Raw genomic sequence first — 72,089 nt, 5'->3', positions numbered from 1 at the left:
AGTTCACTGTCACTTGCTGCTCCTGCGGTGCACAGGCTCCAGCACAGGGCGCCCTCCCCTCCTCTCTGCTCTGTCTGCTCCCTTCTTCACCACACAGAGAGGGGGAGGGGTGCCTGCACTGCTGCGGCCGGAGAGGCTACTTCTAAAGACCCTCTGACCTCCAGGAGGCCAAGAAGGAGGTGAGTATAATGTGAATAGTGTACTATGTGCTGTCTGTATGTCTTATGTATAAGATATGTGTGTCCTGTATAGTGTGCAATATGTAGCTGTCTGTCTGTGTATACTGTCTGTCTGTGTATACTGTCTGTCTGTGTATACTGTCTGTCTGTGTATACTGTCTGTCTGTGTGTACTATGTCTGCCTATACTGTCTGTCTATACTATCTGTCTATACTATCTGTCTGTCTATACTATCTGTCTGTTTGTGTATACTGACTGTGTATACTATCTGTCTGTCTGTATATACAATGTCTCTGTGTATACAGTCTGTCTCTCTGACTGTCTATACTGTCTGTCTGTCTATACTATCTGTCTGTGTATACTATCTGTTTGTCTGTAACAAAAAGAGGGGGAACCATCACTGCTTGAGAATGACATGCAAACAATTAAAAGTGAAAATTCACATATTATTCCAACTGTGCTATAATGCAAAATCAGATTCTTAGCAAATAATTGATCAATTTTTTTGAGCCACCCCTGCCACGGCAAATCTCGATAGGGAGGTCCTACTCTATATTTAATATATATATATTTACATTGTGTCATGCGGCCTCCTAAATTCATTAAAAACAGAACCATATTGAAGCAACACATATAGCTGTACCATTTAAGAAACCGCTTCCATGTTTTCAAGGAAAGGCAACTACGAATGAAGGCAATTCAGGTCCCAGCATGTGCAGCGAATGCCATACACATCGGGACAATGTCAGAACTGACCTTCACAGTGCCAGACCAGGGTCCATAAATAAAGGAGGAACAGGGCCAAGTATAAGGTGCTAAATTAACAAACCTGTGGACAAGAGGAAGGTGGATGAATGTGAACATTGAATATTTAAATATTAAATATAGAGTAGGACCCCCCTATCGAGATTTGCCGTGACGTGGCAGGGGCGGCTCAAAAAATTGATCAATTATTTGCTAAAAATCTCATTTTGCATTATAGCATAGTTGAAATAATATGTTAATTTTCACTTTTAATTGTTTGCATACAATTCTCAAGCAGTGCTGGCTCCCCCCTTTTCTGTTATCTGTCTGTCTGTGTATACTGTCTGTCTGTCTGTGTATACGGCCTGTCTGTATACACAGTCTGTCTGTCTGTCTGACTGACTGTCTATACTATCTGTCTATACTGTCTGTTTAAAGGGTGCTTTACACGCTGCAACATCGCTAACGATATATCATCGGGGTCACGTCGTTAGTGACGCACATCCGGCGTCGTTAGCGACATCGCAGCGTGTGACAGCTATGAGCAACGATCAAGGATCACAAAAAACGTCAAAAATCGTTGATCGTTGACACGCGCTCCTTTTCATAATATCGTTGGTGGTGCATGCCGCTGGTTGTTCGTCGTTCCTGCGGCATCACACAATGCTATGTGTGACACCGCAGGAACGACGAACATCTCCTTACCTGCGTCCACCGGCAATGAGGAATGAAGGATGTGGGCGGCATGTTCCGGCTGCTCATCTCCGCCACTCTTCTGCTTTTGGGCAGCCGCTTAGTGATGCCGCTGTGACGCCGAACGCACCTCCCCCTTGAAGGAGGGATTGTTCGGCAGCAACAGCGATGTTGCTAAGCAGGTATGTGCGTGTGACGCTGCTGTAGCGATATTATTCGCTACGGCAGTGATCACCACATATCGCACCAACAACGGGGGCGGGTGCTATCGCTCGCAACATCGCTAGCAATCACTAGCGATGTCGCAGCATGTAAAGCACCCTTTACTGTCTGTCTATACTATCTGTTTATGTATACTGTCTGTCTGTCTATACTGTCTGTCTGTCTATACTATCTGTCTGTGTATACAGTCTGTCTGTACCATGTATGTATCTATCCTATCTGTCTGTCTGTACATCTATCTATACATCCATCTTATCTATCTATACAAAATTCCATATGCCTCATTATGAAAGTGAACACATAGTACAATCGTTTATTTTTTTTACTGTGTGCGGAGCGGTGGGGGGCTACATACCAGGATGAGGGGGCTGTATACCAGGATAGGCGGCTATATACCAGCATGTTGGGCTATATACCACAATGGAGAGCTATATACAAGGATGGTGGCTATAGATCAGGATAAGGGCTATATACCAGGATGTAGTGCTATATACCAGGATGGGGGCTATATATCAGAATGGGGCCATGATGGGGCCATATACACCAAGATGGACCATGATGGGGCCATATATACCAGGATGAGCAATGATAGGGACATATATACCAGGGTGGGGCCATACATACCAGGCTATATCCATGATCGGGGTCATACACTAGGATGGGGCCATGATGGGGACATATACCAGAGTGGGGCCATATATACCAGGCTACATCCATGATCGGGGTCATACACTAGGATGGGGACATATACCAGGATAGGACCATATATACCAGGATATAGGAATGATGGGGTTCATACACCAAGAGGGGTCCATGATGGGGATATATACCATGATGGGGTCATGATGGAGATATATATATACCTGGATGGGGCCAGAATTGAGGACATGTATACCAGGATGGGACCATATATAGCAGGATATAGCCATGATGGGGTCATACACAAGGATGGAGCCATGATGTGGACATATTTACTAGGATGGGGGGCCCAGGCTCAGACTCTGCATTGGGGCCCATCAGATTGTAGTTATGTCACTGGTTAATTTATTTTATTGAAGGAAAAAAAATGATTCTAAGTAGCCCTGTCTTTTTAAATGTCCCACCGCTATGTAGTCTAAAATGCACGCACTTGTATTTGCAGTTCTTGTAGTGTTAGGCACCTTTTCTTCTCAGCGTGTATTAAATAACTTTGATTTATTTTTTCCACTACTAATAGATTAACCGTTTCTCAATTACTCAGATAATATGAGGATTTTGCTAGAAGAGAATCAGTGATTGCCCCTTTGACTGCTCAATGTCACTTAAAAGTGAGTGAAAAGGGGGCGTGGCCTAGCTGGAAAGCGGGAAGGTTGCAATACAGGAGAGCTCCTGACTGCATACCTTCTTTTAATATAACATCCCAACAAAACCCACCCAAAATTACACAAAATGGTCCTCGTCTATGGTGGTGATTGAGAGGCACACAGAGTGGGGGAAACTCTGGCTGAAAACATCCAAGGAGGCACAAGATTCTTTGATACAGAGGAGTGTGAAGGAGAGGGGGAGGCAGCCATTATAAAAGATAAGACAGGAAGAGAGCTGCTCCAGGACGCTCTGCAGCTGAAGAAAGACTGCCGAGACCCACCAACCGGTTCCCCCTCCCCACCGCGCAATGAATGAGACCACACATGGAATATCTTTCTTTTGTACTTTATTGAAGGTATCCACGTAACACCATTCAATGTTGATATAAAAGGGGGTTGCTTGTTATTTTGGCCACAGCTTTAACCACAGGCACAAATCCGCCTTAAACCTGAGGGAGGAGGCCCGATGCCTACGGCCGTCCGTGGCAGGTTGGCTCTCACCAAATCCCTCTTCCACCGGCTGTGACTTTGAAATTGAACCATAACCTTTTTCCATAGGCACAAACCCGCCTTAAACCTGAGGGAGGAGGCCCGATGCCTACGGCCGTCCGTGGCAGGTAGGCTCTCCAAATACCTCTTCCACCGGCTTTGACTTCCGAACTTGTAACAGAACCTTCTTAAGGGAGGGAGGGCGGGCGATGCTCACCCTGAGGGCAGATGTGGTAAGAGGAAGGAGGGACTCCGGCAGCTGTTTATATGCCCTGGAGGAGGTCCCAGCAGGGAAGGGGGGTCAGCGGGGGGCATTGCACAATGGGAAGGAGGGAGAGGTGACCATGGGGGACGTAACGAGGGGCTCAGCAGTCAGGGGCAGCGGCATCGGCCGCAGTGCCCTGCAGACTGCCGAGACCCACCAACCGGTTCCCCCTCCCCACCGCGCAATGAATGAGACCACACATGGAATATCTTTCTTTTGTACTTTATTGAAGGTATCCACGTAACACCATTCAATGTTGATATAAAAGGGGGTTGCTTGTTATTTTGGCCACAGCTTTAACCACAGGCACAAATCCGCCTTAAACCTGAGGGAGGAGGCCCGATGCCTACGGCCGTCCGTGGCAGGTTGGCTCTCACCAAATCCCTCTTCCACCGGCCACGGAGTGGCGAAGGCCCAAGCCTGAGCTGCGACCCCCACACAGGGCCCTTATGGCCCGCTCAACCCCGTCCTGGATGTCCGACAGGAAATTGTCTAGGCCTATATCATTAAGGCTAAAACCATCCTCTAGCACCAATCTGCTGACCTCTGATTCCAGCATCTCGTGTCCAGGCACTATCCCTCTTCCTGACGCTATAAATTTGGCGATCTGCATATTAACGTGTTGCCTTGACCTTTCCACAGCTGCTATGTTCCTTGCCCCTGTACAACTCAATCTCGGTAATATACTGGACCATACCCCCACTACGTTGCTAAAGAAGCTGCTGAACTTATCTAGGAAAGAAGCTGCTGAACTTATCTAGGACCACTTGCATGACCGCAAGCAGATCCTGGATCCTCACATTTACCAGGTCATTTCCACCCGTGAATGACCGGCACTACTAGGCCACTGGCTACTCTGGATATGCTCACTACCACGGGCAGGACCTGGGCCCAGGCCAGGGCCCGAACTCTTCTCCAGTGAAACTTGAGGTCACAAACTCTCAGCACGCTTCCACCCGGTCTCGACTCAGTCCGCCGTGCTGCCCAGAATATGTGTGAGTGACCTAGGATCCAGATGCTAGGTCTCGACAGATCTAAAAGAAAAACGGTTACCTCTCTTGTATGCAAAACATTTTCCATCATCGTGTCAGCAAACATCATTGTATTAATGTTTCTTTAGGTTTGAAGGTGTTTAGATAACCGAAATGATATACATATATTTATTTAACAATTTTTTTTTTTTTTTTTTTTATTTTATTTTTTTTTTTTTTTTTTTTTTTGTGTGTAATATATAAACGTGCCAAACAGTGGACAACTGGTGGCAGGGAACAACAGGACTGCACGGATAGGTATGAAGCTGGCCCTTGCTGCCTCGGTTGTCGTGTCGATGCGGAAGGAGTGCATGCCATAATCTCCTGGTTGTAGGTCCAGGTAGGAAATAGACATTTTGAGCAATGCCGAAAGTTGTGTCGCCATGAGCGGGATCACTCTGCGTGCTCCAAGAAGAATTTGTTGGGAACCCAAGACTCTAAGTGTCGCTGCAAGGTAAGGATGGGACATAGGATACCTGAAAACGGGAAAATAGGGAACCAAACTCCTCTACCGAGCTGATCTGTTTTGGAGCGCCTTATGCGAACCCGTACTCCACCATTGCAAACTATAACATTGTCGCGTAACAGACCACCGGTGCGACCTAGGGACCTGCTAACTAATTCGCTGACCGTCAAGGCTCTGAAGAATGCTAGCGAGAAGGCGGCCGAGAACAAGAGGACCTCGCTGTCATTGGTGCAAACGTCACCTAGCTGGTTTATTATGCCGGAAAGGATGGCGAATGAATTGGCCTTCCTGCTCTCCGTGCACCAGGGCTTCCAGCCTTTAACGGCCTGTTTGAACAGAAAGGCCTTGGTGCCATCGGTCCATCCACGAACCTGAAAGTGAGAGGCTATTCCTGCAACCCGCTACTACGCTACTGTGCCCGGCAAGCCACTGGTATGCAGATGCGATATGTCTCGAGCAACGGAATTGCTAAGAAAAACCGCGGACACCTGGCTAGGCAGCGGTTGAACTATATTGAAATCATTCGTCCCAAGCCTTACCATACAAATGCCACGTTGATGGGATGCCTTAATCAGCGGAATCAACTGTCCATGGGGACCGTCCAGAGGGACTGTGGACACTTTTGGCCATTGTTGTCAGATTCTGGGTGCAATGCTCGAAACTTCTGAAAATCAAATGCAATAAGGCATCAGCGATAGTATTATCAATCCCCGGTATGTGGATGGCCCTGACCCAGATATTATGTTCAAGGCACTTAAGAACTAAGTATCGTAGCAAGCTGATCACCGGTGGTGAGGAAGATGCGAGGTGGCTAACGGCGTGGACGACACTTATGTAGTCAGTCCTGAAGCGGGTCCGATTGTTCGCCAACTTTTCTGCCCAAAGACTTGTAGCTACTATTATAGGGAACAGCTCGAGTAAAATTTTTTTTTTTTTTTTTTTTTTTTTGTCCACCCAGACAGGTGCCATGTGTTGGGCCAGCGATTAGCGCACCAATTGGGACCAAGGTAAACGCCGAATCCGGTGGACCCGGCAGCATCTGAAAATAGATATATCAGCGCTGGAAACTTCCTGTTCCTGGAAACATGAACGCCCATTGTAAGTAGCTATGAAGGACCTCCATACACCGAGCTCCCCACGTAGAGCGCTGGTGATGCAAATCCTTTGCTGGGAGGCAGTTATGCTCCTAGTGGCCAGGCAGAGCCTCAGGGAAAAGCCCCTTCCCATGGGCATGACTCTAAAGGCGAAGGCGAGCAAGCCTAATAGAGATTGCATTTGCGCCAGGGTTACCTTACGAACCGCGCAGAACCCGTCAATGAGCGATGTGGTTTTTCAACCTTTTCGAGTGGTAGCCGAAACATCATGATAATTAAGTCTATTTCGATTCTCAAATGAAAAGGCAGGTCACAGGGCCAACTGTTTTTTCGGCCAACAGCGGAAACCAAACTTGTCCGCTATGACCTGGACAGATTTTAACGCGGTTGAGCATGCTTTAGAGTTGGTGTGGGAAAACGAACAAGAAATCATCCAAATAATGGGTGACCAATTTATTCTTTGCTACGTCCTTAACCACCCATTCCAGGAAAGAGCTGAAGAGCTCGAAGTGTGAGCAGGATATGGAGCAACCCATGGTAATTCACATGTGGTAACAGAATTTTTTGTTGAAATAGCGCCCTAGCAGGTGGGACAATCGGGGTGCACTAGTAGCGGGCGAAAGGCAGATGCTATGTCCGATTTTGCCATTAGTGCTCCTTACCCTGCTTTTCGCACCAGTGCGACCGCTTTGTCAAAAATGCGTAGGAAACTGCTGAGTCCTCTGTGGGGATGCCGTCATTGACTGATCGCCCAGCCGGGAAGGACAAGTAGTGTATGAGGCGAAATTCACCCTTTTCTTTCTTAGGCACTATCCCTAGGGGTGAAACGCAAGGGTTTAAGAATGGTAAATCTATAAATGGGCCTGCTAGTCGGCCTAACGCCACTTCCTTCAGTAGTTTGTTCGCCAGGACCTGTGGGAGGTCCCGGGCCGATTTGCGGTTGGGGGCGAAGGTTAGTTCTGAGGAGAACATAAAGGGGGATAAAGAAACCGTGGTTGAAACCGTCCCTAATAGCGTTGGCCGCAGCCTTATTGGGGTAACGTTCTAGCAATGGCTCCACCACGTGCACGTTCACTGGAGTCTTTGGGACTTGGTGGTGCATTTTTAGTGTGATGCCAGTCTGGTTGCTTATCGCATTTGGAGGAGGTGTGATTGCCTCCGCACGATGAGCATTCGTGCTTGTATTTGCGGAGTCCTTGAAACCTGCGATGGCCTTCATTGAAAAGCCAACAGCGACCTGGTCTACGGACATTTGCAGCTCCAGGTGTAGCGTGGTGAGAGGAAAAGTCTGGTGGGCCTGGAAACGACTGGTGGGACTTTTGCGCCATCATAAGCCACGAATCGGTGGCCTTAACTTCCCAACGGTTGGAATGCCAAGCATCTTCTAAATTCTTCGTCGTACTTCCACCAATGCGAACCGACATGGGTTTTATAGGAGTTGAAAATGGTATTGCAGTATTTTGCGAATTGACTCTCTTTTCTTTGTTGACTGTGTTTTGCTCCACTGATATTAGGGAACAGATATCGACGTATTTGTTTGCGCGAATTTTTATTTATATATTTTTTTTTTTTTTTTTAACTGTATCTGGTGTTAGGTGAGTTCCCAGCTGTGATACACAGCAGTAGAACACGTCCCTGTGTAAGTCAAGATCGCCCAATAAAAGTGGCGTACGTTTTGCGCCATTTTCCGAAACCCGTAGCGTTCTCATTTTGGGATCTATGGCGCAATGACTGCTTATTTTGCGTCTCGAGTTTACATTTTTTAATGGTACCATTTTGCGCAGATGCTACTTTTGATCGCCTGTTATTGGATGTTACGCAAAACATGCGGTGACCAAAAGCGTAATTTTGGGTGTTTTGTGTTTTTTTTTTTTTTTTTTTTTTTTTTTTTTTTGCTGCTACGAAATTTAACAATCAGATTAGGGACTCTAGATTGTGAGTTCCAATGGGGACAGCGTCGCCAATGCATAGAAAGCACTGTGGACAGCGCTACCCAAGTGAATAAAATTATTAGCATTATTATTCTTTAATTGATTTTATATTTTGATAGATCAAGCTTTTCTGAACGTGGCGATACCAAATATGTGTATATATGTATACATATTTTTTTTTTTTTTTTTATTATTTTATTTATTTATTTTTATTTTATTATTTTTATTTTATTTATTTATTTTTTTTTTTTTTTTTTTTTTAAACTTGTCCCTTTAGGGGGATGTATGGATGTGCTTGACTGCTGCAGACCACCACGTTCGCTTTGTAAAGAATGCGAACGCTGGGCAGGAAATGCAGTTATAAAGCATGTTTGTTTATGACTGCATTTCCCTTTAAATTTGCCGCTTTTACTTTTAATGACATCACTTCCGGTCCGGGGCCGAAAACCGGAAGTACAGTATAGTCACATGGTTGCCGAGTCACAGGAAGTGACTCGGCTGCCATGGATACCGGATGTGACGCAGCCTCAGCATGGAGCGGTAAGCAACATGAGGAGCGCGTCATGCTGGGCGGTGCAGAGTGCCTGGGGGGAGGCGCTCTGCATTGTGGTGGCGAACGTGATGCCAGGGTGGGGGCAGCATTCCTGAGGGGAGGGGGAGCATCGCTGCGCGGCGTGGACGAACGCGATGCCCGGTGGGGGGCAGCATGCCTGGGTGACGGGGGTGCAGCGCTGCGAGATATATGTGAACCCGATGACCGGTGGGGCAGGGGATAGGTGGCCGGGGGTGAGAGCGGGCCGGACCTTCTGGACCGGGCCGCCCTGCGCCTGGGGTCTGTTGTGGGGCTTAGACGCTGCGGTGGACGGGAGGGTCTGGAAGACCTGCGCCCACCGCTGCTGGGAACCGGCAGGAGGGAGCTGGTGCCCACAAGGGAGGCAAGCCATTCGGCTCCCTCCCGTCCGCTCCTTTCTCTTACCGCTGCTTCCAGGGGGTCCATCGGCGATGCTCACCCTGAGGGCAGATGTGGTAAGAGGAAGGAGGGACTCCGGCAGCTGTTTATATGCCCTGGAGGAGGTCCCAGCAGGGAAGGGGGGTCAGCGGGGGGCATTGCACAATGGGAAGGAGGGAGAGGTGACCATGGGGGACGTAACGAGGGGCTCAGCAGTCAGGGGCAGCGGCATCGGCCGCAGTGCCCTGCAGACTGTTTACTGAGAGTGGAGGAGATAAGAAGAAAAGAAGACACTGCTGCTGCTGGAAGGACTGTGAGTACTTACCTGGGGGACAGAAGGGGGGCCCCTTAACACTGCTGTGCCTCAGAATCTGCACTCTCACCTACGTCTGCCCTCCATCAGTGTCAGTGGCTGTGTTTGAGTGCAGGCCTGCTGTAGGCTGAAGGGGATTTTCCCAGAGAAGCATTGGCTGTCAGTGTCGCGGACGGGGAGGGCGCTGCGCTCACCACGCTCGGGTCCGGCGCTGCTGCTACTGCTGCTCGGTGGCTCGAGCGGTTGGCCGGATCCGGGGACTCGAGCGGCGCTCCTCACCCGTGAGTGAAAGGGGTGGTTTGTTGGTGTTTGGGATGTCGGTTTGTGACGCCACCCACGGTGTGTGGTGAGGTTGGGGCACCACCGCTGCTCTGTACGGGGATCCCGGGAGCGATGACAGGGACCAGCTGGGATGTTTCTCTCCCCTCCGTGGGTAGGTGGATTTTGGTAGTCCCGGGGCCCGGAGTTGTTGTCTGAAAGGTGGATTGTGGGGCTTGGCCAGGTGCAGGGTCGCGGGGCAGCGCAGTGCCAGACGGCACGGGCGTACTTACTCAGCCAGTAATGTACACGGAGTCTCTGGTAAAACAAACGGCTGGATGGACGAGTCCCACAGATGGCTGCGACGGTCACTCCCGGTAGGTTGGCGGTAACTGTCTCTCCCTGCACCGGTGTTATGCTCTCGGCCCCGATAGCTTCCCACCGGTAACCCGCTCCCCAGCGGTATATTTGCCGGAGGAGCCCCTTTTCCCCGCAGGCGCTGGCCCTGGGAACCCTAGCTGTGGCGGTAGCTGTATTTCCCTTCACGGTTGAGCCTTCAGTCGGGTCTTTACTGCTGGGAAACCCCGGAGGTTCCCGTCGCTGATGGATTTGACCAGTTTAACGGCGACTCCAAGCCTGGTCGGGGTCCGTAGGCCCTGCCGGATGGTGCTGGCTTCTCTTCGCTCCCCGATCCGGTCCCGGCAGGCCACCGCCCGTCCCCGGTCCTTACGGTTGTGCGTCAATCGGCCTCTCCTGCAGACGGTCACCACCGTCTGCCAACCTTGCTCTCAGGTGCCCGGGCCACGTACCCGGACACGGTCAGTCTGCTCCTTTACTCCCACTTACTCCTTCCACTTTCCCTCACTCCACTTCACTCTCTTCCCTTTTCCCGCCTCCAGGACTGTGAACTCCTCGGTGGGTGGAGTCAACCGCCTGGCTCCGCCCCAGCTGGTGTGGACATCAGCCCCTGGAGGGAGGCAACAAGGATTTGTGTCTGACTTTGATGTTCCTAACCGAGGTGTGGGGTGTGTTGTTGCAGTACCTGTGACGTCCTGGCTTGTCCAGGGCGCTACATCAGCGCTGGGTAAAGCAGAAAGGAGCAGTGCTTGGGGCCGGTCACATAAGATCAGCAAAAGGAGAAGGGGGAGGCATTTATACAAGGAGATAGGAACTGCAACTTATCTCTAAAACAGGAGTCTTCATACCCAATACAGGAGGGTTTGACTCAAATTACAAAGCAAGCCTGTGAATGCCAGTGGCAGCATAAAGATAAGGCATATTAAAACCAAGCACTGTACCTGAATTTCAGAGTCTCCATCTACATGATAAAAGTGCCTTTGACCTGCTATGTGCAGACAGGTTCCCCCTGAATAACATCAGTGTGTGGCACGGCCCAGACAAGTCTTCCCTGAATGACAGTAGTGTGCTGCACAGCACAGGTGAACTCTCTCTGAATAATAATAGGGCAACACGAGCTGCAGACAAATTCTTCTGGAATAACAACAGTGATCCACATATCTTAGGGGAGCCCCCCCTGGATGACAGTGGTGATTTGAACACTACAGACAATCTCATCTTGACCAACACAGAAAAGCCACATATTCAGGACAACTTCTAGCTTAACAGCTGTAAACCTCATATCATAGACGAGCTCCCCCTGAATAACAACAGAGAACCACATATCACAGAGGAGCCCTTCTTAATAACAGTGGTGAACACTGAACAACATATACAGACGAGCTCCACAAGAAAAATAATAGTGAGCCGTACACTGCAGAGAAAGTCATCCTGAATATTAGTAGCGAACTGCAACTCCCCTCCCCCTCCTCGCCACCAAAATAGGTGAGACCTTCCTTCAATCAAACCTTGAGATCTACAATCTGATGAAACTCAAATAAAAGATCATATGATTTAACTATTTACTTCCTTACTCCCGGTGTAGTAGTATCAATACAGGCAAAATGGGAAAAGGTAACAAACCCCAAACTGAAGAATCAAATAAACAACACAAAACGCCAAAAAAAGTCAAGATGAAAACAAGTCGCAAAAACGAACTGTAACTGAAACACCTCAATGTAATAAAATTTGTAATGAACTACACAAACAGAAAGCAGCAACACTTCCACTTAACCAGTGGTCAGATAGTGATTTAGATGAGGCCTCCAAATCCATACAGCAGGATCAAGATATAAAAGAATACATTAAGGCTCTCCCTACAGCAGAATATATGAAAAATCTATTTAAGGACTTTACACAGGCTGTGAAGGATGAGATCGCAGATCTCAGAAAAGATGTTAAATCGGCGCGTGACCGAATACAAATCCTGGAAGATAATAATGAACAGATCACAGCACACGCTTCAAAAGTAACAGAAATCTTAATTGAGAAACATAAAGATTAATTTCTGCAAAGGACCCACATAGATGACCTCGAAAATAGGTCCCGCAGAAACAACTTAAGAGTTAAAGGCCTGCCGGAATCTATTCCTGATAAGGATATTTTCACTACCTTGACCACAATCTTCAACAACATTATCGGGAAACACAATGAAAATGACCTGAAGATAGAAAGAGCACACAGAGTGTTCCGACCAAAACAATCGGGAACAGACAGACCAAGAGATGTTTTATGATGTTTCCAAAGCTTTAAAACCAAAGAGGACATTTATCAGAAAGCGAGAGGTGCGGAAAAAATAGAATACGAAGGCTCGGAGATTCAAATCTTTCAGGACCTTACAAAGCTGACTCTCGACCTTAGGCAACAGCTTCAACCCTTGACAAAAGTTTTGAGAAATAAGAACATTCCCTACAGATGGCTCTTCCCCTTTGGGCTGGCAGTCCCATTCAATGGCAAGACTCTAACAATCAGAACTCCTGATGACTTACCGTTCGTCCTCAGAAAATTGGATTTATCGGACCTCCAGGTCCCAGATTGGACAACAGCAGAGGCATTTCTAAATTTGCCTCCACTTCCAGTATCTGAAAAGTGGTCTATAGTCACTCCACCCAAAGAAAAAAAAGAAAAGAAAACTGAATTCTGAATATAAGAGAACACCCAATAGAGACCACAGAGAAAACGGAGAAATCGCGTGAAGATAGAAGCAAAACCTATGATATAAATGTTTACTTTGATCAGAAATTCTAGGTTAACTGTTTCTAAAGTTCTGTTATAGTTACTTTGTATTAAGAGTTATATTTAGAGAAGAGATATGAAGTTGTCGATACTCAACATACGTCAACCTACTACCCCCTCCCTCTTTCCCACTGAGGTGGAGACAGACGTAGGGGGAAGCCTGGACACAATGTATATAACTGAATAGGATAACTGAAGTGAGCACTAATATATATATATGAGTGCAAGCCAAAAATACATACTATATATAAGAATAAGGCTGCACATCAAACTTAGATAATGGTATAATGCCTCAAGCATATGGAAAAATATTGGAATATACAATGAAAAATGCTACTTGCTAATTTGAACATGTGAATAATGAATTGCATACCTGCTATGAATATTAGGAAAAAGGAGATATTTAGCAATCGCATTGATCAATGTAACTGAGCCCCAAGGCCTCGTCAAGGCATATCTCTATATTGGGGTCCCTAGCTCTGTGACCCTAACTGTGTGTCATCTCATTGCAATTAAAAACTGCTATGGGTGGAGAGGGGTAACTAAGGACTTTCTTATATAGGAGATGGAAAAAACATGGCCGAAAGGGGCGGAGCTGTGTTCACATTCAGAAAAAAAACTACATATAACTGAATAGGATAACTGAAGTGAGCACTAATATATATATATGAGTGCAAGCCAAAAATACATACTATATATAAGAATAAGGCTGCACATCAAACTTAGATAATGGTATAATGCCTCAAGCATATGGAAAAATATTGGAATATACAATGAAAACTGCTACTTGCTAATTTGAACATGTGAATAATGAATTGCATACCTGCTATGAATATTAGGAAAAAGGAGATATTTAGCAATCGCATTGATCAATGTAACTGAGCCCCAAGGCCTCGTCAAGGCATATCTCTATATTGGGGTCCCTAGCTCTGTGACCCTAACTGTGTGTCATCTCATTGCAATTAAAAACTGCTATGGGTGGAGAGGGGTAACTAAGGACTTTCTTATATAGGAGATGGAAAAAACATGGCCGAAAGGGGCGGAGCTGTGTTCACATTCAGAAAAAAAACTACATATAACTGAATAGGATAACTGAAGTGAGCACTAATATATATATATGAGTGCAAGCCAAAAATACATACTATATATAAGAATAAGGCTGCACATCAAACTTAGATAATGGTATAATGCCTCAAGCATATGGAAAAATATTGGAATATACAATGAAAAATGCTACTTGCTAATTTGAACATGTGAATAATGAATTGCATACCTGCTATGAATATTAGGAAAAAGGAGATATTTAGCAATCGCATTGATCAATGTAACTGAGCCCCAAGGCCTCGTCAAGGCATATCTCTATATTGGGGTCCCTAGCTCTGTGACCCTAACTGTGTGTCATCTCATTGCAATTAAAAACTGCTATGGGTGGAGAGGGGTAACTAAGGACTTTCTTATATAGGAGATGGAAAAAACATGGCCGAAAGGGGCGGAGCTGTGTTCACATTCAGAAAAAAAACTACATATAACTGAATAGGATAACTGAAGTGAGCACTAATATATATATATGAGTGCAAGCCAAAAATACATACTATATATAAGAATAAGGCTGCACATCAAACTTAGATAATGGTATAATGCCTCAAGCATATGGAAAAATATTGGAATATACAATGAAAAATGCTACTTGCTAATTTGAACATGTGAATAATGAATTGCATACCTGCTATGAATATTAGGAAAAAGGAGATATTTAGCAATCGCATTGATCAATGTAACTGAGCCCCAAGGCCTCGTCAAGGCATATCTCTATATTGGTGAGCACTAATATATATATATGAGTGCAAGCCAAAAATACATACTATATATAAGATATATAAGTCCTTAGTTACCCCTCTCCACCCATAGCAGTTTTTAATTGCAATGAGATGACACACAGTTAGGGTCACAGAGCTAGGGACCCCAATATAGAGATATGCCTTGACGAGGCCTTGGGGCTCAGTTACATTGATCAATGCGATTGCTAAATATCTCCTTTTTCCTAATATTCATAGCAGGTATGCAATTCATTATTCACATGTTCAAATTAGCAAGTAGCATTTTTCATTGTATATTCCAATATTTTTCCATATGCTTGAGGCATTATACCATTATCTAAGTTTGATGTGCAGCCTTATTCTTATATATTGGACACAATGTATATACTAAACAGCATAATCCCGCCGGATTGAGCTCATAGGCTAAATTCGAAATGGGATTTGACATTGTGTCATTTAATGCCTCTGGTTCAATTAAGACTCACCGGGAGCCTGTTTAATCCTCTAATAAGTACATACATATTTCTCTCCGTCTTTGAAAAAAGGGAGAACCCTAAAAAATAAAAAAAAAATAAAAAAAGAAGAGAACCGCTACTTCTCTTCTAGGTCCACGCCCCCACGGACCTGAATACCACCTTTATCCTTGCAATTATTCCTGGTAGGGTATGCATTATTTTTGCTCATATCCCTACCAGCTGCAAAAATTTTCAAACCAGTTGAGAAACCTGGTGGCACGTTGCGCATTATGGTTCACTCTTTTGTTTGATTTATCTCATCCTTCTATAGTTCCTGTTAATTTAAAATTCCTGCTAAGACAAAACAAATAAGATGAAAATATACCCCACTCAAGCATCAATGGCCAATATAAAGGTACATATAATGTAAAAGGATTAAAGATCCCAGGAAAAAGATCACAAATATTGAACTATCTACATAAAAATAAAATAGATATAGTATTTTTCCAAGAAACTCATTTTAAACAAACACACCCACCAGTTACTAAAAATAAAATCTTTACTAAATGGTTTAACGCTAACTCACCAATCAAAAAAACAAAGGTGTATCTATAATTATAAATAAGAGGATTCCTTTCGTCTTTAAGGATGCGTTATATGATAAAGAGGGCAGATACATATTACTAAAATGCACAATATATAATACACTGTTTACGCTAGCAAACATTTATGCACCAAACAACAATCACGCCCCTTTTTTCAAAAGCTTTACTGAGATCTTAGATCATTTCACAGAAGGCCAATTAATTCTGGGAGGAGATTTTAACATACCCTTACACCCTCCGTTAGACACATCAAATGCCCAATCGACGGTCCCGCTCAAAACAACTAGATACATTAAAAAACTTCTAAACAGCAGACTATTAATAGATGTGTGGAGAATGATACACCCCGCCACAAAAGACTATTCCTTCTTCTCATCGGTACACAAAAAATACTCAAGGATTGACTATTTATTTCTCCCCCACAAACATCTGAGCTTAGTACATAGCATCTCTTATGACTCAATAATATTCTCAGACCATGCCCCACTTTTTCTCAACCTGAACATACAACAACAAATCAGAAGCCCCTTAAATTGGAAGCTAAATAATAATCTACTCAAAATGAAAGACTCACAAGATTATTTACCCAGTTCTATTACGAATTTCTTTACAGAAAACTGTATTTCTGGCAAATGCGACTCCAACATTTGGGAAGCGCACAAAGCTGTTCTCAGAGGCATTCTCATTGAACTTTGTTCGAGAACAAAGAAAGAAAGAGAAAAGGAGATCTCACTAAAAATCGCCCAAATTAAAAATATGGAAGACAAACATAAAATAACACAATCTCATATTCTAGAGAGAAATCTTTATAATCTAAGACTTGAATTAAGGGCCCTCCTTGATCAAAAATTTGAATAGTTTTTATCATTCTCCCGTTTTAAAGCATACGCCTATGCAAGCAAATGTGGTAGATATCTGGCAAACTCTATTAAGAAACAAATTAACTCCACACATATTCTGAAAATAAAAAATAAGGATCAGATATTCTACAAAACAGAAGATATCACCAAAAGATTTTCAGAATTCTACTCAAACCTATATAATCTAAAAGCTAACTGCAAATCTGACTCAGAAAAAAATTGAAAAAACAGAAGAATTTCTCAAGAACCTAACCCTTCCCCAAATTTCAGCTATGCAAAAGGAATCGTTAGATCTCCCTATAACAAAGGAAGAAATAGAAGAAGCTATACATCAAACCCCAAATGGTAAGAGCCCAGGCCCTGATGGCTTTTCAATAGAATATTATAAGCATTTCAAAACTGAACTGATTCCACACCTGTTAGATTACTTTAACCATATTGATAAATCTAACAAATTCAAGAAGGAATCTCTAGAGGCACACATAAGTTTCATACCGAAAGAAGGAAAAGACCCCACCTCCTGCGGCAGCTTCAGGCCAATTTCGCTTATTAATAATGATGTGAAGCTCTATGCCAAAATACTAGCGAATTGAATGCAGAAACTTCTCCCAAATTTGATAAATCCGGAACAAGTTGGCTTTATTAAGGGTAGAGAAGCCAAGGATAATGTGATGAGGGCAATCAACGCGATTCACCTGGCTAAACACCAGGAAATACAATTGTCGGTCCTTTCTACAGGCGCGGAAAAAGCATTTGATCGCGTTGATTGGTACTTCATAGAACAAACACTCATTAAATTTGGCTTCCCCAAAATTTTTTTACAAGAAATCCTGGCCTTATATACCACGCCCTCAGCCAGAGTCAAAGTGAATAATATACTGTCCCCCAGCTTTGATATACAGAACGGTACGAGGCAGGGCTGCCCATTGTCCCCCCTTTTATTCATCCTTACACTGGAAACTCTTTTACAAAAAATTAGACAATCCCCCAAAATCAAAGGACTGAAGACTGGCACAATTGAACATAAGTGCGCTGCTTATGCAGATGATATTCTATTCTTTTTCGTAAACCCAAATGACTCTATACAAGAATTGCTATCAGAACTGCGTCTCCTTAACACAATTTCTAACTTTAAAATAAATTTCTCTAAGTCCAATATAATGCATATCCTATTATCACCTGAAAACAAAGAAAAGCTGTCTACTCTCTCTCCCTTTAAAGAATGTTCCTCCATCACTTATTTAGGTACAAAACTCAGTAATTCTGCCAATCACCTTTACAAACTCAACTTTATGCTTTTACTAAAGTCAGTAGAATCTTCCCTGATGTCATGGAAAGACGCCCTGATTTTCTGGTTTGGTAGAATTAATCTGAAAAAAAGGTTATTCTACCCAAAGCTCTTTACCTTTTACAAACCCTCCCAATAGATATCCCTCAACAATTTTTTAACAAAATGAATGCTATAATATCAAAGTTTGTATGGGCAGGGAAAAGTCATAGGATTAAACACAAAATTCTAGTAAATCTGAGACATAGAGGAGGTCTTGACCTTCCATATTTCGAAAAATATAGGACAGCAGCACATATAGCAAGAGTGGTTGAGCTTCAGTCCCACACATCAACAAAACTTTGGACGATACTTGAATTGAGCGATTTACATAAGAGGATTTCTACATTATTTGTGGCCTACTTCCTTTAACAAATTCAAATACAACAGTATCACAAATCCTTATACCATAACAACTCTCAAACTTTGGCATAAAACAAATAAAAAACTGAATCTGATACCAAGGGTCTGCAAAGCCACTCCTATTCTTCACCTAATCCCCAATAGCTACAGATCACTCAAGAAAAAACTCAGCCCCCTGGATCAATATAAAACCATGCCAATACAGTCATTAATAGACAAAAAGGACTCACCGAATAAAGGTAAACTTAATGCACTTATTTCCACACTAAAGCTGGAGAAAGTAGATATTCAGGTCCTACAAGATACGATAAATCTACACCTTCCAGATATCTCTTCCTCAACTACGGACCCACCATTACTCAATCTCTTTCTAAACACAACAAAGAATAAAAAAATAATATCTAAAATACATAAAAACTTATCCCAAGATGTTGATGTTCCAGACTTTTTGAACAAATGGGAAACAATTAAATACAAAATTCCTCCAAGAAGAAATCTAAATAATTCTAGGGAACATTCACTCCCTCACTACTTCGGTGAGGTATCAAGAATTAAACTATAAAATAGTCTCAAGATGGTATAAAACTCTAATTATATGAAATTAAATAAACAGCTCAATTCCCCCACTCTGCTGGAGATGTGGATCTGAACTAGGTACCCTGTCACATATCTGGGTGAAATGCTCAAAAATCCAAAATTACTGGGAAAAAATTAGAGACCATATTAAAAAGGTGACCAATACGGAAATCCTCTGAATTCATTCTCCTCAACTTAGATCCCTCAAAGTCACTCCTTAGGAAAAAATCTCTGTTACCACAAATACTTAATGCTGCTAAAATAGTCATAACAAGACATTGGAAGAGTAAAGAGCCACCCTCATTTATAGAATGGATCAGAGAGACAGTCTAGACAGGTACACTTGAAAAAATCAGACTGTCAAAAATCAAACATGGAAAAGATTTAAATGACTGGGAGGTTTGGCTAAATGCATCTTTATCATACTAAGAACTTAGTTGAAAAGTTGCATCTGATCAGCATGCAATGAGAAGTCTCATTTCGATTAAAAAAAAAACAGAAAAACTTAGCAGGTTTTATTTTTTTTTCTTCTTTGTCTTTGCTCCTGTTGCTCCCCCTTTCTTATCTTACTCTCTCACGTATTATACCCCTATATTCTTCCTCATAATTCTCCCCCCATCCCCTTCCACCTTCTTCTTCTTACATCCCCTTTCCTTTATTCCTGAAACCACCTGACAGTGTTATAAGTTGTTAATATACTTAATTTTTTTTTTCTGAATCCACATTGTCATAATTTAAAGAAAGTGTCATCAAGGTTCCCTACCCATCTATGTTGTATTCTAAAATGTTAAATAAAGAATTTAAAAAAAAGTGAGTGAAAAATAATGAGGATAACTTTTTTGTGTGGCTGAACTGAATAATCATCGTAGGTGATCGCCATGTTTTCCGAAGAATTGTATTTTAAGTAGTTGTAAAGAAAATGTATTAAAAAGAATTATTAAGCAGATGTTTTGATTACTTAATGCTTATTTGTAAGATACACAAATCTATGTATCACTTAATTTTATTATCTAAAATAACACATTTGTCCCTTTAAAGACTATGTACACCTTTACATTGCTTTTTTTTTTTGCTTGGTTTATTCCTATTTAGAAACCTCCAGTTAAGAAATAAGAAACACATAAGACTGTGAAACAATGTTCTTGCGTCGCATTTTCTCATTACCTATTTGGTGCTGCTCCAGCAGATTAACAAAGACTAGAAGGCTACGTGCGCATGCTGAGTATTTGGTTGCAGAATTTTCTGCACCAAATCTGCATCCCTTAGCAGAAAAAAATGAGTGTTTTGTCGCATTTTTGGTGCGTTTTTGATGCTTTTTTTGCATTCATTTTTTAATGCGTTTTCTATGCATTTTATGGTGGAAAATTGCTGCAAAAATGCTGAAAGAATTGACATGCTGCAGTTTATTTTCACAATTGCACAAATCTTCACGATTCTCATTCACTTTGCTAGCATAAGGATTTGCATGCAGTTTTGTCACAAAACAGCACCAAAAACGTATGAAAAAAAACACGACAAAAATGCACAAGGCCTAAAAGGAAAGAAATTCTGTGACACTCAGCATTGATAAAGGCTACATGCGCACGTTGCAGTTTTTGTTGCTTTTTTGTCGCTTTTTTTGGTGCAGTTTTGTTGTCAGCAAGTTATGACTTTTGACTTCCCAGCAAAGTCTATGAGAATTCAGATTTGCTGTGGGCATGTTGTATTTTTTTTTTGTCAGCAGTTTGTCACAAACTTCTGACAAAAAAATGCAGCATGTTCATTCTTCTTGCTTTTTTGTCGCAGTTTTCTCACACTTTATATACTGACAATCACATGAAATCACAATGAACAAAAACGCGGCAAAAAAGCATCCAACAAGCACCAAAAATACACCATCATTACAAGCGTTTGTTTTTTTTACATTTCCAGGCTCTCTCTGACAAGGTGCAGTTTTGGTTGCAGTTTTGGTTGCAGTTTTGGTTGCAGTTTGTGTGCTGAAAAAAACTGCAGTGTGAGGAAATGTGGAGATGTGCAGAACTGCTGTTACCAATCTGTTACATCCTATGACCAAGTGATTCAAATAAGTAAGAGAATCTTTTCATCACTGGTGAATTCTGCAGTCTCTCATTTTGTCATGTGGAGCTTTCTAAGTAGCATGTATTTAGAATTTCTTACATTTTGCTGCTTCACCTAACTAGGCTGCAAAATATGACACAAATCCATCAACGCTCAGGCAGCTCCCCCTCCATCTTTCAACATGATGTGTCACTTACTGGGCTACATAGTGTAGTTTTGATTGTAAGCTCTCTGTATACACTGTACATGAGCCGAAAGCTGCAAATCAGTGGTGTAGGAGGGGATATAGAGCTCCACATTCAAAAAGCTGCTACCTGTGTGGCAGAGAAACATTAATTTTATCAAAATGAAAGCAAACAGCTCAGTAAGTGACACATTGCTGGAATCAGGGTCTCTGCCTTTACATTATGCTGCTCTCAGATGGGGGAGCAACAACCGGGTGACAGATTCCCTAGCAACAGGAAGGAGACAGTACAGGCAAAATCAGAGTGTTGAGAGTGGGAAACTATAACTAGAGAAGGCAGATAAACAGCTTGTAGATAGGGAGAAAAGCATGTGAGGAAATCACTTCAGAAATTATTATTATTAAGAGTTATTCCCATTTCCAAGACCCTATCCCGATATGTAGTAGGTGTAAAATAATACTATTACTAAATAACTTCCAATTAGAAATTTAGTATAGTTCTCCTGATTCCTGCCTGAGGTCAGGCAAACCCTCCAGGTAGACCTGATAAAATCTGCACAGTGAGGGGACCATCAAGTATCTCACTGACCTTGAAGTTCGGGACTTAGTAGCAAAAGGAGAACCGGGGACAGGACCAGAGATTCCAACCCCTCAGGGTTCACGCCACCGTCATACGGACTGCTGAAGAAGACAACCAGGAGGGGACCTCCAGCCGCTCTACGCCACTGGACCCACCAACCAAAGACAGGTGCAAGGGAAAGAAGCCACCAGGTCACTAAACCGGCACTGGGACTAAGGGGACCTGCAGTTAAGACCAGCCGGCCTCGGGTGACCAGTTACCAGCTTGCAGTGAGTAAAAAAAAACAATTACACTGAAACTCCTGTTGTGGCCTACCTTCTTTCAACACCCGTATGTCTCCTCTATCCTCTGGGGCTTGCCCTGTTTGCGGAGGGCCTAACATCCAGACTGCCACTAACACCAGCCCCAGTAGTGAACATTGTGCAGCGGCGGCTCCATCCACATAGCCGCAACACCGCAAGTGGCGTCACGTGTGTACATTATTCAACAATCCCCTGTAAATATCCCCTTTTCAAAAAGCACCCAGGGCACGGGAGCGGGCAACAGCCACCAAAGTGACATTCCCCAATTATATAACACCCAGGACCGAATACCCCATACCCTGGGCAACACATTTGCAAATATTATTATTTTAAACCTCCAAGGAACCTAGAGATGGGAATACCCTTTTAAGCTCTGCTGATACATGAGAGCTAGTATAGGCAGCATAATCCTGGACACAGACCTCTCATATCCAGCATGTATTACTGAGAGGGACATGCCCAGGAGAGAAATATGTAAACAAGCATAAGCTGCAAACTGCAATTCATGAATGAAGAAATAAAGATTGCAAACAAACTTTTTTTACCTATATTTTTACTTATCATTTTTTTTACTTATTTTTTTACCCTCTAACATATGTAAAATTATGTCAAAGAATTTAATAGCCTTTAAAGACTAATTAATTTTTTGCTAGGTACATCAGTGCCAATGCACTAACACCAGCACCAATCCCGACAAGAGCAGATATCAAACCCAGTGATGATGATGTTTCTTGAGAGGTCATCTGTTTATCGCACAAATTGAACTGGCAAGCCTCGCAATGCTGTTCATCATGCGGGCCATCCAGATTACTAGTAACATTTGGTGGACGGTCATCATTCACATTTTGTTTCCCATAAAATATCTTCTGGATATGATTAACGACATTGCTGATGATGCTTTCTATATTTTCAGGTGGTATTATAGGCTCTTGCATTTTGTTGCATTTTTGACATCCCTGTTTGAAAATCCTCATTGCCACACTGCCATGTCGCTGATATGTATTTAGTTTCATACTGAATAATATGAATACTTTTGATGAGTTCCAAGTGCGTTTACAATTTAAGCAGCGAAAGCTAAAGAGAAAGAGAGAAAAAAAACATACGTATTAGAAACACTTTAATCAACACTAAGGGGCACTTTGCACACTACGACATTACAGGTGCGATGTCGGTGGGGTCAGATCGAAAGTGTCGCACATCCGGCGTTGCTGTCGACATCGTAGTGTGTAAAGCATTTTTGATACGATTAATGAGCACAAAAGCGTCGTAATTGTATCATCAGAGTAGCGTTTGTCATTCCCATGATTTGGGAAAGACCGATGTTACGATGTTGTTCCTCATTCCTGCGGCAGCATACATCGCTGTGTGTGAAACCGCAGGAGCGAGGAACATCTCCTACCTGCGTCCAGGCCGGCTATGCGGAAGGAAGGAGGTGGGTGGGATGTTTACGTCCCGCTCATCTCTGCCCATCCGCTTCTATTGGCTGCCTGCCGTGTGACATCGCTATGACGCCGCACGACCCGTCCCCTTAGGAAGGAGGCGGTTCGCCGGCCAGAGCGACGTCGCAGGGCAGGTGAGTGCATGTAAAGCTGCCGTAGCGATAATGTTCGCTACGGCAGCTATCACCATGATATCGCAGCTGCGACGGGGGCGGGGACTATCGCGCTTGGCATTGCAGCGTCGGCTTACAATGTCGTAGTGTGCAAAGGGCCCCTTACAGTTCTCTGTTGAAATTTAGAAAATGATAGAATGATCAAGTGTGTCACATACTTTATGGAAATGAAGGTTGATTCCAAACATCATTAATTTTTGTATAGTCAAAAGAGCATATGCCAGCTGCTATATGGCCCCTAAAGAGCGAGAGCCACCAGCCCAGGCTTGCTGTATCCCTCAAGAAACTAGGTTGGGAAATTGCAAGTTGTAGATTTCCATCATTACCCACTTGTAAAAATGTACTGCTAGGTTTTTCACTGTATTGTTTTATTTCCATATACCCAAACAGTCCGGACAACCCCTAGCACATACAGTGGCTGGCAAACCAGTATCTTACTGGCTTTCTCACATCTACTGTTAATAAATAATATCAGGAACAACATTCCTTGACATCCTTCAGAAGAAGAATGTGCCAGAGAGAAGGGACCATTACCAGCATATATGACTTAACTGTAGTGATTGGACAGCCTGAGCATAATGCTACAACATCTGTAGATAGGAATTATCGTCTATCCATATAAGTGTTTGACACCTGTCAAAAACACACTACCATTTAAGAAAGAGAAAGTAAGATAAGTACTGGATCTGCAAGCCTTAAGTCTTGTAAAGGGAATCTGTCAGTAGGATCAACTATTCTAATCCATCATGGGCATATAGGTCATAGAAAGCAGAATGAATGATACCTTGATGTCTGCAATCCAATGTCTTATTCCAGAGAAAAACATGGTTTTTTTTTTCTATTCAAACAAGCTATTAGGATCTATGGGCCGGACACAGATTTTCCTCAGTCTTCCTCCAGACGTTTTTAATGAAAGGGGACATTACCAGTGTGAGACATGTATTGACTGACAGTCTGGTTTTATACTCACAAACAGCCCTACAGTAATATCAGTCAATACAGTACAGCAGAAGCGATGTTTGTCTTTTGCAGCTGCTGTCTTCTCACAGTGCTTCAGCTTCCATCTGACAGGCAGCCAGTGTAAGGGAAGTGCAGTACAGCAGAGCTTAGAGCACTGTGAGAATACAACTGCAAATGTGCTTGTTGTGGTTATAATGGGATAAGGTTCTACTCTGCTTTATTATGTTATAATCTAGTATAGCTTTGCAGCAGAGCTGACAACACTATGAGAGGACAACTGCTCTTGCAAATGTTTGTAATGAGACAAACATCACTTGCTAATGTGTTGCTTTTAATTGTCATTTATGACAATGTGTCACACTGGTAATGTCCCCTTTATTTAACGCCTTTACCCCTGGCGATTTTTCAGTTTTTAGTTTTTGCTATTTCCTCTGCCATCAGGGCCACAACAAGGCATTACAACACTTGCTGGAGTATGGGGCCTGGTGAAGAGAATGGCCAGTACCTGGACTGAGGTAATTATTTAACTTTATTAAGCCCCGGGCCCCCTCTTCACTGGGCCCTAGGCACAGCCACAGCAGAGGGGGCCGGCCGTGTCACTTTAGCCTCTACACATGTCTAATTTTCATGTGAAGTGCTTCAAGTGCATCACATGCAAATTAGCCATGTGGTGGAGCAAGGGGTAGTGGGGCAGTGCAGGGTGCATCATTCCGCGGTCTAGCATGCAGCACAGAGCCATGTAGGTGGAGAAGTCACAGCAGCTGATGGGGAAAGGTAAGCTGAAAACAGGGGTGGGACGATTATAGGGGCCAGGGATTGTGGTGGTGGCGAGGGGTCTGCTGACCCCAGCCACTGCTTCAGCTGGATGTCTACTTGAGGGTGTACATCCAGATGAAATGCATTGTGGCACAGAGAAGATGCTGTGCGACGTGGGAGCAGGAAAGGATGAGTAAAATGATTTTTGTTTGCGCATATACAGTATAGGAACCCGAACATAGAGCTGATGACTGCAACTTGACTCTTCAGCATTATCCATCACCTCTCAAGCTAGGTACCAGCCTTATTCATCTTTCAGTAATGTTCCTAGCAGAAATGATCTACCATCTGGACAGATTCTAGTCATGTCACGATCAGCTTCACTCTGCCGCTGCTCTAGTCCCAGTGGAATGCTTTCACATGCAGATGTTACTGTATCTTTCTCTAGCACATCCTCTCTTTATTTTCAGTTACTACAGACTGCACCCAAGATGGTGGTCCCTCTACTTCCTTCATACCTCCCAACTTTTGAAGAAAAGTTGCCGCAGCAAATTTTGATCATGCCCCTAACCACATCCCTAGCCACACCCATTTGGCAGTAAGGGTCATTCAGCAGATGCCCCGGACTGTTCATTCATAGTCATAGCAGCCAAAATTTTCTTATATGTATATGTGTCACTATATGACATATTGCTTATTTATATCTATAAAGACATGTTCACATGTTGCATAAATTCAGGGTTTTTTTTTTGTTTCTGCCGCTGTCTGCACCAATCTGCACAATCCATTTTTGCAGCATTTTTTTATGCCTTTTCTCCATTATTTAATGCGGTTTTGGTTCACATGTGAATCTGCGTGTTTAAGTGTTTTTATTGTACAGATAAGCTTTTTCCTGCGTTTTTTAAGCTCCACATAGAAACCTCCAAAGAAAAAAAAAAAGCACCAAAACCGCAGAGTTCAGCAACGTCTTTTCATGGAATCACATCGACTTTGCTTGGACAATTAAACACAGCAGAATACATGTGCAAACAAACAGCAGAAAAAGATGCAGCATTTACACTATGTGTGAACATGGACTAAATGTCCAAGCAAAGTGGATGAGACATCATGAAATTTCCGCCCCTTTTGCATCTAAAGACGCTGCTGAATTCTGCGGATTTGATGGTTTTTTTCTTTATAGGCTTCAGGATTCAGATCTGCACCAAACATGTATCAAATAAGGGGGATAATGCAAAAAAATACCGTAGACACGCAATAACCAGAGAAGAATGTTATTGGGCTCGTGGTGCGGACACCTGCAGAAAAAACTAAGCATTTAGGCTATGTGCGCACGTTGCGGGGTTTTTTTGCGTTTCTGCAGCGTTTTGAGCAGCAGCGTCACATTGTCAAACTGCATGCATTCTGGATCCCTTGCAAAGTCTATGAGAATCATGCAAAAGCTGTGCGCACAATGCTTTTTGAAACGCAGCGTTTTGATTGTCAAAAATATGATAAAATCTCTGCGTTTAGAAAAGCAGCATGTCACTTTTTTTGTCCGTTTTGGCAGCGTTCTACACCCATTGAACTTAATGAGTTGTAGAAAAAGGCTACCAAAATGTTAAGCAGTGCGTTTGCACTGCATTTTTGTTGCGATCCGCATGGTTTTTTGACATAACAAAGGCAGGTCTTTCGGTCTCTCTCTCTCTGTCGGTCGGTCTCTCTCTCTCGCTGTCTCTATCTCTCTCTCTGTCCATGTCGGTCTCTCCCTCCCACCCACTCTCTCATACTCACCGATCCCCGATCATCGGCGCGGCGCTGCACGGCGTTCACACTGTGGCGGCTTCTCTTTTGAAAATGCCGGCCGCTCATTAATCTGCTTCCCCCACCCACCAGCACCTATGATTGGTTGCAGTCAGACCCGCTCCCACATTGAGTGACAGCTGTCTCACTGCAACCAATCACAGCCACCGGTGGGCGTGTCTGTATCGAGCAGTAAAAAAAAAAAATAATTAAAAAAGAAATGACGTGAGGTCCCCCCCAATTTGGATACCAGCCAGGGTAAAGCAACATGGCTGAAGGCTGGTATTCTTAGGATGGGGAGATCCACGTTATGGGGAGCCCACCAATCTAACAATATCAGCCAGCAGCCGCCCGGAATTGCCGCATCCATTAGATGCAACAGTCCCTGGACTCTACCCGGCTCATCCCGAATTGCCCTGGTACGGTGGCAAATGGGGTAATAAGGAGTTAATGACAGCAGCCCATAGCTGCCACTAAGTCCTTGGTTAATCATGGCAGGCGTCTCCCCGAAATACCTTCCATGATTAACCTGTAAGTTAAAGAAAATAAACACACACACCCAAAAATCCTTTATTTGTAATGAAAGACAAAAAAACACCCTCTTTCACCACTTTATTAAACCCTCAAAAACACCTCCAGGTCCGACGTAATCCACGCAAGGTCCCACGATGCTTTCAGTTCTGCTACATCGGAAGCTGACAGGAGCGGCAGTAGAACATCGCCGCTCCTGTGAGCTCCATGCAGCAACTGAAGTGAGTCGCGTGATCAGCTGTGCTGTCACTGAGGTCACTCGCAGCCACCGCTCTCAGGTGGAGGACTGCAGCAGTGGCCGCGAGTAATCTGAGTGAAAGCACAGCTGATCGCGCAGCTCACTGCAGTCACTCAGAGGATTTGTGATCACAGGTGAGTCCTTCACGTGTGACCACAAATCAAGCTGCGGCACATGCACAGAGCTGCTCGATCACAAAGAAATCGGGTAAAATTCATCTGAGTTCATTCTGATCGCGCGGCTCTGTCTCGCAGCCAGCCATGCTCTTTTTGACAGTGGGGTCCCACTCGGCTCTGCTGCAAGTCTATGGGGATGCTGCAGAGCTGAGTGGGACCGCACTGTCAAAAATGTGCATTTTGGAAGCATCCAGAACGCATGAATTCAACAGGAATTCTGCAGTAACAATGCATCTCAGAACGCAGCTTTTCGGCTGCATTCTGAGATGCACATGCAGTGACTAATAGAATGCAACGTGCGCACATAGCCTTACACTACGTGTGAACACAGCCTCAACAATACATTTTTATTACATTTTTTATGGGTTTTAATAAAGAAAAAGATAAATTGCGAAAAAAAATTACGCCATTTACCAAGCCGCATAAATTATCTGTTCGCTGTGTTGTTCAGGTCGTTACAATTACAGGGATACCAAATATGTCCATGTTATTTGCTGATTTGTGATGTTTATTATTTTATAAAAAAGTGTAATACTTTTTTTTATTTTTAGTAACTTTATGAGAAAAAAAACCTCTTTCTTTCCCTCTAGAACACAGAACATAGAGACGCTGCTCTGTACAATGGAGCTCTGTGTCCTGTGTAATCTGAGGCTGCAATGTAGACTCATCTATTTAAAATCCTCCCTCTGACATCATAATTTCTAGTGACTCAACAGCTAGAACAGCTATGAGGGATGCTAGACCCATGTTTAAAAGTTACTGGTTTGAATCCAAAATGGTGAAAATAAAGACAAATTTTTATATATGTATTTGTATTTTTTTTCTCATTTCTTTATAGTAGTTTAATGGGAACAAATAAATCTGACTCTTTCCTTCACCTACAAAGAGATGCAGTATTTATCTATTATGTCTCTATTATATATCTATCCCTCTGTCTATTATCTATCTATTATATATCTAGCTATCAATTCATCTATCTATCTATCATGTGTCTGTTATACGGTATATCTATCCCTCTGTCTATTATCTATCTATCTATCTATCTATCTATCTGTCTATCATGTATCTATCATGTATCATCTATCTATCTATCTATCTATCTAAGTATCTATCTAGCTCTCTATCTATCATGTATCTATGTATCTATCATGTATCTATTTATCCCTCTATCTATCATATATCTATCTATTTAGCTATAAACTATCTATCTGTCTATCTATCTATATCTATCTATCCCTCTATCTATCATGTATCTATCTATCTAGCTATAATCTATCTATCTTTCTATATCTATCTATCTATCCCTCTATCTATCATGTATCTATTTATCTAGCTATAATCTATCTATCTATCTGTGACGCCCTGGGCAAGCCAGGGGTCACAGGTCACTACACCACACGCACCCCACATTCCCTGCAGGTACACACAAAGTCAAAACTAAAATCCTTGTTGCCTTCCTCCAGGGGCTGGTGTCCACACCAGGGGGTGGGTCAGGCGGTTGGCTCCACCCACCGAGGAGTTCACAGCCCTGGAGGCGGGAAAACCAGGCGGTTGAGTGTTAGAGTTGAAAGTGGAAGGAGTAAACAGTGAAGTGGAAGGAGGAAAAGTAGAGTAAGTGAAGAAAAGTGACAGCAAGAAGCCTGAAGTTGGTCCGGGTGTGTGCCCCGGACTGAGACAGCAAGGTTGGCAGACGGCGGTGACCGTCTGCAGGAGAGATTGCTCGGAGGTTGCCGAAAGGACCGTGGACGGGTGGTGACCCGGCGGTACCGGAGCGGTATACAAAGAACAGTCAGCACCAGGGCAGGGGCCTTTCGGATCCCGGCAAGGCTAGGAGTCGCCATAATTTGCCAAATCCGTCAGTGAAGGGGACGACTGTCTCCCAACAACCAAGTCCCGATTGAAGGCAACAGTCCGACCGTTAAGGGGAGACGCCGCCACCGCCAAGGCACCAGTTTCCCAGGGCCAGCGCCTGCGGGCAAGAGTGGGGCTCCTCCGGCCCATATCCAGGCTGGGGAGCGGGTTACCGGTGGGAATCCATCGCTACCAACAGACTACACATAGGTGCAGGGAAGAGACCGTCACCGTCAACTGCAGGGAACAACAGCACCGCAACCGTCCGAGGGACCCGTCCAACCAGCCGTTTGTTTACCGAGAACTGTGTCATGTTTACTGGCTGAGTGAGTACCTCCGTGCCGTGCGGCACAGCGCTGCCCCTGCGCCCCTGCACCTCCACAGGCCCCATAACCTGCCTGTCCACCATCCCAACCCCATCACTGGGCCCCGGGACCACCAATCCCCTACCCACGGAGGGGCAAATCAACAACTGGCTGCTCCCTACCACCACTCGCGGGATCCCCAGCCAGAGCAGCGGTGGTGTCCACCTAATCATCACAACCGTGGGTGGCGTCATGGACAATAAACAATCCCCACAACCAAACCCCTTTCACTCACGGGCGAGGAGCGCCGCTAGAGTCCCCGGGATCCGGCCCATCGCTCGAGCCACAGCAGGCCGCGGCAGCAGCGGCAGCCGGACCCGAGCAGTGGGAGAGCGCGGCGTCCCCTCCTCCGCCCGCGACATATCTATCTATATCTATCTATCCCTCTATCATGTATCTATCTATCTATCCCTCTATCTGTTTAGCCCTCTATCGATCTATATCTATCTATCTATCTATCTATCCATCCATCATGTATCTATTATATATGTATCCCTCTGTCTATTGCACACATATCAGATCACACACACACACACAGACTCATAAACACACACCAGATCACACACACACAGACTCACTCACTCACCACACCCAGCGGTACAGGGCAAACAGGGAACGATGGGAGGAACTCACATGTTGCAGGTCTTGTAAGCAAGCATTGCTCCACTGCACTGCCTCTCAGGAGTCTACCGGTGAGAAGAAATCAGTGTCGCTGGATGTACTAAGTGCGTGTGATCTGATGGGTGATTGTGTGGGTGATCTGATATTTGTGGGTGTGCGATCATTACAGTTCCTCCCGCTGGGCATCTGGTGAGTGTGATTGCGGAGTGCCCTCTGTTTATAATGAAGTGTCCTGCAATATTCTTTTTTAGCTGCATGGACACAAGGGCTTATTTTTGGGGTAGAGCTTATATTTAAGCCTTGCTCTGAAAATGCTGAAAATCCCTGCTAGGGCTTATTTTTGGGGAGGTCTTATTTTTGGAAAAACACGGTATCTCAGCCATATCATTCATTCACATGAGCACTCACTTTGCTGAGCGCTCTTGTGTTCTCTATGAGAAAGCCACTGCCAAACTTGTCTGGCTGCAGCCTCTCAAGGCTCGCTCCCACTTGCATATTAAAAGGATGAGTGCAATGTAAGAATAGAAATCAGATTGCACTCAGAGCCATGTTATTCAATGAGCAGGAATCCATAAAAACATGTAAACGAGGTGTTAGGGACTTATTACATCGTGAAATTTTATGCCAACAAGCGATAATTTTTAAGCAAGTTGAAAGATCTGGTTTTGCGAGAATCGAACAATATCGCGAGTTATTACACACTGTCAATATTGCTCTGTTTTGAAGACTATTGTGATTTTCTGTGGGAATTTTGCCCTACTACAGGCTTTAGTGCTGATCTGTAATTTTTTTCTTCAGCTGTAATCTGTAAAGCCTGAGGAAAAATTCACAACATGTTGCATATGGCCGTGTATAACAGATGAGACTCATTAATGCAAGTCTACAGGTACATGAAAAAAATAGATGTTACGGAACATCCCTATGCCATCCGTTTTTAATGGATATATTACCATTCTGTAGCATAGAACTCTGCAAATGATTGTAGAAGAATAGTTGCTAAGAAAAACATGCATTGCAGATGGATGGCATACACATCATATAGATGCTAGGCAAGAAAAAAAAAACCACACATTTGCATAACATATGGAATGCCAAATGGATTTAACTCATCCAACGTTTCTGGATGAAAATGGGACCGATTATTTTATATGCATGTGTGAGCATACCCTTAGAGTGAGCTGTGGAAAAACGAGCGCAATTTTTAAGGTTGTGCCTGAAACAACCCTGTATATAGCTTACAAACAGCTGCTGCAGAAGCCATGAGCCCTAAGGTTGAGAAAGATCCAAAGCAGAACCAGAAGAACAATGTGGTTGTCTCTGAGCTGCTGGAGAATGATTAGATAGCCATAAGATATACAGTATGTTGACAAAATGTGGACGAAAAGGTGGTTAATTTTAACGCGTTTCAAAGTGATATGGTGATTAATTAACCCGATGTGTACAGCAGCTAGGAGAGCAAGGAGACAGCGCTCAGTGTGCGCGGCTCCCTGCTCCCTGCACACACAGCTAAGCGGTGTGCGCTGGTAACTAATGTAAACATCGGGTAACCATACCCGATGTTTACCTTAGTTACCAGTCTCCGCAGCTTCCAGACGGCGGCTCCGTGCAAGCGCAGCCTCGCTTGCACGTCGCTGCTGGCTGGGGGCTGTTCACTGGTCGCTGGTGAGATCTGCCTGTTTGACAGCTCACCAGCGACCATGTAGCGATGCAGCAGCGATCCTGACCAGGTCAGATCGCTGGTCGGATCGCTGCTGCATCGCTAAGTGTGAAGGTACCCTAAGCCATGTTTCATCTTCAATGCCCTTGCTGATAAAAGGAGGTTTGAACTCAAAATCTCACAATACATGGCCCCATTCATTCTTTCATGTGCACGGATCAGTCGTCCTGGTCCCTTTGCAGAGAAACAGCCACAAATCATGATGTTGCCACCCCCATGCTTCACAGTAGGTATGGTGTTCTTTGGAAGCAACTCAGCATTCTGTCTCCTCTAAACATGATGAGTTGTGTATCTACCAAACAGTTCTACTTTGGTTCATCAGGCCATATTAAATTCTCCCAATACTCTTTTGGATAATTAAAATGTTCTCTAGCAAACTTTAGACGGGCCCGGAGATGTTCTGGCTTAAGCAGGGGAACACGACTGGCACCGCAGGATCTGAGTCCCTGGCAGCATAGTGTGTTACTGATGGTAGCCTTTGTTACGGTAGTCCCAGCTCTTTGCAGATCATTCACTAGGCCCCCGTGTGGTTCTGCAATTTTTGTACACTGTTCTCATGATCATTTTGACCCTGAGATCTTGCATGGAGATTGAGGGAGATTATCAGTGGTCTTGTATGTCTTTCATTTTCTTATTATTGCTCCCACAGTAGAATTCATCATACCAAGATGCTTGCCTATTGCAGATTCAGTCTTCCCAGCCTGGTGCAGGGCAACAATTTTGTTTCTGGTATTCTTCAACAGCTTTTTGGTCTTCACAATAGTGGAGTTTGGAGTGGGACTGTTTGAAGTTGTGGACAGGTGTCTTTTATACTGATAGGAAGTTCAAACAGACGCCATTACTACAGGTAATGAGTGGAGGACAGAGCAGACTCTCAAAGAAGAAGTTAAAGGTCTGTGAAAGCCAGAAATCTTGCATGTATTTAGGTGACTAAATACTTCTTTTCCACCATAATTTTCAAAAAAAATCTGGCCAAATCAGAGAAGGTGATTTTCTGGATTTGTTTTTTTATTTTGTCTCTCATAGTTGCTTTCTACCTATGATGTCAATTAGAGGCCTCTCTCATCTTTTTAAGTGGGAGAATTTGCACAATTGGTGGCTGACTAAATACTTTTTTCCCCACTGTAATCATGAAATGAGCTTTTTTAACAACTCATTCATATACTTATATATACTGTATATTTTTAGTAGCTGAATATAAGTAGTCTTAATTGTCTGTATTCATTATTTTATATCTACTGATTTATGTATGCTTCTCCTGTCTAGACAATATAGTGGGAGTCTGAAGGATGTATTCAAGGCCAAGCAACAGATTATTGTAAATGAAAAGTTCCATTATCTGATGGGCATAGGAATTACCAAACCTATCTTTCAAGGCTCATATGATTTTTTTTTGCAGCTGTTTCTTTGAATGTATTAGTATAAAAGCAGATGTAATCCTGGGAGGGGCAGACACTCTTGCATATTGGTCCTTGAAGGTGATTTTGAGTTGTCTCCTCATATGAGAGTAAAATCTTCAACAAGGGCAGATGTCTCCTGCTACTTTGAAAAATAAGAAATTCTCCTGTCAATCTTGCAGTGTAAATGACCCATTATAGAACAAAGTAATCTGCAGGCAAAATATGACATGCCTTATATCCCCCCGACAATCTTTTGTCAGGGGCATCCATACACATTAGGCTCAGTTATCAGTAGAGATGAGCGAACCGGTCGCGGTTCGGCTCGAGGTTGGTTCGCCGAACGGACCTCCCGTTCGAGTTCGGTTCGTCGAACGTTCGACGAACCGAACTCGAACTGCATAGGAAACAATGGCAGGCAATCACAAACACAGAAAAACACCTAGAAAACACCCTCAAAGGTGTCCTAAAGGTGACAAACAACTCAAACACATTGGAAAGTGACAAGGACATATACTCATGCGAAAACAAAACAGCTGGACAAGGAAAAAGAGGAGGACACACAGATATAGGCATGGCACGCCCTTCTAAAATCATGTAAAACACCGCAAGGTGACTCCAAGCGGAGTCTCCCTTTTTTCCAAAAATTGGGCCACACACACACCCACCCCTTCAGTGGCAGCACTTGTGCCCCAGTTGTACACTTCACAGCTAGATTTGCATCAAGCACATTCAAAAATACGCCATAATTAACCGTCCCCAGGATGACACCGGGGTAGGTAGCTAAGTCTTTCCTGATCCCAGCTCTGTGCAGCTTGGATCATTTATAAAAAAACACAGCAATCAAGGGTTACTCCAAGCGGAGTCTCCCTTTTTTCCAAAAATTGGGCCCCACACACACCCACCCCTTCAGTGGCAGCAGTTGTGCCCTAGTTGTACACTTCACAGCTACATTTGCATCAAGCACATTCAAAAATACGCCATTCTTATCCGTCCCCAGGATGACACCGGGGTACGTAGATAAAGTCTTTGCTGATCCATGACTTGTTCATCTTGGCTTCTTTTAAAAACAATGTAAGCAAGGGTTACTCCAAGCGGAGTCTCCCTTTTTTTCCAAAAATTGGGCCACACAGACACCCACCCCATCAGTGGCAGCACTTGGGCCCTAGTTGCAAACAGGATGTTTTGATTTGCATCAAGCACATTCAAAAATACACCATTCTTATCCGTCCCCAGGATGACACCGGGGTAGGTAGCAAAGTCTTTCCTGATCCCAGCTCTGTTCATCTTGGCTTCTTTTAAAAACACAGCAAGCAAGGGTTACTCCAAGCGGAGTCTCCCTTTTTTCCAAAAATTGGGCCCACACACACCCACCCCTTCAGTGGCAGCAGTTGTGCCCCAGTTGTACACTTCACAGCTAGATTTGCATCAAGCACATTCAAAAATACGCCATTCTTATCCGTCCCCAGGATGACACCGGGGTAGGTAGCAAAGTCTTTCCTGATCCCAGCTCTGTTCATCTTGGCTTCTTTTAAAAACACAGCAAGCAAGGGTTACTCCAAGCGGAGTCTCCCTTTTTTCCAAAAATTGGGCCCACACACACCCACCCCTTCAGTGGCAGCAGTTGTGCCCCAGTTGTACACTTCACAGCTAGATTTGCATCAAGCACATTCAAAAATACGCCATTCTTATCCGTCCCCAGGATGACACCGGGGTACGTAGATAAAGTCTTTGCTGATCCATGACTTGTTCATCTTGGCTTCTTTTAAAAACAATGTAAGCAAGGGTTACTCCAAGCGGAGTCTCCCTTTTTTTCCAAAAATTGGGCCACACAGACACCCACCCCATCAGTGGCAGCACTTGGGCCCTAGTTGCAAACAGGATGTTTTGATTTGCATCAAGCACATTCAAAAATACGCCATTCTTATCCGTCCCCAGGATGACACCGGGGTAGGTAGCAAAGTCTTTCCTGATCCCAGCTCTGTTCATCTTGGCTTCTTTTAAAAACACAGCAAGCAAGGGTTACTCCAAGCGGAGTCTCCCTTTTTTCCAAAAATTGGGCCCACACACACCCACCCCTTCAGTGGCAGCAGTTGTGCCCCAGTTGTACACTTCACAGCTAGATTTGCATCAAGCACATTCAAAAATACGCCATTCTTATCCGTCCCCAGGATGACACCGGGGTAGGTAGCAAAGTCTTTCCTGATCCCAGCTCTGTTCATCTTGGCTTCTTTTAAAAACACAGCAAGCAAGGGTTACTCCAAGCGGAGTCTCCCTTTTTTCCAAAAATTGGGCCCACACACACCCACCCCTTCAGTGGCAGCAGTTGTGCCCCAGTTGTACACTTCACAGCTAGATTTGCATCAAGCACATTCAAAAATACGCCATTCTTATCCGTCCCCAGGATGACACCGGGGTACGTAGATAAAGTCTTTGCTGATCCATGACTTGTTCATCTTGGCTTCTTTTAAAAACAATGTAAGCAAGGGTTACTCCAAGCGGAGTCTCCCTTTTTTTCCAAAAATTGGGCCACACAGACACCCACCCCATCAGTGGCAGCACTTGGGCCCTAGTTGCAAACAGGATGTTTTGATTTGCATCAAGCACATTCAAAAATACGCCATTCTTATCCGTCCCCAGGATGACACCGGGGTAGGTAGCAAAGTCTTTCCTGATCCCAGCTCTGTTCATCTTGGCTTCTTTTAAAAACACAGCAAGCAAGGGTTACTCCAAGCGGAGTCTCCCTTTTTTCCAAAAATTGGGCCCACACACACCCACCCCTTCAGTGGCAGCAGTTGTGCCCCAGTTGTACACTTCACAGCTAGATTTGCATCAAGCACATTCAAAAATACGCCATTCTTATCCGTCCCCAGGATGACACCGGGGTAGGTAGCAAAGTCTTTCCTGATCCCAGCTCTGTTCATCTTGGCTTCTTTTAAAAACACAGCAAGCAAGGATTACTCCAAGCGGAGTCTCCCTTTTTTCCAAAAATTGGGCCCACACACACCCACCCCTTCAGTGGCAGCAGTTGTGCCCCAGTTGTACACTTCACAGCTAGATTTGCATCAAGCACATTCAAAAATACGCCATTCTTATCCGTCCCCAGGATGACACCGGGGTAGGTAGCAAAGTCTTTCCTGATCCCAGCTCTGTTCATCTTGGCTTCTTTTAAAAACACAGCAAGCAAGGGTTACTCCAAGCGGAGTCTCCCTTTTTTCCAAAAATTGGGCCCACACACACCCACCCCTTCAGTGGCAGCAGTTGTGCCCCAGTTGTACACTTCACAGCTAGATTTGCATCAAGCACATTCAAAAATACGCCATTCTTATCCGTCCCCAGGATGACACCGGGGTAGGTAGCAAAGTCTTTCCTGATCCCAGCTCTGTTCATCTTGGCTTCTTTTAAAAACACAGCAAGCAAGGGTTACTCCAAGCGGAGTCTCCCTTTTTTCCAAAAATTGGGCCACACAGACACCCACCCCATCAGTGGCAGCACTTGGGCCCTAGTTGCAAACAGGATGTTTTGATTTGCATCAAGCACATTCAAAAATACGCCATTCTTATCCGTCCCCAGGATGACACCGGGGTACGTAGATAAAGTCTTTGCTGATCCATGACTTGTTCATCTTGGCTTCTTTTAAAAACAATGTAAGCAAGGGTTACTCCAAGCGGAGTCTCCCTTTTTTTCCAAAAATTGGGCCACACAGACACCCACCCCATCAGTGGCAGCACTTGGGCCCTAGTTGCAAACAGGATGTTTTGATTTGCATCAAGCACATTCAAAAATACGCCATTCTTATCCGTCCCCAGGATGACACCGGGGTAGGTAGCAAAGTCTTTTCTGATCCCAGCTCTGTTCATCTTGGCTTCTTTTAAAAACACAGCAAGCAAGGGTTACTCCAAGCGGAGTCTCCCTTTTTTCCAAAAATTGGGCCACACAGACACCCACCCCATCAGTGGCAGCACTTGGGCCCTAGTTGCAAACAGGATGTTTTGATTTGCATCAAGCACATTCAAAAATACGCCATTCTTATCCGTCCCCAGGATGACACCGGGGTAGGTAGCAAAGTCTTTCCTGATCCCAGCTCTGTTCATCTTGGCTTCTTTTAAAAACACAGCAAGCAAGGGTTACTCCAAGCGGAGTCTCCCTTTTTTCCAAAAATTGGGCCCACACACACCCACCCCTTCAGTGGCAGCAGTTGTGCCCCAGTTGTACACTTCACAGCTAGATTTGCATCAAGCACATTCAAAAATACGCCATTCTTATCCGTCCCCAGGATGACACCGGGGTAGGTAGCAAAGTCTTTCCTGATCCCAGCTCTGTTCATCTTGGCTTCTTTTAAAAACACAGCAAGCAAGGGTTACTCCAAGCGGAGTCTCCCTTTTTTCCAAAAATTGGGCCCACACACACCCACCCCTTCAGTGGCAGCAGTTGTGCCCCAGTTGTACACTTCACAGCTAGATTTGCATCAAGCACATTCAAAAATACGCCATTCTTATCCGTCCCCAGGATGACACCGGGGTAGGTAGCAAAGTCTTTCCTGATCCCAGCTCTGTTCATCTTGGCTTCTTTTAAAAACACAGCAAGCAAGGGTTACTCCAAGCGGAGTCTCCCTTTTTTCCAAAAATTGGGCCACACAGACACCCACCCCATCAGTGGCAGCACTTGGGCCCTAGTTGCAAACAGGATGTTTTGATTTGCATCAAGCACATTCAAAAATACGCCATTCTTATCCGTCCCCAGGATGACACCGGGGTACGTAGATAAAGTCTTTGCTGATCCATGACTTGTTCATCTTGGCTTCTTTTAAAAACAATGTAAGCAAGGGTTACTCCAAGCGGAGTCTCCCTTTTTTTCCAAAAATTGGGCCACACAGACACCCACCCCATCAGTGGCAGCACTTGGGCCCTAGTTGCAAACAGGATGTTTTGATTTGCATCAAGCACATTCAAAAATACGCCATTCTTATCCGTCCCCAGGATGACACCGGGGTAGGTAGCAAAGTCTTTCCTGATCCCAGCTCTGTTCATCTTGGCTTCTTTTAAAAACACAGCAAGCAAGGGTTACTCCAAGCGGAGTCTCCCTTTTTTCCAAAAATTGGGCCACACAGACACCCACCCCATCAGTGGCAGCACTTGGGCCCTAGTTGCAAACAGGATGTTTTGATTTGCATCAAGCACATTCAAAAATACGCCATTCTTATCCGTCCCCAGGATGACACCGGGGTAGGTAGCAAAGTCTTTCCTGATCCCAGCTCTGTTCATCTTGGCTTCTTTTAAAAACACAGCAAGCAAGGGTTACTCCAAGCGGAGTCTCCCTTTTTTCCAAAAATTGGGCCCACACACACCCACCCCTTCAGTGGCAGCAGTTGTGCCCCAGTTGTACACTTCACAGCTAGATTTGCATCAAGCACATTCAAAAATACGCCATTCTTATCCGTCCCCAGGATGACACCGGGGTAGGTAGCAAAGTCTTTCCTGATCCCAGCTCTGTTCATCTTGGCTTCTTTTAAAAACACAGCAAGCAAGGGTTACTCCAAGCGGAGTCTCCCTTTTTTTCCAAAAATTGGGCCACACAGACACCCACCCCATCAGTGGCAGCACTTGGGCCCTAGTTGCAAACAGGATGTTTTGATTTGCATCAAGCACATTCCAAATCCACAAGCATTTACTCTCCCCAGGATGACACAGGGGTAGTAAATTCCTTCTGGATCCATGACTTGTTCATTTTGATGAACGTCAGTCTGTCCACATTGTCACTGGACAGACGCGTGCGCTTATCTGTCAGCACACACCCAGCAGCACTGAATACACGTTCAGAGACAACGCTGGCAGCTGGACACGACAAAATCTCCAAGGCGTAACTGGAGAGCTCTGGCCATTTTTCTATGTTTGAAGCCCAAAAGGAGCAAGGCTCCAGTTGCACAGTCATGGCATCGATGTTCATTTGGAGATACTCCTGTATCATCCTCTCCAGCCGTTGAGTATGTGTCAGACTTGTTGTCTCTGGTGGCCTTGCAAAAGAGGGTCTAAAAAAATTATGAAAAGATTCCATAAAATTGCTGTTACCGGCACCAGATACGGTCCTACTGGTACGGGTAGACTGGTGAAGATGACGAGACCGTCCCATGTTTGTCAAGTTACAACTGGGAGATTCCCTCCCTGCACCTGCACGGTTGTTTGGTGGAAAAGCCGAGCTAAGATCGAGTAACAGCTTCTGCTGATACTCCTGCATACGTGCGTCCCTTTCTATGGCTGGAATTATGTCACAAAATTTGGACTTGTACCGGGGATCTAATAGTGTGGCAATCCAGTAGTCATCATCACTTCTAATTTTGACAATACGACTGTCATGTTGGAGGTAGTGCAACAAGAAGGCACTCATGTGTCTTGCGCAGCCATGCGGACCAAGTCCACGCTGTGTTTGTGGCATAGAGGTGCTAACCGTTCTTTCTTCCTCTGACATCTCCCCCCAACCTCTTTCAACTGAAATTTGACCAAGGTCTCCCTCATCCGCTGAGTCTTCCATGTCCATGGACAGTTCGTCCTCCATTTCTTCATGTTCTCCTGCACCTTGCTCAACATTTCGCCTGCTACTATGCGCCCTTGTCGATCCCTGTTCCCCATGGTCCCATGCCTGCTGCGTTGGTGATGATGAACGTCTGGATCTTGGTGATGTTGTTGTCCCTTGCACATATGAATCCTCCTGTAGTTCCTCCCCTTCATGTTGTCCCACCCCCTGACTCCGAATAGTGTTTAGCGTGTGCTCCAGCATGTAAATGACTGGAATCGTCATGCTGATAATGGCATTGTCAGAGCTAAACATATTCGTCGCCATGTCGAAACTGTGCAGAAGGGTGCATAGGTCCTTGATCTGAGACCACTCCATCAGGGTGATCTGCTCCACCTCTGCATCTCGTTGGCCCAGGCTATACGTCATGACGTATTGCACCAGGGCTCTGCGGTGCTGCCACAGTCGCTGTAACATGTGTAGAGTTGAATTCCAGCGTGTCGCCACATCGCATTTCAGGCGATGAACCGGCAGGCCGAAAGACTTCTGGAGCGATGCAAGTCGCTCAGCTGCGGCGCTTGAACGCCGGAAGTGAGCAGACAGTTTTCGTGCCCTGTTCAGAAGGCCATCTAGGCCGGGATAGTGTGTTAAAAATTGCTGCACGACAAGGTTCAACACGTGAGCCATACAAGGTACGTGTGTCACCTTGCCCAGGCGAAGGGCCGCACCCAGGTTTGCAGCATTGTCGCACACGGCCTTACCAGGCTGCAGGTTGAGTGGAGACAACCATTTATTAAACTCGGACCGCAGAGCTGACCACAACTCCTCAGCTGTGTGACTCTTATTACCAAGACATGTCAAGCTAAAGACCGCCTGATGCCGTTGCGCTCGGCTGCCAGCATAGTAATGAGGCGTGCGTGATTCCTTCTGCGCAGTGAGAACGCTGGTGGCCTGACCAGGCAGGCTTGGGGCGGAGGTGGAGGACCCAGATGAGGTGGAGGATGCAGAAGCTGTGGCGGAACTTGGACAGACAGAGGATTGACACACAAGTCGTGGGGACGGCAAGACTTGTGCAGCAGACCCTTCACCATCTATCACCATAGTTACCCAGTGCCCAGTCAGCGACATGTAACGTCCCTGTCCATGCTTACTGGTCCAAGTATCGGTGGTGAAATGCACCCGTTCACACACAGAGTTTCTCAAGGAAGCGGTGATGTTGTGTGCGACATGCTGGTGTAGCGCGGGCACACCTTTCTTAGAGAAGTAGTGGCGACTAGGCATCTGGTACTGGGGCACAGCGACAGACATAAGGTCTCTAAAATCCTGTGTGTCCACTAGGCGGAAAGGCAGCATTTCGGTAGCCAACAGCTTACAGAGGGATAGAGTCAACCTCTTAGCTTTGTCATGGGTCGGAGGAAGTGGCCTTTTATTTGACCACATCTGAGGGACTGAGATCTGGCTGCTGTGTGTAGACGGTGTTGAGTAGGGTGTCCCTGGAAAAATGCAGGTTTGTGAGGAAAGTGCAGGCGGAGACATGATGTTGCCTTCATCCAACGTTGGTGCTATCGATGTCTGAGAGAGCTGTACACACTCACTTGTTTCCCCTTCCAAACCAACTGACGACCTTACAAGCAAACTGCCTGTTGCGGTTACAGTGGTGGAAGTTTTGCGTGGAAAAACAGGTGTGACAGCTGTCCCCACAGTCCTAGAAGATGAAGAGCGCGCGGATGCACTGGAAGGGGCGGGCGGTGGATGGTTCGCTCCGCTAGCCGGCATTGCAGCACGGTGAGCTTCCCACCGGGACTTATGATATTTATTCATGTGACGATTCATGGAAGAAGTTGTCAAACTGCTGAGGTTTTGACCTCTACTAACAGAATCATGACAAATGTTACATATCACATGAGTTGGGCGATCTTTTTCGATGTGAAAAAAGGCCCAGGCTAGGCAAGGCTTAGAGGCCATGCGACCTGTTGATCCACCCCGAATAATGCTCATAGGCAGAGTGGTGGCTGAGGATGCAGTTGTAGACGTGCTACCAGTGCTCCGACTCTGTCCAGGAAGGCGCAAGGTAACTTCGTCGTCGGTTGCATCCTCCTCCACCGCCTCTGTTGACCTCCTCGAGTGCCTGACTGGGGGTTGACAGTAGGTGGGATCTAGAACGTCATCATCAATTGTTGTGTTTGCACTCCCCTCCCCCTCAGACCGAGCCTCTTCTTGCCCTGACCGAATATTTAAGTTGTCATCCCAATCGGGTATCTGCGTCTCATCTTCATCAGTATGTTCCTCATTGTCTATAACCACAGGTGTTACAGTTTGTGACAAAGGGTCAACATTATGCTCAGAAACTTGGTCCTCACGGCCTGAATCTGAGTCACAAAGGTTCTGGGCATCACTGCAGACCATTTCCTGTTCTGTACTCACTGTAGCTTGGGAGCAGACCTCTGATTCCCAGGCTATAGTGTGACTGAACAGCTCTGCAGACTCAGCCATCTCAGTTCCACCATACTGTGCAGGGCTGATGGAGACTTCAGAGCTGGGAGAAATCAAGTGTGATTGGGATGACAACTCAGAGGAATGGTGTTTTTTGGATGCGGTACTTGAAGTGGCTGAGAGGGCACTTGTTGGACCACTTGAGATCCATTCAAGCATTTTCCTTTTTTGCCCATCATCTACCTTTGTTCCTCTTGTTCGTGTCCGTAAAAAAGGGAGCACATCGGATTGTCCACAATAAGTAGTAGACATCTTACTTTTGCTAGTAGATGGTCTATCTTCAGCAGATGATAATGGAGCTTTGCCACCTTCCCCACTGACAAAACATTTTTTGCCTTTTCCACCACGCCTCTTCCCCTTTCCACCAGCATCTGTCATTTTGCCACTCATGTTGATTGCGACAAGATTGTGGACTGAAAATGTGGTAGTAAAAATTGAGAGGTGGTGAAGATTGCAGTGGTGGTCTAGCTTTATTAACAGCAGAATAATAAAGAATAAATATCCCTGACAATGTAACTTAGTTATAATTCGTTGGAGTGTGCAACGCAGGCAGACGTGCTGCAAATGTCTTGGCACTAGTGGGACTATAGCAAAGTCCAATAGCCACGTATAGGATGCCACTAGGTACACTGAGTGTTTGCTAGTATAATGGCTTCGTTATAATTTGTTGTAGTGTGCAACGCAGGCAGATGCGCTCTGCAAATGTCTTGGCACTAGTGGGACTATAGCAAAGTCCAATAGCCACGTATAGGATGCCACTAGGTACACTGAGTGTGTGCTAGTATAATGGCTTCGTTATAATTAGTTGGAGTGTGCAACGCAGGCAGATGCGCTCTGCAAATGTCTTGGCACTAGTGGGACTATAGCAAAGTCCAATAGCCACGTATAGGATGCCACTAGGTACACTGAGTGTTTGCTAGTATAATGGCTTCGTTATAATTAGTTGGAGTGTGCAACGCAGGCAGATGCGCTCTGCAAATGTCTTGGCACTAGTGGGACTATAGCAAAGTCCAATAGCCACGTATAGGATGCCACTAGGTACACTGAGTGTTTGCTAGTATAATGGCTTCGTTATAATTAGTTGGAGTGTGCAACGCAGGCAGATGCGCTCTGCAAATGTCTTGGCACTAGTGGGACTATAGCAAAGTCCAATAGCCACGTATAGGATGCCACTAGGTACACTGAGTGTTTGCTAGTATAATGGCTTCGTTATAATTTGTTGTAGTGTGCAACGCAGGCAGATGCGCTCTGCAAATGTCTTGGCACTAGTGGGACTATAGCAAAGTCCAATAGCCACGTATAGGATGCCACTAGGTACACTGAGTGTGTGCTAGTATAATGGCTTCGTTATAATTTGTTGGTGTGTGCAACGCAGGCAGATGCGCTCTGCAAATGTCTTGGCACTAGTGGGACTATAGCAAAGTCCAATAGCCACGTATAGGATGCCACTAGGTACACTGTGTGTTTGCTAGTATAATGGCTGAGTTTAAAAAACTTGGAGTGTGCAATGCAGGCAGATGTGCTCTGCTAATGTCTTTGCACTAGTGGGACTATAGCAAAGTCCAATAGCCACGTATAGGATGCCACTAGGTACACTGAGTGTTTGCTAGTATAATGGCTTCGTTATAATTAGTTGGAGTGTGCAACGCAGGCAGATGCGCTCTGCAAATGTCTTGGCACTAGAGGGACTATAGCAAAGTCCAATAGCCACGTATAGGATGCCACTAGGTACACTGAGTGTTTGCTAGTATAATGGCTTCGTTATAATTAGTTGGAGTGTGCAACGCAGGCAGATGCGCTCTGCAAATGTCTTGGCACTAGAGGGACTATAGCAAAGTCCAATAGCCACGTATAGGATGCCACTAGGTACACTGAGTGTGTGCTAGTATAATGGCTTCGTTATAATTAGTTGGAGTGTGCAACGCAGGCAGATGCGCTCTGCAAATGTCTTGGCACTAGAGGGACTATAGCAAAGTCCAATAGCCACGTATAGGATGCCACTAGGTACACTGAGTGTGTGCTAGTATAATGGCTTCGTTATAATTAGTTGGAGTGTGCAACGCAGGCAGATGCGCTCTGCAAATGTCTTGGCACTAGAGGGACTATAGCAAAGTCCAATAGCCACGTATAGGATGCCACTAGGTACACTGAGTGTGTGCTAGTATAATGGCTTCGTTATAATTAGTTGGAGTGTGCAACGCAGGCAGATGCGCTCTGCAAATGTCTTGGCACTAGTGGGACTATAGCAAAGTCCAATAGCCACGTATAGGATGCCACTAGGTACACTGAGTGTTTGCTAGTATAATGGCTTCGTTATAATTTGTTGTAGTGTGCAACGCAGGCAGATGCGCTCTGCAAATGTCTTGGCACTAGTGGGACTATAGCAAAGTCCAATAGCCACGTATAGGATGCCACTAGGTACACTGAGTGTGTGCTAGTATAATGGCTTCGTTATAATTAGTTGGAGTGTGCAACGCAGGCAGATGCGCTCTGCAAATGTCTTGGCACTAGTGGGACTATAGCAAAGTCCAATAGCCACGTATAGGATGCCACTAGGTACACTGTGTGTTTGCTAGTATAATGGCTGAGTTTAAAAAACTTGGAGTGTGCAATGCAGGCAGATGTGCTCTGCTAATGTCTTTGCACTAGTGGGACTATAGCAAAGTCCAATAGCCACGTATAGGATGCCACTAGGTACACTGAGTGTTTGCTAGTATAATGGCTTCGTTATAATTAGTTGGAGTGTGCAACGCAGGCAGATGCGCTCTGCAAATGTCTTGGCACTAGAGGGACTATAGCAAAGTCCAATAGCCACGTATAGGATGCCACTAGGTACACTGAGTGTTTGCTAGTATAATGGCTTCGTTATAATTAGTTGGAGTGTGCAACGCAGGCAGATGCGCTCTGCAAATGTCTTGGCACTAGAGGGACTATAGCAAAGTCCAATAGCCACGTATAGGATGCCACTAGGTACACTGAGTGTGTGCTAGTATAATGGCTTCGTTATAATTAGTTGGAGTGTGCAACGCAGGCAGATGCGCTCTGCAAATGTCTTGGCACTAGAGGGACTATAGCAAAGTCCAATAGCCACGTATAGGATGCCACTAGGTACACTGAGTGTTTGCTAGTATAATGGCTTCGTTATAATTAGTTGGAGTGTGCAACGCAGGCAGATGCGCTCTGCAAATGTCTTGGCACTAGAGGGACTATAGCAAAGTCCAATAGCCACGTATAGGATGCCACTAGGTACACTGAGTGTGTGCTAGTATAATGGCTTCGTTATAATTAGTTGGAGTGTGCAACGCAGGCAGATGCGCTCTGCAAATGTCTTGGCACTAGAGGGACTATAGCAAAGTCCAATAGCCACGTATAGGATGCCACTAGGTACACTGAGTGTGTGCTAGTATAATGGCTTCGTTATAATTAGTTGGAGTGTGCAACGCAGGCAGATGCGCTCTGCAAATGTCTTGGCACTAGAGGGACTATAGCAAAGTCCAATAGCCACGTATAGGATGCCACTAGGTACACTGAGTGTGTGCTAGTATAATGGCTTCGTTATAATTAGTTGGAGTGTGCAACGCAGGCAGATGCGCTCTGCAAATGTCTTGGCACTAGTGGGACTATAGCAAAGTCCAATAGCCACGTATAGGATGCCACTAGGTACACTGAGTGTTTGCTAGTATAATGGCTTCGTTATAATTTGTTGTAGTGTGCAACGCAGGCAGATGCGCTCTGCAAATGTCTTGGCACTAGTGGGACTATAGCAAAGTCCAATAGCCACGTATAGGATGCCACTAGGTACACTGAGTGTGTGCTAGTATAATGGCTTCGTTATAATTAGTTGGAGTGTGCAACGCAGGCAGATGCGCTCTGCAAATGTCTTGGCACTAGTGGGACTATAGCAAAGTCCAATAGCCACGTATAGGATGCCACTAGGTACACTGAGTGTTTGCTAGTATAATGGCTTCGTTATAATTAGTTGGAGTGTGCAACGCAGGCAGATGCGCTCTGCAAATGTCTTGGCACTAGTGGGACTATAGCAAAGTCCAATAGCCACGTATAGGATGCCACTAGGTACACTGAGTGTTTGCTAGTATAATGGCTTCGTTATAATTTGTTGTAGTGTGCAACGCAGGCAGATGCGCTCTGCAAATGTCTTGGCACTAGTGGGACTATAGCAAAGTCCAATAGCCACGTATAGGATGCCACTAGGTACACTGAGTGTGTGCTAGTATAATGGCTTCGTTATAATTAGTTGGAGTGTGCAACGCAGGCAGATGCGCTCTGCAAATGTCTTGGCACTAGTGGGACTATAGCAAAGTCCAATAGCCACGTATAGGATGCCACTAGGTACACTGAGTGTTTGCTAGTATAATGGCTTCGTTATAATTAGTTGGAGTGTGCAACGCAGGCAGATGCGCTCTGCAAATGTCTTGGCACTAGTGGGACTATAGCAAAGTCCAATAGCCACGTATAGGATGCCACTAGGTACACTGTGTGTTTGCTAGTATAATGGCTGAGTTTAAAAAACTTGGAGTGTGCAATGCAGGCAGATGTGCTCTGCTAATGTCTTTGCACTAGTGGGACTATAGCAAAGTCCAATAGCCACGTATAGGATGCCACTAGGTACACTGAGTGTTTGCTAGTATAATGGCTTCGTTATAATTTGTTGGAGTGTGCAACGCAGGCAGATGCGCTCTGCAAATGTCTTGGCCCTAGTGGGACTATAGCAAAGTCCAATAGCCACGTATAGGATGCCACTAGGTACAGAGTGTTTGCTAGTATAATGGCTGAGTTTAAAAAACTTGGAGTGTGCAATGCAGGCAGATGTGCTCTGCTAATGTCTTTGCACTAGTGGGACTATAGCAAAGTCCAATAGCCACGTATAGGATGCCACTAGGTACACTGAGTGTTTGCTAGTAAAATGGCTTAGTTTAAAAAACTTGGAGTGTGCAATGCAGGCAGATGTGCTCTGCAAATGTCTTTGCACTAGTGGGACTATAGCAAAGTCCAATAGCCACAGATAGGATGCCACTAGGTACACTGAGTGTTTGCTAGTATAATGGCTTAGTTAGAATGAGTTGGAGTGTGCAGAGGACAAGAGGGTACAGTGGCAGGATTGTGGTGCTCTGGGTAGAGGAATGGAAGCCTGCCTTTCTATTCCCTCCTAATGGTGAAATGCAGGGAGGAAATCCCTGACCTTGGCTACACAGACGCTGTTGCTGTTTGCAGGACCTGTCACTTATGGCTCTCTGACCCTGCCGGTACGAGCCCTTAAAAGGACTGCTAGAATGTGCTCTCCCTAAGCTGTCTAACGCTGTGTATGCAGCGCATACAGCTGTATCGGCTATAGGACTCAGGAGGACGGAGCTGCGACACTGATGTCTGACACCAAAGACGCAGAAGGCAGATAATGGCGATCGTGAAGAAAATGTCCGGTTTTATAATGCAGGGACATGTGACATGCAGATCCTATCACACATGCCGTTGCTTCTCTGCCTCAAAGTCCACTTAGGTGTGTGTGTGTCTGTGATTGGCTGACATGCTGGCCAGCCCCACAAGACGCGCGCGCTTAGGGAAGGAAGACAAGAAAAAAAAAAAAAAAAATGGCGATCGCCATTATAGAAACAGCAGTGATCTGAAGGCGCTGTTCACGCACACTATACACTGAAATGTGATAATAGTTTGATTCACAGAGTGACTTACACTATTACAGCAGAAACCAAGCTACGATTTAGCTGTTTTTTGGCTGCTAGAACCGTTCTCGAACGTTTCTAGAACTATCGAGCTTTTGCAAAAAGCTCGAGTTCTAGTTCGATCTAGAACATGCCCCAAAATCACTCGAACCTAGAACGGGAGAACCACGAACCACGAACCGCGCTCAACTCTAGTTATCAGTTTCCATGATGAGAACCTGATATTTTTTTCCGCTTTGCATTTTTGTTAGCAAAAACCAGTGTGTTACGGTTCAAGCAGTGTGTATGGGATTTATAGAAATCTCATGCCCACTGTGCTGTATAAACTGACGTGCGTGGCAACTTTAATATCCGCATGTCATATTTTTTTGTGATAAATATGAGTATTATTTGGCGGATTTTCCTAATAGTCTTTAATTAGATGAGGAATATCCGTAGACAAACACATATGTCATTAGTGTATTTCTGCAATAAAAGCACATGCAATCCCGCACTGTATGAGTGACGTTTTATCAGAGTCAAATAACAAGAAGTATCCAAAACATAGCCATTTTAATATAAACATGACATAAAAATAGAAAAAAAACTGCAGCTAAAAAAATGATAAAAAACGCATGTAAAAAAATGCATCAAATAAAAATCCAAGTAACCTTATTAACCAGGTTTTAAAAGTAAAGGTTTTGCTGGGCTTGTCTTTGAAAGAGCTACATGCTCATATAAATAGTTTAGGAGTAAAAGGTGAGGTGCCGATAGGGAACAAAGACCACTTGTCTGAACATTTAGATGCCACCTTTGCAAGCTACAGTTGTTGCATTTACAGTTGGCTGTATTACACAGCCAGCAGAAGTTGCATATGGACCAGGCTCAGCTGTCCCACACTGCTTATTTCAGTGTGTCGCCCTGGGCAAGCCAGGGGACACAGGTCACACACCACCACACCCTACATCCCAGTTAGGAACACCACAGCTAACCAGAAATCCTTGTTGCCTTCCTCCAGAGGCTGATGATTCACACCAGGGGGTGGGCCAGGCGGTTGGCTCCGCCCACCAGGGAGGACACAGCTCTGGAGGCGGGAAAACCAGGCAGATAGCTCAGGGAGGAGCAGGAGTGAGGAGCTAAGAGAGAGAGATTAGCCCAGGCAGGGCTAGAGTGAAGAACAGTTAGGGGAGTGAAGTAGTAAACAACTAAGTGAAAGTAGTGAAAGTAGAAAAGTGAAAAGGAGAAAAGCAAGTGAGGTGACAAAAAGGAAGGAAAGCCTGAAGGGTCCAGCTTTGTGTAGGGCCAGATCAGCAAGGTCAGCAACGGCGGTGACTGCCTGGAGGGGGACCGTTTGGAAGTTCCTGGAAGGACCCCGTTGGCTGTGTGCCCGGCGGTCTGGAGCAGTGTTCCGAAGGACAGTCAGCACCAGGGCAGGGGCCTCTCGGACCCCGGCAAGGCTAGGAGTCGCCAAATTTGCCGAATCCGTCAGTGACGGGGACGCAGATCCCCCAACAACAAAGTCCCGATTGAAGGCAACAGCTCAACCATTACAGGGGAGACACCGCCACCGCCAGGGCACCAGTTTCCCCAGGGCCAGCGCCTGCGGGCAAAGAGTAGAGCTCCCCCGGTCCAGCTTGAAGCCGGGGAGCGGGTTACCGGTGGGGACCCATCGCAACCAACAAGTACATCAAGGTGCAAGGAAAAGGGACATCACCGTCACCTACTGGGAGAGCAAGTGCAGCCGTCCGTGGAACCGTCTATCCAGCCGTTTGGTTTACCGTAAAAACTGTGTCACGTCTCAGGCTGAGTGAGTACCACAGTGCCGCAAGGCACAGCGCTGCCCCCCCCGCGTCCCTGCGCCCACCAGGCCCTGCACCTCCCTCACCATCACCGGGCCCCGGGATCACCAACCCCTACCCACGGAGGGGCAACACAACACCTGGCTGCTCCACATCACCATCCCCGGGAGCCCCGTATAGAGCAGCGGTGGTGAAATCACCACAACCGTGGGTGGGGTCACGGACAATAATCATCCCCACACCCAACAAATCCCCTTTCACTCACGGGCGAGGAGTGCCGCTCGAGAAGCCCCCGGGATCCGGCCCACAGCTCGAGCCACCACTGGGCAGCAGCCGCCGGACCCGAGCAGAAGGGGTGAGTGCGGTGTGCTGACACCCTCCTCCCCGCCCGCGACATCAGCTTATACTGTGGTTGTCCATAACTGGTTAAACAGATTGCAGTAGTCAGTTGATGTCTCTTGAAGACTGGTGTCAGGGAACACTGTCCTATGTAAATGGTCAGTTTAAATTTGAGCAACATAAGCTCTGTAGGTTAATGCTGGTCCACAATGTACTCATGGCTACAAAGGTTTAGAAAACATTGAGCCAAATAGCTCCAATATTATAAAGCTTTAAGTTCTTTACTTACTTTCCAAATGTTTTCTGTGAAAAGTATTTAGCATCATTCTTTTTCAAAAGATTTTTGTCCACAAATAAACTCCATCTATGAGGAACTCTTGAATCAGCTATCTCACTGGCAAAGTCTTCTGTCCAAGTCGTAATATTCATTCTCACTGAAATTTAATAGGATTTTCTATCCTTCTGTAATAAAACAAAATCCTGGTAATATTGTATAACATTATTAAAATTTTGTTAAAGGCAACCTGTCAACAGATTTGTCCCCTATAAACTGCAGCCACCTGTAAGCTTCTATATACAGCATTCTAGAATACTGTATATAAGTGTCAAAGCAGCTCTGTATAAAGTAAAAAACAGCTTGTATTATACTTAAGGCCCCGTCACACTAAGCAACATCGCTAGCAATATCGCTGCTAACGAACAACTTTTGTGACGTTGCTAGCGATGTTGCTGTGTGTGACATCCAGCAACAACCTGGCCCCTGCTGTGAGGTCGTTGGTTGTTGCTGAATGTCCTGGGCCATTTTTTAGATGTTGCTGTCCCGCTGTGAAGCGCACATCGCTGTGTGTGACAGCGACAGAACATCAACTAAATGTGCAGGCAGCAGGAGCCGGCTTCTGCGGACACTGGTAACCACGGTAAACATCGGGTAACCAAGAAGCCCTGTCCTTGGTTACCCGATATTTACCTTCGTTACCAGCCTCCTCCTCTCTCACTGTCAGTGCCGGCTCCTGCTCCTTGCACGTGTAGCTGCAGTACACATCGGGTAATTAACCCCATGTGCACTGTAGCTAGGAGAGCAGGGAGACAGCACTAAGCAGTGTGTGTGGCTCCCTGCTCTCTGCACATGTAGCTACAGCACACATCGGGTAATTAACCCAATGTGTGCTGTAACTAGGAGAGCAGGGAGCCAGCGCTAAGCATTATGCGTTGCTCCCTGCTCTGTGCACATTTAGCTGCAGTGCACATCGGGTAATTAACCCGATGTGTGCTGTAACTAGGAGAGCAGGGAGCCAGCGCTAAGCGGTGTGCGCTGCTCCCTGCTCTCTGCACGTGTAGCTGCGTGCGCTGGTAACCAAGGTAAATATCGGGTTGGTTACCCGATATTTACCTTAGTTACCAAGCGCAGCATCTTCCACGTGGCGCTGCTGGCTGGGGGCTAGTCACTGGTTGCTGGTGAGCTCACCAGCAACCCGTGTAGCGATGCTCCAGCGATCCCTGACAGGTCAGGTTGCTGGTGGGATCGCTGGAGCGTCGCAGTGTGACATCTCACCAGCAACCTCCTAGCAACTTACCAGCGATCCCTATCAGGTTGGATCATTGTTGGGATCGCTGGTAAGTTGTTTAGTGTGACTGGGCCTTTACAGTTGGGAAAAAGTATTTAGTCAGCCACCAATTGTGAAAGTTCTCCCACTTAAAAAGATTAGAGAGGCCTGTAATTGACATCATAGGTAGACCACAACTATGAGAGACAAAATGAGAAAACAAATCCAGAAAATCACCTTGTCTGGTTTGGTAAGATTTTTTTTGCAAATTATGGTGGAAAATAAGGATTTAGTCACTAAAAACTTGCAAGATTTCTGGCTCTCACAGACCTGTAACTTCTTTAAGAGGCTCCTCTGTCCTCCACTCATTACCTGTAGTAATGGCACCTTTTTGAACTTATTATCAGTATAAATGACACCAGTCCCCAATCTCAAACAGTCGCACTCCAAACTCCACTTTGGTGAAGACCAAAAAGCTGTCGAAGGACATCAGAAACAAAATTGTAGCCCTGCACCAGGCTGAAAAGACTGAATCTGCAATAGCCAAGCAGCTTGGTGTAATGAATTCAACTGTGAAAGAAATAATAAGAAAATGAAAGACATACAAGACCACTGATAATCTCCCTCGATCTGGGGCTCCATGCAAGATCTCACATGGTGGCTGACAATTGGTGGCTGACTAAATACTCTTTTTTCCCCACTGTACCTGTGGGGAGGCTGGTCTGATATGCGCTGCTGATCTTGGTGAGGCGCTTCCTATCTTCTTGTGATCACTGTCCTCCTTCCCTGCTCTGTGTGAATGACGCGTCCTACGACATCAACACAGAGTCCTTCATTGAGCTCCTGTGCACATCCAAACCTCTCCTGCCCTGCTGTGGGCAGAGCAAAGTACTGTAATGTGCAGACGTGGGAAAAGATGAAAGAATGCCAGCACATGTGCACTAGAATATTTTGATATGCGCTCAGCAGGGCAGAAAGAAGTGCGTGCATGTAGGAGCGCAACGGAGGACTCTGTGTGTATTTCATAGGACGCGTCATCCACACAGTGCAGGGAAAGAGAACAGCGATCTCAAGAAGATAGGAGGCACCGGACCGAGATCAACGACGGCCATCAAACCCGACCACCCTGAAAGTGAGTATAATAAAAGCTTTTTTTTATGTAATAAAGATTGGTCTGGGCACTTATATGCGGCATTCAAGAATAATATAGATAAGAGCTTACTGGTGGTGGCCACAGCTTATAGCGGACAAATCTGGTGACAGGGTCCCTTTAAAATTGGCTTAAAAAATACTTAAAAAAATGTTTTAATAGCTGCCCTATTGTCTTTGACTTCAGAGACAGTTGCAGGCTCGGGCAGCTCCACATTTTCATTATTTTCCACACGGGAGAAATTCCCTTGAAATTCCCTTACACTCCCTGTGTCTACTTTAATAATAATGGAGAAAGTGGCTGATGAAGCTCATGATCTGTGCCCAGCAGCAAGGCCCCTTCCAGCATGTCCCTGGTAAAGTGTGGACACAGAGGAAAAAGGTGTAGTTCAAAGACATTTATTCAGAAGTCTGTTTGTTTTTAATTGATCTTTTCATACATTTTTGGGCTGTATGTATGTTTTTACCATCCATTTGGCATCCATGTTCATAGTATTAAAAAAAAATGGAAAAGCTTATCTTTCCTATAAGACATTAAAAATGGTACTGTGTGCATTATTTTCTCAGAACCATTGACTCGAATGTGTAACATTGATCTGCAAATTGATTTAAAAAATTGGACATTTACAATATTTTGTTTTATTTATTTTTTTACTTGTCAATCTGTTCTCCTCTTCCCATCCAAAAACAAACTGACATGATAACATGGACATGAACTTTAAGCGTGAGTGCACACGATCATGGTTCACAGTGTTTTGGAGGCAGCGTGTTTTCGCTGCATCCAAAACGCTGCATTACAGTACAAGCACAGTGGATGAGGTTTCTAGAAATCCCATGCACACCATGCTTGTTTTTCCCGCAGCGTAAATTGACATGCGGAGCGGCTTCCCAAGCTACAGCATGTCAATTTATGCTTCGGAGCCACGAGTGTTCTCCGCAGGGAGAACAAAGAGAAAGTCCGCAGCGGCCTGAACCCTAATCATTGGCACGGATGCTGCTGTCTCCTGCGGACAACACTCACGGCTCCGCAGAAGTGTCCAGCACAGCATGTCTGTACGTGGGTACATTCCCTAATTGGTTTGTGTTCTAACCATTAAAAACCACAGACATATGACACACAGAAGTGTGAATAGAGCCTAAAGGCCCTGTTACACGCAACGATTTATCTGACGATATGTTGTCGGGGTCACGGTTTTCGTGACGCACTCGCACTTCCATCGTCGTTAGCGACGTCGTTGTGACACCTACGAGCGACTCCGAACAATCGTAAAAATAGCGAAAATCGTTGATCGTTGACACGTTCATTTTCAAAATATTGTTCGTCATTTCGAACGCAGCAGACATATTACTACGTTTGACACCCTGCCAACGACGAACAACATCGTTAGTGCGTCCGTCATCAGCGACGCGGGCGTGTCGTTACGAGCAATGCTTCATGCCTCCTCCGCTCTGATTGGTGTCACGCAAGGGTGTATGCTATAGACAATTATACGCCTCTGTCGTTGCCGTAATCGTTGGGAGGAATGCTGTGTGACGGTGTCCACATGACCGCCTTGGTCAGTAAAATATATCGCTGAATGATGTAGCGTCATTTGTGAGATGGGTACGTGTGACAGCTACAAAACGACCTATGAGCGATCTCGGCAAATCGTAGCAACGATCTGGGCGTGTCACATCGCTAATGAGATTGCTAGCGATATCGTTGTGTGTAAAGCGGCCTTTACTCTGAGAAATCAAAAAGTAAATTAATTATATCAAAATGTAACTCTCAAGATTAGGTTCCACACAATTACTACTGTGGTTAAACATTGGTATTTACTTATACAGGTCCTGTAGCAGCCTAACCTGCCTGTATTCAGCAATAAACTCCTTTATATCTGCCTATATATCTATCCCCAATTTCTGCAGAAGCCCCACTGTCTCTATGCTATGACAATTATCATGCAGCAGAGAAATAATTTAAGCCACTCTACATTAGTCTAATATGACACCGTGACAATTGGGGCTTGTTAACATTTGCATAGCATTTCCATTTTTGTTCTTTTTTATTTGTTTTGGGGTTTGTTTGTTTTTTTATACACGAAAAAAAACTTAGGCATAGCAGAAAAATAAATGAGATTTAAAAAAAAAAAAAACCTCATTCACATTTGCATTTTTTTCCTGCCTACATAAGCTGACTTGCTGTTTTCTAAAAACAACGCTTGTAAATTGTTTTAGTGTTTTCACTTCTTCCTCTCCAATGAGATCAATGAAAACACCGTGTTATATAGTTTAATTCTTCTGTGGGTTAGGACTATTTTTTTTAATTAAATTGGTATGTCATTTTTTTGTCTTAATTTGGTTTTCAAGCTAAGTATTAACTAGCAATATCAAAGTACTTCCAAGGCTATGATCATACACTGTTATTGGGCAAATTGAGTGAAAACTATTTAAACAGTACATCATATTTAATTTTGTATCCATTAGTGTTGAGCCATTATGTGTTTTTGCGATTATTATTATATTGATATTTTACATTTTAATAAATTCAAAAACTATTTTAAATAATTTTCAATAAAATTATTTTATTACTATTTATGGTCTCGAGTGTACTTTTTTCTTTTTATGGTTATCTATTATATGGTGCTTGATCAAGTACATGGTCCACATATATATCCATATTTTTCCCCTAATTTCTTATGTAAATAATATACGGTAACTATTATTGTTGGTGGTATATTGGTATATATACGTATTTTTATACAGTAAACACATTTTCAATATTAACACAGTAGATCCCAGATTACTATATTGGAAATATTGTTCTCACGTCTATAAATATTGTTTTGTATTTAAAGAGGACCCTTGTAAAGGGTTTAAAATCCACAGGAACTTAAATAGAAAAGCATGATACAAGTGCAAACCTTATTGTAGTAAACTATAATATTTTACCTGTTTTGCTGTAAATATCGGAGCTTTCTTTCTTTCCTCTTTTGCATGGAAGAATGGAAATCTTTTGGCTTTAAATATGCAGTGCCGCCTCCTCCTCCTCAGGGATACATTTTTCTCAGAAACGAAACTACTCAGGTTTCAGTTCTTCTGAGGAATTGCAGTGATGTTTAACCAGAAAGGAATGATGGAAAAAAAAAAGACTACGTCTTCATTTGTAATCAATATAAAAAAATGCTTATTTTCTTTTACATATCTTTCAAGGAAAGAGAAGGTGCAGGCACTATATGTGTCAACTACAATCACCAATTCATTGGCAAGTAAGAATAAATAATTGTAGTTGTGGAGACATGGGGGTCAGTGGGTGCTCTCGTCTGCTGGCCCAGCCAACTTTAGAAAGACAGCGAGGCCCAGGGCTCATCCCAACTGAACGCCCGACCTCCTTAACCGTGGGCGGAACACTACTCAGACAACACAGGGTGAGGGAATCACAATATTAAGACTTTATTGGATCCCCAAACAATTAACGGCACATAACACATAACCAGCAAAACACACAAATGTAACAGGCAACAGAGTCTCACCCTTCCGCTGGCTCACCAGGGATTAGATTGATCATGCATCGGGGTTTCCATGGCCAGCTACTCTGAGAAAAGAATAGTGGCAAGCGTAGGAAGCTTACCGAGCACAGCAAAGTCTGTAGCCAGGAGACCAAATTGTCCCAACCTGGGTTTCTTCCTTAAGTAGTCTCTGGTATGATGATATAATCCTGGCAGCCAGAGTCGAATCCCTAGACTGCACTTATGGTCTCCAATCGGAATCGGAGTCCCTAGATTGAAGCCATGTAGCCAAGTGATCCTCTAGTCGGAGCCAAAGTCCCTAGACCGAGTCCACAGGGCATCTTGGTTCTGATGCCCTAGCCAGCTCCTAAGAGCTTAGACTGGATCATGCAACATCCATCAACCCTGGTGGTAACTCCAAGAAGTCCCATTTTATAGCCAAAGCCTTCCATTAGGATATACTGTGCCCTTATTAGATTGGTTGTACAAGGTTGCTTCTCTTAAGGCCACGTCTCACTTAGCAACATCGCTAGCAACATCGCTGCTGAGTCACGTTTTTTGTGACGCAACAGCGATCTTGCTAGCGATGTTGCTGTGTGTGAAATCCAACAACGACCTGGCCCCTGCTGTGAGATCGCCGGTTGTTGCTGAATGTCCTGGACCATTTTTTAGTTGTTGCTCTCCCGCTATGAAGCACACATCGCTGTGTGTGACAGCGAGAGAGCAACAACTGTATGTGCAGGGAGCAGGGAGCCGGCTTCTGCAGACGCTGGTAACCAAGGTAAATATCGGGTAACCAAGAAGCCCTTTGCTTGGTTACCCGATATTTACCTTGGTTACTAGCGTCCGCCACTCTCAGTCTGCCAGTGCTGGCTCCCTGCTCCCTGCACGCGTAGCCATAGTACACATCGGGTAAATAAGCAAAGCGGTTTGCTTATTAACCCAATGTGTACTCTGGCTACGAGTGCAGGGAGCCAGGGCTGAGCGGCGCGCGCTGGTAACCAAGGTAAATATCAGGTAACCAAGCGCTTGGTTACCCAATATTTACCTTAGTTACCAAGCGCAGCATCGCTTCCACGCGTCGCTGCTGGCTGGGGGCTCCTCACTGGTCGCTGGTGAGATCTGCCTGTTTGACAGCTCACCAGAAACCCATGTAGCAATGCTCCAGCGATCCCTGCCAGGTCAGGTCGCTGGTGGGATCGCTGGAGCGTTGCTTAGTGTGACGGTACCTTTATTGTATGAATTTCAAACTATATTCAAATATCCAGAGACAAGGGTGAGACAGGAAAGTTACATCATATCTAGCAATTCACTTAGTAATACAATGGGAAGTTCGCATAATTGAGTTATCTGGGTGTCTGGCCTTTAGTGGCCAAAACAATTACATGAGTCAACAAAAACTTCAATACTAAACTCCCAAGAGTCTTGTAGAACAATGAGGGATTATCCCCCATCTATAAACAAACTGTCTTCATGTCTGGCTGAATTTTAAGAAAGTTAACCCATGCAGGCTCTGAGTGTCCATGTCGTCACATTCCTACCCCTTCTTAATATTAGCTAGATATGATAGGCTTCCGATCATCCTTCTCCTCTTGACGGCATTGTCCTTTTTAATGGTGGGGTCAGCAGCAGAGGCTCGCATCTATACACCTCCCCCTGATTACCTCCCCCAGGTTGAGCAGCCATATTGTGGACAAGCACTAAGGTGGGGTCCATGAGTTGGGCCTTCATACATTTCTTACTATCAATCTTCCCCCAGTCAATAGCCACAGTCTGGTTAGGCTTTCTCACGGTTGTTGGCTCAGAGGGTAATGATGGAGAATGGGAATGTGAATTATCCTTGGAAAAGATGTTAGAAAGACCCACATCAGGGTCCTGCTTGGCTTGGAAGTGGGTGATGGCTGGTACAAACTGGCTGGATAGTCCTTGTCCTAGGTCATACTCCAAAATAACTGGTTTGAGCAGGTAATCCACAAGCCCCACTTCCACTTCCCTCTGGGTGGTATCCGAAACAACAGGCTTGGTGGGCCATCCATGAACCCCACTTCAATTTCCTCCTGGTTAGTCCCCGAAATAACAGAAGTGGGGAGACCATCCACGAGCCCTACATCAACTTCCTCCTGGTTAGTCCCCGAAATAACAGGTGTGGGGAGGCTGTCCATAAGCTCCATATGGACCTCTTCCTGGTCAGACCCCAAAATAACTGGTGTGGGGAGGCTGTCCATAAGCTCCACCTCGACCTCTCCCTGGTCGGTCCTTAGGTCCAACTGCACACATGCCAGAGGGATGTCTGAGCGCTGGAACTCAATCAGGGAGATGGATAATTGGGAAACTGGTAAATGGTCTTCTGAGGAAACAATAACTGGGTTTACCAGGGTAATAGAGGAACCAGTGTCTCGTAGTCCCTGGCTCTGTTTGTCACAAACCTTGACCGGCTGATCTGGCAGATGGGCTCCAAACATAGGGCCTCGGTTTTGGAGACAATCTTTATCTATATGTCCAAGGCACCCACATGTATAACAGCGTCATAGATTGGGCAAGTCACAGGCCCTGTTTGTAGACCTTTGTTTTGGTGCAGCTTCTGCTGGGTAGCAGGGCCATCCTTCTCGAGCGGCTGGTGTTAGCAGTACGGCAGCTGGAACCCCATAAACAAATTCCAGAACACAAGCCCTCTCTTCTCTTGAGGATTTAGGCCCCAATGCAGCCAACAACTCTGTGGCTCGGGCCATTTGGGACCAAGTTAATTCCCGATTGTCACTAGATCCATGATGTGGCACATTGCTTAAATCCTCTGGGTCAATATCGGTGGGATCCTCATCGTCCTCTGCATCATTCTGGGCATCCTAATGGACTAATTTCCGGATCAAGTCTGACCGAGTGTCACCGTTCCTGTAGTCAATCTTTCGCATCTGACACAGATCCTGTAGCATCCATTTACTGCTGCGGTCATAACTCCTCTCTGGTCCTTGTCCCATGGCTGAGCTGGTGGGGTTTGACTTGGCAGCATCCGAAACCTGAATGCCTCCCCTATGGCCTGCTAGGTATGCTTATGTGCCTCCCTGGTTGTTGATCCCTGGACGGTGTCCATGAACACCAGTCCTCTGCAGCTCCCCTGGATAACCCAGTAGTGAGTAGTGTCCCACCGCTGCCACCAATTGTGGAGACACGGGGGTCAGTGGGTGCTCTCGTCCACTGGCCAGGCCGCCATTAGAAAGACAGCATGGCCCAGGGCTCATCCCAACTGAACGCCCGACCTCCTTAACCGTCGGCGGAACAGTACTCAGACAACACAGGGTGAGGGAATCACAACATTAAGACTTTATTGGATCCCCAAACAATTAACGGCACATAACACATAACCAGCAAAACACACAAATGTAACAGGCAACAGAGTCTCACCCTTCTGCTGGCTCACCAGGAATTAGAATGTCCGTGCCTCAGAGCTTCCAGGGCTACTTACTACAATCCAGCAGCATCCCGCTTTTGGCGGGCACCCACCGAGACTGAAATAATGCCAGATTTAGGAAGCTGGCTGAGGTCTGCAAAGTCTGTAGCCAGGTGACCAAATTGTCCCAACCTGGGTTTCTTCCTTAAGTAGTCTCTGGTATGATGATATGATATAATCCTGGCAGCCGGAGTCGAAATACCTAGACTGTGGTTATGGTCTCCAATCGGAATTGGAGTCCCTAGATTGAAGCCATTTAGCCAAGTGATCCTCTAGTCGGAGCCAAAGTCCCTAGACTGAGTCCACAAGGCATCCTGGTTCTGATCCCCTAGCCAGCTCCTAAGAGCTTAGACTGGATCATGCAACATCCATCAACACTGGTGACATAGCCTTCCCTTAGGATATACTGTGCCCTTATCGGATTGGTTGTACAAGGTTGCTTCTCTTATTGTATTAATTTCAAGCTATATTCAAATATCCAGAGACAAGAGTGAGACAGGAAAGTTACATCATATCTAGCAATTCACTTAGTAATACAATGGGAAGTTCACATAATTGCGTTATCTGGGTGTCTGGCCTTCAGTGGCCAAAACAATTACATGAGTCAACAAAAACTTCAATACTAAACTCCGAGGAGTCTTGTAGAACAATGAGGGTGTGGGGCCCCGTGGTGCGGTGTCGGTGCAGCTGTGCATTACCTTCAGGGACTCCACGCGGCTGGATCTTGTCACAGGTAGGAAATCCTCTATTTTGATTGTCGTGACGCCACTCTCAGAATTGCGGTCAGTAGAGACCGCCACTGCAGGTTAGGGGTGCCTGGGGCTGATAGTGGGTGCAGTCAGTTGTAATAGCCTCCTGAGAGTGAGGCATACCCCAGGGCCCCGTGTAGGTGCGTGGAACTACAAGTCGCAGAATGACTCACACGCACAAGCAGAATGTCTTTCAGGGGTTTTACTCACTGAGGGTGGCAGGGTGAGTAACCCGGGCGTAGCTGGGATGAACCAGGCTGGAACCAGGTGTCCTTCAGGCTGACTGATGAGGGTGGCTACCGACTCGCCTTCCTTAGCCCTTTGCGTTTTGGGGTAACCCCTGCTTGAAGCCCTGCTGGGGTCGCCCAGGGAAGTTGCTGGTGCCTCTCTCCCCTTCTTTTTGGCCCGTTTGCTTGTAGCCTGGACCAGGTCACTCCGGCTGCTTGCCTCCTGTGAGCTATGGGCCCTCACTTTGCTACGTGGCTGCGGACTCTGTGGTGTTGTCTTGGGGGTGTAAAGTGCCCCCTCATGCAGGTTTGGCAAAGGACAGGTGGATCTATCCCTGCACTGGGACCTGTTACCCGTTTGGGCCTGGTATCTCCCTGACAGTCTCCTTACTCTCCACTCCGTTGCTCTCTCTTTAGCCGTGGGTGGATTTCGGGCAGCACTACCAGGTGACCGATCTCCCCCATCGGTAGTCACTGCGCGTACGTGGTCAGAATTGTGTAGAGCTACAGGGTCTGCTTCTGCCCTCCCTGAACTTCACCACTCAACCGTCCTCGGCTCACTGTTTCCTCCTCTCCTGTTCTTGCCTACGTCACCTAGCAACCAGGCTCTCTACCACACCCCTTGAGTGGAGATGGAGGCTTCGCCCCCTCCTGGGATTCCCAGGGGTCCTCCCAAAGGTACATGTGTGAGACCTGATCACTATGCGCCTGTGTAGTCACACCTCGGTCAGCCTTCTGGATTACCTGTTTTGTACTGTCCCCAGCATGGGTGCAGTACTCAGTGGTGCCTGACCAGGTCAGGGGCGCCACAAGGGCACATAGGGCGGTTTTACTTTCACCATCTAGAGTTTTGGGAGGCAGCTGTTGTTCAAACTGATGCAAACAGATGTTCTCTGCTTGTTAGGAGCTGGGGAGGTTTTTTTTGCATTTTTATCTATAGAATTCTCAATAGTACGTATATCTGTACATAATGTAAAAAAAAAGGCAATCAAAGACATTACTAAAAACCTGCAGAATTTATGTGCACACATTTAGGATTTGCATCAGAAAATTGTGCAGTAAATCCTGATATTTTGGCATGAAAAATGCTGCTTAAAATACACGTTTTTGACTCATTTTATTATGTTTTTGCTGCAGTGTTTACATTCATAATTGACACTCATTAGTATGTTTGAAATCTGTATGCACATACCCTAAAGGTACTTAAAGGGATATTTCCATCTCTAAGACCTTATCCCAATATGTAGTAGGCAATACCTACCTCATGTGCAGGGCATTACAGTCGCCTAGGTATCCATGGTTACGACCACAATTAGTTGCTTATGGTCGTAACCATGAATACCTATGCTACTGTAATTCCCTGCACATAAGGTAAGAGCCATAGCTTATCAGGAGAAATAAACTACATTTCTAATTGAAGGTATTTGCTAATTTTATTATCACATCCTACTGTATACTGGGATAGGATTTTGGAGATGGAATACTTCTTTAAACGTGCTTCTATGAGAGAATATCATCGTTCTGTGGTACTCATAAAGTTTGCTTCAGAGGTACGGTACATGAAATTTAGCAGCTTTACACTACAGAGTCAATTCTAGTAGTTACATAGTTACTTAGGTTGAAAAAAGACCTAGGTCCATCTAGTTCAACCTTCTTCCATCAATTCTACATTTTGTCCCTAATTCACTTATAACCAACAATGTTTTGTGTACTGAGGAAATCATCCAGCCCTTTTTTAAAAGCTGTTATAGTGTCTGCCATTACTACCTCTTGTGGTAGGGCATTCCACAGTCTGACTGCTCTAACTGTAAAGAACCCTTTCCTATTTAGGTGTCGGAATCGCTTTTCTTCCACTCGCAGTGAGTGCCCCCTGGTCCTTAATATTGTCTTTGGAAGAAATAAGTCATGTGCCAGTCCTTTATATTGACCACACATGTATTTGTATATGTAGTAAACCATAAAAGTCCTATTCACCATATGCCCTAATATTTATCTGCAATTTTCACTAAGGTGTGTTACTAAGTAAACAGCTCAATAGGGCGTAGGACCAAAAAGTAAGAAAGTAGAGAGCCCCACCTCTACATTAACATATTAAACCTTAAAGGGAACCTGTCACTTGATTTGGTGACTATAAGCTGTGGCCACCACCACTGGGCTCTTATATACAGCATTCTTACATGTTGTATATAAGAGCCCAGCCCACTGTGTAGAATGTAAAAATCACTTTATAATACTCAACTAAACGGTCGGTGCGGTGCAGACTGGTCGAATGGGTGTCTCCATTCTCCGGGTCCGGTGTCTCCTCTTTCAGGCATCTTTGTCCTCCTTCTTCTGAAGCCTGGGTGCATAACGCGTCCTACGTCATGCACACAGGCCGGCATTGAGATCCCGCTCATGCGCACTACAATACTTTGATCTGCCCTGAGCGGGGCAGATCAAAGTGTGCCTGCGCATGACCTCAATGCCAGCTTGTGTGCATGACGTGGGACACGTCATGCACCAAGGCTTCAGAAGCAGGTGGACAAAGAATGCTGTATATAAGAGCCCACTGGTGGTGGCCGCAGTTTATAGTCACCAAATCTGGTGACAAGTTCCCTTTAACTACAGATACTGTGCATGTACAGTGCTGATCTACAGAGGCTGAATTGAGAGGGTTAAGGACCAGAGCCCTCCCCATTCCTGGCACATGATGACAGTATAATTCAAGGTGTACAAAGTGCACAAAGACTTTTGGAGGCTAGCTTGGTGTCAACAAGGGTAGCAAATAAACATTTTTTCTTCAAGAAAACGTCAAGGACAGAATGATATTCTACAGGATATACAATGGTTGGATTGCAGAAGGCTGTGGTCTCATGAAGCCTTCTTCACACTTCTTGGGATAGCTGGAAGAATGATTGTTGGGAGAAGAAAAGGTGAGTGCTAATGTACCGCCCCGCGGCCTCGGCTGCGACCGCCGAGCCGCTCGGGTCTGGGCTCGTGTGTCGGTGGCTCGAGCGCCTCCGGACCCGGGGTCACGTCGCTCTGTAAGGGTGTAGTGGCGGTGCACGCAGGGGGTGGTGGGGTAGTTGTGTTGTGAAGTTCATGACGCCACCCACGGGTTATGGTGATGGTGGACACCACCGCTGCGGTGAAGGTACGGGGACTCCCAGGAGCGGTGTAGGGGCGCAGCTAGGTGTTGACCCCTCCGTGGGTAAAGGATGTTGGTCCCGGGGCCCGATTGGCGAGGGGCCGTGGTGCAGGGCGCAGGGTGGCGGTGCAGCGCAGTGTGGTGCCCGTGAGAGTACTCACTCTGATACAAGACACTGGAGATATAACATGCCATGGAGAAAAAGACATGGATCGCACATCCCAAAAATACATTGATCTAAAAGCCGCTAGGCAAAAATTTAAATACAACATGAGGTTCTTAGTTACCATTCTGATCAGACTGTATTAAGCCCACTGCCACGTCACGGCGAACCTCTTGAGTGGGTCCCTAATCTAAAGCCTTTATGGTGCGGCACTGTGCACCAGCCACTGCCGCAGCGACAAAGCACCAGCAAGGCAGGCGACCTGGCGCCTCACAGCACCCATGCTGCAAGGCAAAGCCCCCAAGGCTCCAGGCCGCACTGCCCCACTGTCACGACATCACCACAACAGCGGCCACTGCACAGCACCAACACACAAGGGAGACTGCAAGAGGGGTCAGCCTTTTTTGCTCCCAGTTTACACATGGGAGCCGGTGGGAGGTGAGTGCGCAGCTTCTCTCACTGTGTGTTGGTGCTGTGCAGTGGCCGCTGTTGTGGTGATGTCGTGACAGTGGGGCAGTGCGGTCTGGAGCCTTGGGGGCTTTGCCTTGCAGCATGGGTGCTGTGAGGCGCCAGGTCGCCTGCCTTGCTGGTGCTTTGTCGCTGCGGCAGTGGTTGGTGCACAGTGCCGCACCATAAAGGCTTTAGATTAGGGACCCACTCAAGAGGTTCGCCGTGACGTGGCAGTGGGCTTAATACAGTCTGATCAGAATGGTAACTAAGAACCTCATGTTGTATTTAAATTTTTGCCTAGCGGCTTTTAGATCAATGTATTTTTGGGATGTGCGATCCATGTCTTTTTCTCCATGGCATGTTATATAACAGTCTATCCCCCTCTGTTTTTTGCTTGGATCTGCACTCCCCCCATTTGGCACAGGTGTTTTTAATCAGCAGGAGACTGCAAGAGGGGTCAGCCTTTTTTGCTCCCAGTTTACACATGGGAGACGGTGGGAGGTGAGTGCGCAGCTTCTCTCACTGTGTGTTGGTGCTGTGCAGTGGCCGCTGTTGTGGTGATGTCGTGACAGTGGGGCAGTGCGGCCTGGAGCCTTGGGGGCTTTGCCTTGCAGCATGGGTGCTGTGAGGCGCCAGGTCGCCTGCCTTGCTGGTGCTTTGTCGCTGCGGCAGTGGTTGGTGCACAGTGCCGCACCATAAAGGCTTTAGATTAGGGACCCACTCAAGAGGTTCGCCGTGACGTGACAGTGGGCTTAATACAGTCTGATCAGAATGGTAACTAAGAACCTCATGTTCTATTTAAATTTTTGCCTAGCGGCTTTTAGATCAATGTATTTTTGGGATGTGCGATCCATGTCTTTTTCTCCATGGCATGTTACAAGACACTGGAGACGCTGGTAAACCAAACGGGGTGATGAACGGGGCCCGCAGCCGGCTGCAGTTTCTCCAGATAGGTTGGTAATGTCCGCCTTTCTCATGCACCTGTATGTGATCTTGGCTACTGTGCCTGGGCACTGGTAGCCCGCTCCCCGGCGTATATGTGTCGTAGGAGCCCGTTTGCCCACAGACGCTGGCCCCTTGGATCTCTGGCCTTTGGCGGTTGCTCCTATCCGGACGGGTTGGGCTGTTGCCTTCAATCGGGACTTAGGTGGGAATGAACGCCTGAGGTCCAGACCGCAATCAGTTGATTTGACTATGGTTGTGGCTTATAGCCTAGTTCGGGGTCTGAGTACCCTGCCTGGTGCTCCGGTATCCAGTTGGCTCCCCGGTTCGGTTCCGGCGGGCCACTGCCCTGTCCCGGTCCCTTACTGTTCCACCGGTCGTATTCCCGGTCTCCTGCAGGCGGCCACTACCGTCTGCCTGCCTAATTGATCTGGGATCCTAGGCTCCAACCCAGGCCCCAAGCAGAACTGAGCTCCTCTCTCTTCCAAACCTCAAACTCAACTTTTTGTCTATCCTCCCTCAGGCCAGCAGACTCCTCAGAGGGCGTGTCTATCCGCCTGACTCCGCCCACCTGGTGTGCCTGTCTGACTCTGAGGGAGGCAATCAGGTCTTTTGGTTAACTGATGGTACCTTACTGGGGTGGGGGTGTATGTGGTGTGTGTAACGACCTGTGACCCCTGGGGTGTCCAGGGTGTCACATTAACTTGAGTCCTGTGTCATGCCAACTACAGTACAGCATCCTGAGACTATTCATGTGTGGCATTACTTTTCATCCAATGGAGTGTGCTCACAATTTTATAACATAAATAAAGAGTGATATCTAAACATCCCCTAAGAGTAACTCCTCCCAATTATCAAGAAGCAATTTGCTGCGCAATGCTTTTTCCAGCATGATGGAGAGCATGTCACAAAGCAAATGTGATGTTTAATTGGCTAATTGATCAAAACATTTTGAGTCCATGGACAAAAAACTCACCAGATCTCAATCTCATGTAAGATGGTGATCGAGTTCTTACCCTTGAAGACACCAAACGTGTTCTTAAATATATATGTGTGATATATGTATATGTGATAAGATATAAAGTAATATAATGTAGGAAAGTAATGTAAAGTATAGGAATGCGTAAGATGTCGTGTAATATATAGATGTAGCAGTGCTGGTAGTGATATAAGCTTATAACCAGTGGCGTAGCTAGGGTTTCAGCTCAGGGGGGGCAAAACATCTGAGTGGGCCCCTTACCAGGTAACCATGATAACTACGGTGGCGCAGACTAATCGTGGATATAGTGGAACCTCGGCAGATGACACTGATATTACCGCTGTATGATGACTATATAGTGGTAGATATCGGTGCTGCAGCACATACAAGAGATCACAGTGCAGTTATGGATGGTGACTTACAGCTGACGTTCTTTTGGATGGAGTTGTTCACTTTTCTGTGTTTTCCATCTGGCCCAGACCAACATTACAACTTCTTCCAGCCACAAGTCATCTACAGAAATTACAACAAAGACACATTTGACTCCTCACACTTCCGGCACTGTCCCCATCTAATCCCAACCTGCACAAACTCCTCATCCTGCCGTCACCCCAATACTGAGCCACTGCTGCCGTGTGTGTCCCTATTACTGCACCTGCTGTGTGGCACAAAAACCGACTCCTCTTACTGCGACACCTAGTAATACCACCACTGTGCCCCCACATAATAATGCCACCACTGTGCCTCCACATAATAATGCCACCACTGTGCCCCACATAATAATGCCACCACTGTGCCCCCACATAATAATGCCACCACTGTGCCCCCACATAATAATACCACCACTGTGCCCCCACATAATAATGCCACCACTGTGCCCCCACATGGTAATAATGTCACCACTGTGCCCCCACATGGTAATAATGTCACCACTGTGCACCCACATAATAATGTCACCACTGTGCCTCCACATAATAATGCCACCACTGTGCCTCCACATAATAATGCCACCACTGTGCCCCCCACATAATAATGCCACCACTGTGCACCCACATAATAATGTCACCACTGTGCCTCCACATAATAATGCCACCACTGTGCCTCCACATAATAATGCCACCACTGTGCCTCCACATAATAATGCCACCACTGTGCCCCCCACATAATAATGCCACCACTGTGCCCACACATAATAATGCCACCACTGTGCCCCCACATAATAATGCCACCACTGTGCCCCCACATAATAATGCCTCCACATAATGCCACCACTGTGCCCCCCACATAATGACACCACTGTGCCCCCCACATAATGCCACCACTGTGCCCCCCACATAGTAATCCCACCACTGTGCCTCCACATAATGCCACCACTGTGCCCCCACATGGTAATAATGTCACCACTGTGCCCCCACATTGTAATAATGTCACCACTGTGCCCCCACATAATAATGTCACCACTGTGCCTCCACATAATAATGCCACCACTGTGCCCCCCACATAATAATGCCACCACTGTGCCTCCACATAATGCCACCACTGTGCCTCCACATAATGCCACCACTGTGCCCCCCACATAGTAATCCCACCACTGTGCCCCCACATAGTAATCCCACCACTGTGCCCCCCAAATAGTAATCCCACCACTGTGCCCCCCACATAGTAATGCCACCACTGTGCCCCCCACATAGTAATCCCACCACTGTGCCCCCCACATAATGCCACCACTGTGCCCCCCACATAATGCCACCACTGTGCCCCCCCACATAGTAATCCCACCACTGTGCCCCCCACATAATACCACCATTGTGCCCCCCACATAATGCCACCACTGTGCCCCCCACATAATGCCACCACTGTGCCCCCACATAATAATGCCACCACTGTGCTTCCACATAATGCCCCCACTGTGCCCCCCACATAATGCCACCACTGTGCCCCCCACATAGTAATGCCACCACTGTGCCCCCACATAATGCCACCACTGTGCCTCCACATAATAATGCCACCACTGTGTCCCCACATGGTAATAATGTCACCATTGTGCCTCCACATAATGCCACCACTGTGCCCCCCACATATTAATGCCACTACTGTGACCCTCACATAATAATGCGACCACTGTGCCCCCACATATTAATGCCACCATTGTGCCCTTTACACAGTAAAATGCGTCCTTTCTGTTCTCTAGATGGTAAAATTGCCCCCTAGAAAATATTAATGCCCTGTGTAAGTGCCCATATATTGCTCCTAGAAAGTAATAGAGCCCCCAGTGTTCCCGTGACTGTCACAATGGACGTGACAGAGGGACAAATGGACGGAGGGACGGATGGACGGATGGACAGTGGGGGGTCTCACAGCAGGTGAGGGGGTCTCACAGCAGGTGGGGGGGTCTCACAGCAGGTGGGGTGGTCTCACATCAGGTGGGTGTCTCACAGCAGGTGGGGAGGTCTCACAGCAGGTAGGGGTCTCACAGCAGGTGGGGGGTCTCACAGCAGGTGGGGGGGTCTCACAGCAGGTGGGGGGGTCTCACAGCAGGTGGGGGGGTCTCACAGCAGGTGGGGGGTCTCACAGCAGATAGAGGAAGGTGAGAAGTGGGGGAGGGGCAGCGGCTGATGGGGGGGACGCAGCAGATGAGGGAGGGGGGCAGCGGCTGATGGGGGAGGCGGTGGCAGATGGAGGGGACGCAGCAGCAGATGGGTTCAGTGCTGCTGGATCAGGGGCAGTGACTGCTGCAGCCGGCAGCTGAAGGGTGGGGGCTGGGGGCTGGGGCAATGGCGGCGGCGGTGGCAGCGGCTGAGAGAAGACAGTGTCTTTAAACTTCCCGATCGCTTCCCTCACCTTCCACCGACGCTGGAGTGAAGCTGAGGGGAGCGGTAAACCGGCCCCAGATCCACAGTGATTGGAGAGATCGGTCACAAGGCCGATCTCTCCAATCAGAGCTGGGTGCGGGTGAAACTGAGGTCACCCAACTCCAGCCAATGATCGGTGCTACAGCTGCACTGATCAGGGCTGGATTTTAATGTTTCAGCCATTTTCAATGGTTGGAACATTACAGTGGCTGTGATTGGCTGACGAACGCCGCTCAGCCAATCACAGCCTCCTTAGGTCCGGGGAGGAGACACCACCCCTCCTGAGGTCAGGAGAGGGCCCCTCCTCCCCGAATCTAAGGTATTTGCAGCAATCGCAGCCACCGGGGCCACGATCTCGCCATGACGTACTGGGTACATCATGGGTCCTTAAGTACCAGGGAGCTATGACGTACCCAGTACGTTTTTAGGCTCTTGGGGCCCGCTCCCGCTTGGGGCCCCTGTGCGACTGCAGGTGCTGTCAGTGCAATGTCCCCACCCTTTGCCCATGGGGCCCGGGGAGCAGAGAAAGGGGAGGGGCCCGGGCTGTCAGCGTGTCCAGGCCCCGCCTCCTGCTCACTGCACGACCAGCCCGCCCTGCGAAGTGTACTGTTAATGGCCCCTGCGCTGGGGCCCGGGGAGCAGAGGAATGAAAGGAGATGGGCCTGTCAGCGTGTCCGCTCCCCCCTCCTGCCTACTGCTCACCGGGCCCGCTAGTGCAGGAGTTCCACTAGTAATGCCCTGATGGCGGCCCTGCCGCAGAGGTTAACTATATCGGCCCCTGCGCTGGGGCCCGGGGAGCAGAGGAATGAAAGGAGAGGGGCTTGTCAGCGTGTCCGCTCCCCCCTCCTGCCTACTGCTCACCGGGCCCGCTAGTGCAGGAGTTCCACTAGTAATGCCCTGATGGCGGCCCTGCCGCAGAGGTTAACGATATCGGCGTGCGCTGTGCACGCTGATATAGTTAATGGTATAGCAGCTCCAGGTGGGCCCCCTCTGAGCACGGGGCCCGGGGCAGCCGCACCCTCTGCCCCCCCGCTAGCTACGCTACTGCTTATAACATAGGATGTTGGTAAGATAGGTTGCCTGACAATCAACTGCAGGGCAAGTGACAGTATTTGGGATTAGCCCATGGGGAGGAGCTACTGCTGAGGGCGAGAGACAGACTTCCTCTTAGAGTTGAGTAGGGCAACGACTAGAGTTGAGAGTGAACGTACGGGTCAGTCAGGTCATTTTGACTGCATTCTTCGTGCGACTTGTGGCAGGAAGGAGTGAAAGACCAAACAAGGGTAATGAGAAAGTACCACAGAATTTTGGAAGGTGGTTACACCCAGAGACAAGAAGAGCAATGAAATCTGGGACTGGTCAAGGAGCCGAAAGCAATCCTTGTAGGTAGAGTATGGGGAGGGATGCTTAGTAGCAGGCCCTGGGTATCTTACAGCTGAAAGTAAACAGGCTGACATGGTAGTAAACGTGAGACAAGAATGAAGTCCTGGGTGGTAAATCCAAGAGCGTTGCTACTCCCTGTTGCTGGGAAGATGTGGCACTGCATGTGAACTAGTGGTACTCTCATATACTTTACCTTTGTGCTAACCTGGGTTTTGGCAGAAGGTCTGGGAATAACTGGGACAGTAACATCTAAAGTGAACGTTAAGAAACTGTGATACTTTGTTTAAAAAGAACGTCCAGTAAGTTAGGTGCCCGCTACATATTGTGCTTGGTCATCCTTTAAAGACTGTTCAGTAAAATCTTGTCTATGAAGAACCAGTGGTCTCCTTCCTTGAATGCTATAAAAACTTCCTGGCCAACCCACACTAACAGCAGCACTCGCCTACAGGTGCATACCAACCAAAGTCCTCACACCCAGCCAGGACCACAACACTTCCTTTGAAATGGCGCTGGAGTGCCTACCGGATTGAATCCCT

The 72,089-nt window shown here is 46.0% G+C and overlaps 1 protein-coding gene across 2 annotated transcripts; it reads right to left on the bottom strand.

Annotated features, from left to right (window-relative positions):
* Positions 1-22,328: 22,328 nt before the first annotated feature.
* LOC142295403 (receptor-transporting protein 4-like) lies at positions 22,329-57,318 on the bottom strand. Of its 2 annotated transcripts, XM_075338507.1 has the most exons (4): positions 57,277-57,318; positions 56,680-56,826; positions 51,345-51,517; positions 22,329-23,310 (listed from the first exon to the last, which is right to left on the bottom strand). In XM_075338507.1, the coding sequence occupies exons 3-4, from the start codon at positions 51,482-51,484 to the stop codon at positions 22,875-22,877; spliced, it is 576 nt and encodes a 191-aa protein (XP_075194622.1). In that variant the 5' UTR covers positions 51,485-51,517; positions 56,680-56,826; positions 57,277-57,318; the 3' UTR covers positions 22,329-22,874. The 2 variants fall into 2 exon arrangements, with proteins under 2 accessions (XP_075194622.1, XP_075194621.1); XM_075338506.1 differs by lacking the exon at positions 57,277-57,318 and having other exon boundaries at positions 56,680-57,054.
* Between the last annotated feature and the right edge of the window lie 14,771 nt (positions 57,319-72,089).

Source organism: Anomaloglossus baeobatrachus, chromosome 3, assembly GCF_048569485.1.
Source record: "Anomaloglossus baeobatrachus isolate aAnoBae1 chromosome 3, aAnoBae1.hap1, whole genome shotgun sequence".
Taxonomy (NCBI): Eukaryota; Metazoa; Chordata; class Amphibia; order Anura; family Aromobatidae; genus Anomaloglossus; species Anomaloglossus baeobatrachus.
The sequence above is the reverse complement of the archived record's forward strand: the minus strand, read 5'-3'. Positions and strand labels throughout refer to the sequence as shown.

Coding starts and splice junctions, on each gene's coding strand:
- LOC142295403 (XM_075338507.1), bottom strand. CDS start 51,484: ATGAATATTACGACTTGGACAGAAGACTTTGCCAGTGAGATAGCTGAT. Junction 23,311..51,344: donor TCACAGAAAACATTTGGAAA/GTAAGTAAAGAA, acceptor CTTTCTCTTTAG/CTTTCGCTGCTTAAATTGTA.